A 72,089-nucleotide genomic window follows, 5' to 3' on the forward strand; every position below is an offset into this window, starting at 1 on the left:
TGGCGCATACCTTCCATACTCCATCACTAGCTAATATCAATAGCTCATCTTCATCACAAATCAACTCCTCTCTTACATCTGGATCCACACTCAAATGTTCCTTAAGTTTTTTATCACCAAATGCCCGAGCAACAGCAAGCCGTCCATCGACTCTCGCCACATCCCCTAAACCATTTTTTAAGGAATTAGTAGCAAAAAAATATCTTTATTGATTCCAACTTATCTTAGTCCTTTTTTCTTAATGCAGATAGCCTAAGAATTCATTCACATCTTCTGAATCCCAACTAACAAAAAATTGAGAATGAGAGTTGAAAATATGATATTTAGGAAGGAATGTGAAGATGCAAAAACTACTTTAGAAATTAAGCATCATATTATGAGAGACCAATATTTCAAAGGCTAATAACCTTTAAAAACCATATCAAATGTACTAAAAATCCATAAAGAATGAACGAAGACAAGAAAAACTCACCTGGAAATCTAGTTACAAAGCCTCCTTTAGTTTCAATGGCCTCTATTTCATTGATGGGTTCATGGTCAATAGAGAGTTGGACAGCCACTCCATTCCTGCTAAGAACAGCTCTAGAATCACCAACGTTTGCTACTAATAGCTGGTTACCACTAATCAGGATGGCGGTCACAGCTGTTGATCCACCCATTTCTGGACATTCCTCCAATATGGCTGTATCAGTTCGCTTGTATGCATTCACAATTGCAATGGCAGGATTCTCCCAAAAACCAGGCTGCAAAAGTACATTTTTTCTTGCCTCATTAACATTTCTTCATCCGAGTGACAATCCAACAAGGTCGATGGTTTTAACTATCAGTTATATAAACTCATAATTATTTCCTGGAATTGCAAGTTCAATTGGTTAGAGCACCACCCTGTAAAGGTGGAAGATGCAGGTTCCAGACCCATCAAAAACTAATTTGGGATGATGATGATGATGATGATGATAACAATGATGGTGGTGGTGGTGGTGGTAGAAGTAGATAAATGTCATACCTCATTAAGCATGCTGTCGAACAATTTCCTCTGCAAGTAGCGAGCAACAGAATCACCAGAGTGACCATCATAGATGGCAAAAAAACCTAGCTCATGAGAGTTTACTTTCCTGAACTCAGCCACATGGAAATCTTCCATCTTATGTCTCAACCCTTTTACTAGGTTGTACCCATAGTTTATCTTGTTTTCTAAATACTTGCTGTGCCCTTCTCCACAGATTTCATCACTATTAGACTGCAATCCGGTAGCCATCTACAACAACCATCCATAGTCAATGCAATTTTGTTTTACCTATAACATAGTGTACATAGAAGATTCCTACAGCATTCAATTTGTACATGTTTGGAAACTGACTGTATTGTTGAAGCCACCATATAAATCTGTCTGTGTAAACGATTTGACCTATTCTGACATATTGTACATTAGCATTAAATCTTCTTCATTTGTGTGAAATTAAGATGTTTGGATATTGCTTCTATTGCTGATGCCACCATATAGCTCTTTGTGAAAAACTTGAGTGGATGCTACAACTATTGTTGATGCGACCATAATGAGTAGTTTTAACAAGAATGAAACGTCTGTACGATTGTACGTAGGAGCCAAGGAAAAATCACTTGTAGTTCAGTGGTCCAAAGGCATAAATCTCAGTAATAACACATGTGAACCAACATAAAATCTCACTACAAGCACATATAGAACATAAAATAAAGTCAAATCCACATTTTGCACCAATACTACGTGGAAAAATCACTTAAACACATAGTCAAGATATAAAATCTACATGAAATCCGCTGATAGCACATACAATAGAGGAAGATATCGACTCATTAAGCACTAACATCAAATAGAGAAGGATGCTGACTCGTACAAATATACATATAATAGAGGAAAATATCAACTCATAAAGCATTAACATCAAATAGAGAAGGATGCTGACTACATACAAATCAACATATAATAGAGGAAGATATCGACTCATACAGCATTAACATCAAATAGAGAAGGATGCTGACTAAAAGAAGAATAAAATCCACAAAAAAAGAAACGATGGCACATGTAAATCCGCATCAAGTAGGAGACTACATAGTTCACAGTTCCATAAAAATACTTAGGCTCAATGACACGACATGTAAATCCACATGAAGTAGGGACTGACATAATTCACAGTTCCATGAAAATACATTAACTCACTGACACCAAATGTAAACCAACAAAAGTCAAAGACACAAATTAAAAGAAGTATGCAATAATCATCAATTACAGTCTACTGGAGCCATAAGCATGTAGACAATATATGAATATCAAAGGAGAAGCTGATGCTCAAAGGGAAAAAATGAAACTCTAAACCTCGTTCGATAAATTAATCAAGTTTCGCCACACATTAAGCAATGCAAGAGAAAATAGGGAACCCCAAAATCAACTAAAAACCAATAGAGTAAGAGAAAAATAACAACCTTGATCTTCTGGAGGACCTTATCGGTGGAAGGAAGATGAGGACTGCAATCTTCTATCTCTTGATAAGAAGAACAAAAACAAATGAGTTATTAAAACAGAGCTATAGAAAATCTTCTGGATTCAAAAAATAATACACTGTTTTCTTTGTAAATTTGTTTGACTACAAAAAGATGCATAGTAAGCCTATAATAAGTAAGTAGAATAAAAGAGGTTGATAGACACCGAATGCAGCCGTGTGTGTGATCATGTATGATGTCTTCAAAGAACTTTCTAGAACCTTCTGGATCATACGACCCTTAATTACAAGATTATGAACCATACCCGCATCCATGATCCTTAACCCTACCCGTCTCCATGATTTTTTCCTCATCCCGCTCAATATAGTTATATTTCTGGTAGAAGTATATTGCATAATGTATTGAATGTTCAAGTGGCAATTGATTATGCTCGGCATACAAATCAAGAAGAGATTATGGTGCAATTCGATTTAGGAAAGATATATCATCATGTCAATTGGTAATTTGTCTCAAGAATGATGTTTAACATCTACAATTGGTGGTGATGTTATGGGGTTACATCTTCTTACTTGAGGACTACCAGAGATAAGCTTTCGCGAATGACTTGGTCAATGGTCATGCTTTTACATGCCTCAAAGAGAGTATGTAAGTTTGGAACCAAGTTAAGTTGCCTTCAGTTCAAGGTTTCTTATAAACTGGAGAAAGACTCATTTGATCTCATGTAATTATACCAATTTGCAATGTTTGGGATGGGAAAGATCAAAACAATTAATGAGCTTACAATTTTTTGTCATTTAAGGTTACCATTGAGAGTTGACAATGACAAATTCTCAATTAATTGAGTGGATTGGTAGGAAGCTGAAATACATGTTTATGTATGGGAAGTCTCAATCATGGACATAATTTCACGTACAACTCAAAGTGGTGCAATGTATATTAAGAAACCATGCTTTTATATATTTTTACCAATAAGGGGTTACAATAGATGTTGCAATTATATTGTGAAAGAAGTTAAAATTGGGAATTACATGGATTTCATTGGATTGTTTGTTTTAGAGACATGAACTAATGTAAGCATTAGATAAGGAGGGAATATAGATGAATAGATAAATCTAGATAGAGAGGAGAGAGAGAAAGAAGGGTGCCGATCCACCCGACCACCCTCGAGCGAAGGGATCGAGACGGACTCGAGCCTCGATCGGCGTCCCATACCACCGCCTTGGCATCGAGTCGTACCTAGTGCTAGCGCACTCGCTACAAGAGTCGAACCACTCACGAACAACGTCTAAACGTAGTCAATAGATGATGAAATGAGGGTAGCTAGGCATCTTATTTATAGCGATACCCAAGGCCCCCAACCATGTTCACACTTGGCCTAATGGGTTGTCTCAATTCCGAGGATTAAAAGTAATCCTCCCCTTCTTTACACTCTTGTTTAACCCTCACACTTATCCACGTGTATAGAATACTACGGTAAATTCTGACCACGGGATATTATATGGTCATTGCCCGTAACATACTCCCCCTCTTTAAAACATTGCACTCTTGCAATGGAAAGTTAGGGAAGTTAGTTCTGAGAGTATTTTTGTGTTCCCATGTGGCATCTTTTATTGATTTATCCATCCATTTTATTTTAAATTCTCAGATCTCTTTAGTACGTAATTTTTTTGTTTTAACATCGAGAATTCTTTCTGGTACATGTGGTTTAGAAGATAATTCTTCAGAAGTAACCAGAGTTTCAGTTGTAACTATATTGTCGCCAGAACCTAGAAGTTCTTTTAGACGACTCACATGAAAGACTGGATGAATTCCAACACCATCGGGAAGAGCGAGACGATAGGTTGATGACCCAATGCGTTTGAGGACTGTAAATGGTCCACAAAACCGTGGGGCTAACTTAGCGCGCTTACCCGTAGACAATGTCTTAGAATTGTGAGGTACACGTAAAAATACCTTCTGTCCAAGGTTGAATACACAAGGTTGCCTATGATGATCGGCATAAAAATGTGCTCTATCTTGAGTTGTTTTTATATTATCTTGTGCAATATGCAACATATCTTGCATATCCCGAAGAAAGTTTTGTGTACTTCGCAACTCATCATGATGTATATTAACATCAATCGGGGCTCGTGGTTGAAAACCATACATCAACATAAAAGGACTATATCCCGTCGATGTATGCTTAGAGCTGTTATAAGCAAACTCCAAAATTGGGAGATAACACTCCCATTTTGTTGGTTTTGCACCAACATATGCTCAAAGCATTTCCTCAATAATTTGATTTACTTGTTTTGTCTGGCCATCGGATTGAGGATGATCCGTGGAGCTCATGCTCAATGTAGTTTCTAACTTCTTAAATATTTGTGTCCAGAAGTCACTAGTAAACTTTGGATCTCGATCACTCACGATATCCATCGATAACCCATAAAAACAAAATAACACGTCAACGAATTGGTAAGCCAATTCAGGAGCTGTTACCATGGTTTTAGTAGCAATAAATCTGGCCATTTTAGTTAGTTTGTCAACCACAACCCAAATGGCATCATGACCTTTTTGGGTGCGAGGAAGGCTAACAATAAAATCCATGGATATACTTTCCCACTTATTATTGGGAATGTCCAAGGGATGTAAAAGTCTTGCGGCTTTAAGTCGCTCGACTTTGTTAACTTGACATTGGTGACATTTAGTCACATAACTATGTATGTCGGGGCACATCTTAGGCCAATAGAATTGAGTGGAGATGAGAACAAGTGTACGATGTATTCCAGGGTGCCCTGATGAGGGTGCATCATGGCATTAAAAAAGAATCCTCTTTTTTACCTCGGGTAAATCTGGAACACAAACCTTTCCATTACGGTGTCGTGAAGATCCGTCACTACGCGCGGATCGTGAGGCGGAACCGCCGGGGTTCTGGACCAGAAGGATTTAGAGTCGATACAAGCTTTGGCGAGAAAGTACTTAAGATAGATTGGGAAAGAGAGAAGTTGAGATTACACGATTGATTTGATAACGAATTTCTTCCTCTTAATTTTCATAAAAAAAACCGTGTTTTTTCTCCTCCCCCTTCCCTCTTTTATAGATGCTCTCATGCATATGATGCATGTGAGGGTACAAGACATGCATAAATTGCATGTTTGCCATTTGGCGCTTAAGTATTACATGTGGTGCATGATAACCATGTCACTCATTTTAGCTCTCATGTATGAGAATTTACATGTAAAAGTACAATGATAGAAATATAATTTCAACTAAATAGCATGGCTTAATGGTAAGCCATTTGACTCCTAACTTGGAGGTGCAAGGTTCGAATCCTTACTTGCCCTCCTTGTATATGTAAATATGTATATATATTTATATATTTATTTATCTAGTCGCCGGTTCGCCGGATGCCGTAGGTTACCGGTGCCGACGCTGGATATCGGTGCCGCCGGATTGCCATCGGATGCCGCCGGATCATCGGCTCCATCGCCGGTCCGGTTTTGGTTGGCCAAAACCCTTTACGAGTAGCTAGCCCACCTCCACTCTTAGTTCAAGTTACCTTGAACTCTCTATGCTCCACACATAGACACAAAGATAATATCTTTTGCTCCACCTTATATATGTTGAGAGTTGTATTTGTCGTTGCCTATGTGGGATATCTCACAATTTTCTCCTTTCCTTTTACAAACTTTATACCCTCATATCTTGACATTTAGTTGTCCGTTTCTCGTGTAATAAAGTGCATTCGAAACCTCCATCATTTTGTACTTAGATATTAAATCTATTTAAAATGTTATCTTCACAATTATTGTACTACATGATTCATACTCGATTTCGTACGTTTTATAGGATTTTCACACTATTGCCGAAAATCTTCACGACATCCACCCCCACCAAACCGCACGTCCTCCGGTACGTGCCAAGAAGAGAAGAAGTGAGATTTCGGCGACGATGATCAATTAGATTCCTCCATGTCTTCATTTTCATCCGCCCTATTATGTTCATCGTCGAGGTAATCGAGGTCAGGATCCTTGTCTTGTCTTTTCTTGAAAATCTTTACCCTTTTTCCCGCAATGGGTACCGCCAACCTTGATCCGTCTAGTTCCGCAAGGTGGTATGTGGCATTATCGTTGGCACTTGTCACCACATACGGCCGGAACCATCTTCTTGCGAACTTCCTTGCTGTACTGTGTTGATTGTCAAGGGTGTTGTCGTAAACCAAAACCCAATCCCCTTCTTCAATCTTCTTGGGACGAAGTCGATGCGTGTTGTCGAACCGAACTTTGTTCTTTACTCGGGCTGCCTTCATTATGTTTCGCGCTTTTTCTAAATCTTCAGGTCTTCTTTCAAGTTGCCTTATCCGCGCCGCTAATAACTCTTCTCGGCTCATCTCGTTCTCCCACGGTATCGCTACCCATGAGGCGATCGTCCTTTCGATGGGCATAATCGGCTTTTGTCCATACATAAGCTCCGTCGGCATATACCCTGTCACCGAGCTATGTGTCGTTCTATCGGCCCACAAGGCATAGGGTAATAGTCGTGGCCAATTCCCGACTCGACCGTTGCATGCCCGTACGATGGCTTTAACGATAGGTCCATGCCCTCGCTCGATCTTCCCATTTGCTTCCGGATTGTAGGCAGTCGTGAGGGAGAGCTTCACGCCTAGTCTTTCCAAGAGCTCCGTCGCTTCGTGCGCGTCCAACTCCCCTCGGTCGGCCACTATCTTCCCTACACATCCATATCGGCAAACAACATCTTCAAGTAAAAATTTACAAACGGCTGAAGTCGTCTTATTTGTCAAGGCTCGTCCTTCCACTTGATTTGTCAAGTCTTCCCTTGCGAGCGCTAAGTACTTCATTTGTCCCACTCCCATTGGCATCGAGACCAGATCCACCATCCATTTGAAGTGAATGGTGAGTGGGTATGTCGGCTTTAACTCATCACGATGACGTATATTTGAATATATTTGGCAAGTTTCACATGTGGACACGAAATGGAGTACATCTTTGTACATGCTTGACCACCAGTACTTCTCCTTCAATTTTTCGAACGTCGTCCATGTTCCTCTATGACCTGCCCAAGCACTCTCATGGAATTCGGTCATCAGCGTCTCTTGCTCTTCTTTCTTTAAAACCACTCGACGTGGTATTCCTGTCCTTTTTGGATGTCGCCAAAGGAATCCTCCCTTCAAGAAGTATCGGTAAGCTTTCTTTCGGATTCGTAGGGCCTCCTCCTTTGTCAACGAAGCATCTGTCGTCAATGTTCTTAGGAATCTACCGATGAGTAACCATTCTCCTTCGTACTCATTCTCGTTGAAGGCGTGGAGGGTTTGCGTGTCCTGGTCTTCCGCCGACAATCGAGCCATCTTGAAGAAGTTGAGGGCGACATCTTCATCTTCCGAAACCATGTTACTTCCATTTGAAAATCTTGCCCTCGACAGCATGTCAGCCATGGCGTTCTTCTTCCCTGCGATGTGACGGATCTCTGGGTTCAAAGATTTGATGTAGGCGATCCACCTTAGCATAGCAAGATCTGGGGTCGCACATCCCGAGACCATTCCGAGAATTGGGAGACAATCTGTCTCTATTATCACTTCTGACCCGATCAGGTAATCTTTGTCCGTCTTCACTGCCGACACAATACCCCAAAGTTCCCGCTTGACTTGGGCATATCTTTGTTGCCGTTCGCTGAGAACCTTTGCTCCGAACCGGACGGCATATCGCGCATTATCTTCACCTTCTTGATTGATGACCCACCCGATTCCAGTTGGGCTCGTATCTACGGTCACGTAAATTGGTTTCCCTTCGGCATAGTCGGCCTTCCTTAGTGCCGGAGCTTCAAGAAGCAGTTTCTTTAATCTTCACATCGCCTCTGTGTGCTCGTCTCGCCATTCGAACTTTATTCTTTTCTTTAGTAGTCCATATAACGGTTCGGCGACATGAGCGTAGTGAGGAATCCATATATGATAAAACGCGCACGCTCCAAGGAACCTTCGAACCTCCGTTTGGTTTTCGCATTCTTCTTTCATGTCTTGGATTGCGTTCACTTTGGATGGCGAGGGCTTCCGGCCGTATGCTCCACACAAGTGACCTACCACCAAGATCTCCGGTTGCCCGAATGCGGATTTTTCTCCCGAAAATGTCAAATTCGCATCTTCGAGCCTTTGAAGCACCTTCTCGCAATCTTTCATATGATCCGCAACGAACTTTCTACAACCTTCCTTATCTTTCGATTCATCTTTCTCCTCATCCGAACATCCTTTTATCAGAATATCATCCAAGAATGGCATCGTGATGTCCGGAATGCAATCCTTCAAGACTTTATTCATGGCATTCACCATATGAGCCACCGAGTTCGTTGCGCCTTGGGGTAAGGTACACATCCGCACAAGCCCGATCGGAGTCCTCATGGTTGTAATGTCCCGACTATCGATCGCCAATTGGAATTGGTCATATCCGGAGTAGAGATCGCCAATGGAGTAGATGGACCGGCCCACAAACGCTTCGGCAAATTCGTCCACGCTCGGACCGATTCCGGCATTTCGAATTGTCACCTTGTTGACGGGTTGAAGATCTTGGATGAATCGCAATGATCCATTCTTCTTCGGCACCGTGAACCACCTATTGGAATAAGGAGCATTCGACGGTTCTAGAATTCCCATACTCACCTTCTCCTTTAAGAGCTCGATCAGCTTCGGAAGGTGTGCTCTGTTGAAAAAGTGTGCTCGGCCACAACCGAGGAATAGGATCAACTCACAGAAAACAGGAAATACAAAATGCACGTAGACAATAGAGAGAAGAGTACACAGGGTGTTTTACGTGGAAAACCCTAAATGGGAAAAACCACGGGAGTCCTCAAACTCCAACTATCACTATACACAGAGATGTACAATGGTGAAGCTACAAGGCAACAACCTTGAGCTCACTGTCTTCGCCACAGGCGGCGGTAATACACAGAGGCGTCGACCTCTTCCTTTCTCTCTCTCTCTCTCGGCTGCTCTCACTTCGCTCTCTCGGCTGAAAAAAATGAGCAACAACATTTAAACTGTTTGCCCTAAGTCATATTTATACACATATGACTTTCGGGCTATTTACAAATATAGCCTCAAGGGCTCTTGGCAAAACATATTCACAAATATGTCCCCGCATCCGGATCTCTCTCCGGGTACATTCTTCATCCGGCTCCGTAACCGGTGTCTTCAGCATCCGGCTCCGTAGCCGGGGTCTTCATCATCCGGCTCCGTAGCCGGGGTATTCATCATCCAGCTCCGTAGCCGGGGTATTCATCATCCGGCTCCGTAGCCGGGGTCTTCATCATCCGGCTCCGTAGCCGGGGTATTCATCATCCGGCTCCGTAGCCGGGGTCTTCGTCATCCGGCTCCGTAACCGCAACCGGGCTTGCCGTCATTCATCTCTGGACATCCCATCCGGAGGGACCGAAATCCCAACAAACTCCCCCTTCACTTCGGCATGGGATGTCTCTCCAATCCGATCCTCTTCCGGCATGCTTCCAGCTTGTCGGGTGTGAGCACTTTGGTCAGCATATCTGAGCCGTTCTCGTCCGTGTGGATCTTCGTCAGCACGAACTCCTGGTCTTCTATCCTTTCCCGGATCCAATGATATCTTCGTTGGATGTGCTTCGTCCGGGAGTGATAGGCCGCGTTCTTCGCAAGGTGGATGGCACTCTGACTGTCGCAGTAGAGTCGGTACTCCTCCTGCCGGATACCGAGCTCTCTAATGAAGTCCTTCATCCATATCATTTCCTTGCCGGCTTCAACAGCCGCCATGTACTCCGCCTCCGTGGTTGACAACGCAACCGTCTTCTGCAGCCTCGACTGCCACGAAACAGCTCCCCCTGCATACGTCATCACATACCCTGATGTGGACCGGCTGGTATCTGCATCAGCCGACATATCCGAATCGGTGAAGCCGTCGAGTTCGGGCTTCCCGGAGCCGAATCGGAGGCACACGTTTGCCGTGCCTTTCAGGTATCGGAGTATCCACTTGACCGCGTTCCAGTGTTCTTTGCCGGGATTGCTCATGTACCGGCTCACCACTCCGACTGCATATCCTATGTCCGGTCTTGTACACACCATTGCGTACATCAAGCTTCCGATGGCAGAGGCATATGGTACTTTCATCATGTCCTCTTTCTCAGCCTTTGTCTTGGGGCTTTGCTTGCTGGACAACTTGCAGTTTGCCGGGAGAGTTGATCCGACCGGTCTTGCTTCCGACATGTTGAACCGGTGAAGTACCTTTGTTACGTACTTCTCCTGTGACAGCCACAACTGCTTCTTCTTCCGGTCTCGGATGATGTGCATCCCTAGTATTTGCCTCGCCGGACCCAGGTCCTTCATTGAGAAGGTTCGGTGAAGTGCCTTCTTCAGCATCCGTATCTTGCCCTGGTCCCGTCCGACGATCAACATGTCATCCACGTACAGGAGGAGTATTAGAGAGTCTCCTCCTTCGAACTTCTTCACAAACACACAGTGATCGGACTGCGTTTTGTGGTACCCTTCGTCGGTCATGAAGGAGTCGAACTTCCGGTACCATTGCCGGGGAGCCTGCTTCAGTCCGTAAAGGCTCTTCTTCAACCGGCATACCAGGTGCTCCTTCCCTTTCTTCTCGAATCCTTCCGGTTGCTGCATGTAGATCTCTTCTTCGAGGTCACCGTGAAGGAATGCCGTCTTCACGTCCATCTGTTCTACCTCGAGGTCCATGCATGCCGCTATGCTCAGCACCGTCCGGATGGAGGTCATCTTCACTACCGGGGCAAATATCTCGTCGAAGTCGACGCCCTTCTTCTGCTGGAACCCCTTCACCACGATCCTGGCTTTGTATCTCGGGGGGTTTCCGGCATCTCCCGGTTTCAGCTTGAACACCCACTTGTTTCGAAGTGCCCGCTTTCCTTTCGGCAACTCCACAAGTTCATATGTGTGGTTCTCATGCAGGGAATCCATCTCCTCCTGCATGGCACTTAACCACCTGCGGCTATGGGTGTCAAGTTTTGCTTCTTCAAAACTCTCCGGCTCCCCCTCGTCGGTTAGCAACACGTGCTCTGGTTCCGGAAATCTCCGGGGGGCCCTTCTCTCTCTTAGAGGATATCTCCGTTCCGGAGCTTCGGTAACCGGCTCCTCCGTTTCCTCTTCATCCGAATCCATTTCGGGATCAGGGCCGGTTCCGGTATCAGTTTCATCTTCCTCGGCCGGTTCTGTTTCTTCACCGTCTTCGGCCGGATCCTCGAGTGCTAACCGGTCCCTTGCCGGTCGGGACTGCTCCTCGTAGAGTTTATCCTCACCGGTCGACTTGGAGCTCTTCATCTTCTTCTCCGACTCCCAGTCGGCGAGTGTCTTGTCCTCCATGAAGATGATATCTCGACTCCTGAATATCTTCTTGTCGACCGGGTCCCATACTTGGTAGCCGAACTCGTCGTCACCGTAACCGAGGAATATGCATGGCCGGGTCTTTGGATCTAACTTTCCTCTCCGGTCCTTTACCACATGCACGTATGCGAGACACCCGAACACCTTTAGATGCCGGTAGGACACTTCCTTACCGGTCCACACTTTCTGCGGCGTGTCTCCGTCCAAAGGTACTGAGGGTGATCTATTTATCACATACGTCGCCGTCGACATTGCCTCAGCCCAAAATCCCTTGGGTAATTTCGCATGCGCCAGCATACTCCGGACCCTCTCCATTATGGTCCGGTTCATCCTCTCGGCCAGCCCGTTCAGTTCCGGCGTCTTCGGCACAGTAAACTCGAGCCGGATTCCCTTCGAGCGATAGTACTCCTGGAACTGCCCCCGGTATTCCCCTCCGTTATCCGCTCGTATCGCTTTCAGCTTCTTGCCGGATTCCCTTTCCACTCTCGCGTGAAGTTCTTTGAAGACGCACAACACTTGGTCCTTTGTCTTCAACGGTGCCGTCCACAGCTTCCGGCTGTGGTCATCAATGAATGTCACGAAGTACTGGGCTCCGCCATGTGACTTCGTTTCTACTTGACACACGTCAGTGTGCACCAGCTCCAATGGTGCGCTACGTCTCGTCGGTGGCCTTGAGTGGAAGGAGGTCCGGTTTTGCTTACCGGCCAGGCAGTCGGTGCACTTCTCCAGGTGCACATGCTTCACTGGAATAAGGTTGTCTTCTGCAAGCCTCTTCATCCCCTTCTCACTCATGTGGCACAGTCTCTTGTGCCACAGCTCACCGGCAGTGTCGGCTGCCACGTTCAGCTCCTCCGGACATAGCCGGGAATTCATCAGGTACAGTGTGTTGACCTTCCGGGCCCGAGCCACTATCAGGCTCCCCTTGCTGAACTTCATGACACCGTTCCGGATGCTACCCGTGTAGCCTTCATCATCTAGCCTCCCGGCCGAGATCAGGTTCAATCGGACCTCCGGAACGTGTCACACATCCTTCAGCAGCATCTTGCATCCGGTTGATGTCATCAGCCATACGTCTCCTATGCCGGCAATCCGGCATGTGCCTTCATTTCCCATCCGGACACAGCCGTGCTCACCGGCTGTGTAGGATGAGAAGTATTTCTTCTCCGGGGTCAGGTGGAACGACGCTCCGGAATCGACCACCCAGGTCATCTCTACACCGGCAAGGTTCAGCTCCCTCTCTTCGGTAATGAGCATTATCTCTTCTTCACTTGCCGCGAGTGCCGTCGTTCCTTTTCGGTCCTGCCCTCGCCGATCCGGACCTCTCCGGTCCGTGGCTCCCCGGTATGCACCGTTTCTCTCCGGTGACTTCTTCGAATCGGTGTCGTCGGCTCCGTTGTCTTTTCGGTAATGCCGACAATTCTTCCGGAAGTGCCCCGGCTTCCCACAGTGGAAGCATGTGGGTCTTCCTCTTGACTGCGACCGGGTCCCCGACTTCTCCCGTCTTTGCGGACTCCGGTTCCATTGTCTTCCCCGATCCGATTTGGTAAGCAGCATCTTCGGATCAGAAACCGGTTCTTTATCTCTCCGACGCGCTTCTTCGTTCAAAATGCTTGTCTTTACCGTTTGTAGAGACAAGTTATCTTCGGTGCAGGAGGTGCTGAGAGTCACCACCAAGTTCTCCCAGCTTTCCGGCAATGTACACATCAGAATGATGGCTTGCATTGCATCCTCCAACGGGAACTTGATCGCCGCAAGCTGGTTCACGAATCCCATGAACGTGCTCACGTGTTCCACCATATTCTCGCCGTCCCGGTACTTGAGGTTCACTATCTTCCTCATCAGGGAGGTCCGGTTCAACGCATTCTTCCTCTCGTAGAGGCCCGACAGCTTCTTCCACATCTCATATGCGTTGGTGTCGTTCGCCACATGTTGCAGGACGCTTACATCGACATATTGCCGGATCGTCGCTACGGCTTTCCAGTTCAGGAGCTTCCACTCCGACTCTATTACTCCCTTGGGTATCTCGGCATTGTCGATCGGTTCGTACAGGTCTCGGACGATGAGAAGGTCTTCCATCTTTATCTTCCAATCGGCGTAGTTCTGTGAGTTCAACACCATCATGCCCGGAGGCCCACTACCGCCGCCTTCCATTTTCTGTGTTACCGTCGCTCTGATACCACTTTGTTGAAAAAGTGTGCTCGGCCACAACCGAGGAATAGGATCAACTCACAGAAAACAGGAAATACAAAATGCACGTAGACAATAGAGAGAAGAGTACACAGGGTGTTTTACGTGGAAAACCCTAAATGGGAAAAACCACGGGAGTCCTCAAACTCCAACTATCACTATACACAGAGATGTACAATGGTGAAGCTACAAGGCAACAACCTTGAGCTCACTGTCTTCGCCACAGGCGGCGGTAATACACAGAGGCGTCGACCTCTTCCTTTCTCTCTCTCTCTCTCGGCTGCTCTCACTTCGCTCTCTCGGCTGAAAAAAATGAGCAACAACATTTAAACTGTTTGCCCTAAGTCATATTTATACACATATGACTTTCGGGCTATTTACAAATATAGCCTCAAGGGCTCTTGGCAAAACATATTCACAAATATGTCCCCGCATCCGGATCTCTCTCCGGGTACATTCTTCATCCGGCTCCGTAACCGGTGTCTTCAGCATCCGGCTCCGTAGCCGGGGTATTCATCATCCGGCTCCGTAGCCGGGGTCTTCATCATCCGGCTCCGTAGCCGGGGTATTCATCATCCGGCTCCGTAGCCGGGGTCTTCATCATCCGGCTCCGTAGCCGGGGTATTCATCATCCGGCTCCGTAGCCGGGGTCTTCGTCATCCGGCTCCGTAACCGCAACCGGGCTTGCCGTCATTCATCTCTGGACATCCCATCCGGAGGGACCGAAATCCCAACATGCTCTCGGTACCGGTATCGGTTTCAAATTCCAAGGCACATGAGGCACCGTGAAGATCACCATCGGCTCTATAACCTTTGGGTCGGCGCATCCGATTTCTCGTGGGAAGAATGCGAAAGCCTTCCCATGTCTCTCAAGCATATCGCGAAACATTCGGTCCTCTTCAGGGAGAAGGAAATGCTCCTTTCCAACTCGTAGCTTCCCCTTCGTCTCTTTGGTGAAGACATGACCTATCTTCTTCGGATCTCTTAAGCTTGGATCGTTAGCGACTTCCTTCATCTTTTGCCAGCTATCTTCCGGTAGCGGAACCGCAACTGGCTTGATCTTCTTATCCACCGTTTTATATTTCGTGTTGATGTCAGCTTCCTTCATCGAGATGCCACGACGGTATTCATCGATGATAGCGTACATGTTGACGGAATTAACCGAAATCGAGCATTGGTTGTGAAGATAGCTCAAGTCCACGACATCCTCGATTTCGCCGACGGTGTCGTTAAATGAGGTTTCTTCCATAATATGAGTCACGAACTCCCCTTCTTCTATTATATTCTCTTCTTTCAGCATCTTCTCGAATTCTTGTATCCGGCGCTTGTGCTTCTTGTCGGGTAGTACTAGTTTACATGCGCCACTAGGTGTGACACATGTTGCTTCTCCTTGCAATCCACACACTCTTCTTTCTTGTGGGGTCTTGTGATTGCTCGGACTATTTGTGCCCCATGCTTCAATAGTCCGCTCTAAAAATCCGAGGATTCGCCTCCGAGACTATCTCGATTCCTTTCATGATTGGCTCGCACCGTTAGGAATTGGACCGATCTTTGGTTGTCAAGACTCTTTATTCGTGCGAAGGCTACTCCATTATCGAACACTTTGGTCTCCATCCGAGATGATGTGATATAAGGTTGCCCTAGGATGACAAGATGCGACGTTGATTCTTGTACGAAGAAGTGTTGATCCATCTCCACATCCCCGATCGTGACTTTGACATTGGGACAAGCTCCGTACAAATCCTACGTAGACTTTGTTGCCGCGCGAATCTTCCATCCGTGGTTTGTATTGATTGGCCATCTTCCCTTTTTGTAGAAGTCGGTTGACATGAGGTTGATCTCCGAGCCGTGGTCGATCAAGGCTACCACAGTCTCTTTCTTCTCCCCGATCTTCACCGGCGTCTCCGTTGTTGCTCGTGCCCAATGAGGTCGAGTGTAGTGGCTGTCCACCATATCTTCATCGATTTCGTCTCTTGCCATCGTTATGGCATTCGTTTTTGCTTTTTGCGGCTTCTCTTCTTCCTCGTCCGATTGTTGTCTCTTTCTCTTTACAAGGTCCACGATCGTGTCATGGAACTCCTTCTTCGTAATGCCAAGCAATTCCCTCAAGGACAAAGTTACGTGGCTATCAAGAACTCGTTCTTCGAGAATCTTCTTTAGGTCCGTTGTCTACTCTATATCCGACCTTAGCTTATAGGTAGGTATAGTCCTAGTCCTCCGAGCAGGGTCTTCGACACCAACCTTCACGGGCCGAACCGTTTCTTCAACTCGTATGCTCGGCTCCCCTTTTCGGCTTGATTCTCATTCCTCCGTTTGTAAAGGTCGACTCGTCTCCGCATCATCCTTCTTTTTCGCGTTCCTTGTTTCATGTCTTTTTGATGGCCCTTGCTCTTCTATTCTCTTTCTCTTTTCTTCGACGAACACCTCGTGGTTGTCGCACATCACCTCTGCGAGTATGGTGTTGTCGTCCACCGGATCCGACCACCCGGTTATGCTTTGCACGCTTCGGTCCGCAAGCTCTACCTCGTTCGATGTGATTTTTCCCTTCTTCTCATATTCGAGAACGGAAGTCCAAAACTTTGCTCCTGCTCTAGCAGCTTCAGTCTTGTCTTTCCCGACTCTTATTCCGGCCGACGCAACATAGTGCATCGCATCCACATGAGTCGCATCGGCATCCTCCATAGATCTCTTCATTCCTCCTCTTCCGAAATTCACCCGTAGAGGTCTTCTAGTCTCGCTTGAGCAGATCATGTTGTCCTCTATGTATACGATATTTTGTCGAATCGCCTCTCGAAGGCTCGCACAATCCCTTCTCATGTGGTCCATGCTATCGCACCACACGCATCTAAAGGGTTCTTTTCCTTTAGGGCCCCGACGATTCATGTTGGCTAGCGTGACCTTCTCGAACTTCTTTGCTAGCTCTTCGATGATGTCGTCATCAATCTTCTTTTCTTCCACGTTACTTTGTCTCAGCGGCTCAGCTACTTTCGGCGGTCTTGCTTTCTCCGTGGTAGTCGGTCCCGTCATGTCGGTGTCATCAACCCATTGGCGACGCTTGTCGAGCCTATTGCATGCCCGCTTCACAGCGATCCAGTCCGCTACGAGCCCATTTGCTTGGGTATCATCTTCGAGAAGAGTCCCCAACTCCCGTCTATCCTTTATGTCCACGGCCTTCAAGAAGTACAAAGTCTTGTCCTCTTAAAGCAACACTTGGTTCGTATTGGGCAGACGACTAAACATCTGGTCGAATTCGTCGTACACCCTCGAGACGCTCATCTTCTTATTCTTCTTCTCTATCCACTTCATCAGGGCATGTCGAGTCATCCTCGTTGAGTCTTCAGTCACGAACTCCGCTAGTATCGTTTTCTCGAACTCGGACCATGTTGTCTTTCCTTCTTGACGCTCGATGACGCGTCTTTGGATGTTGTTGGCGACATCTCTCTTGAAGCTTGCGATTTGACGTGCCTCGGACACATCCCTTGGATTCATCTCCCTCTTATATGCATCAAGGAACTTCATAATGTTCCTTCCATCGAATTGGCCCTCGAGCTCTACGACACGATCGACAGCCTTCTCCACGCTCGCGTCGTTGTCCCGAGATCTCATCATTTGCTCGACGATTAGCATCATCCTTTCGAGCTCTCCTGCTTGGTTGCTTGAGGACGCCATCTCCAAGTATTAATCTCGACTTGATCCTTCCTACCGCCTCTTTCACGTCGGGTTCACCACTTAATTATGTCGTGAAGATCCGTCACTACGCGCGGATCGTGAGGCGGAACCGCCGGGGTTCTGGACCAGAAGGATTTAGAGTCGATACAAGCTTTGGCGAGAAAGTACTTAAGATAGATTGGGAAAGAGAGAAGTTGAGATTACACGATTGATTTGATAACGAATTTCTTCCTCTTAATTTTCATAAAAAAAACCGTGTTTTTTCTCCTCCCCCTTCCCTCTTTTATAGATGCTCTCATGCATATGATGCATGTGAGGGTACAAGACATGCATAAATTGCATGTTTGCCATTTGGCGCTTAAGTATTACATGTGGTGCATGATAACCATGTCACTCATTTTAGCTCTCATGTATGAGAATTTACATGTAAAAGTACAATGATAGAAATATAATTTCAACTAAATAGCATGGCTTAATGGTAAGCCATTTGACTCCTAACTTGGAGGTGCAAGGTTCGAATCCTTACTTGCCCTCCTTGTATATGTAAATATGTATATATATTTATATATTTATTTATCTAGTCGCCGGTTCGCCGGATGCCGTGGGTTACCGATGCCGACGCCGCCGCCGCCGCCGGATGCCGTCGGTTACCGGTGCCTCGCCAGATACCGGTGTCGTCGATTACCGGTGCCTCGCCGGATTGCCGTCGGATGCCGCCGGATCATCGGCTCCATCTCCGGTCCGGTTTTGGTTGGCCAAAACCCTTTACGAGTAGCTAGCCCACCTCCACTCTTAGTTCAAGTTACCTTGAACTCTCTATGCTCCACACATAGACACAAAGATAATATCTTTTGCTCCACCTTATATATGTTGAGAGTTGTATTTGTCGTGCCTATGTGGGATATCTCACAATTTTCTCCTTTCCTTTTACAAACTTTATACCCTCATATCTTGACATTTAGTTGTCCGTTTCTCGTGTAATAAAGTGCATTCGAAACCTCCATCATTTTGTACTTAGATATTAAATCTATTTAAAATGTTATCTTCACAATTATTGTACTACGTGATTCATACTCGATTTCGTACGTTTTATAGGATTTTCACACTATTGCCGAAAATCTTCACGACAACGGTAGAGCAGACCGTTAGCAATGTGGAAGTATTCCTTCGAGGATGTGGTGGTGTCTGTTCCAAACTCAACTCTTGCCCAGTATTTCGCAAAATAATTGTCATCATGATACTTTCCTCGAATGTGATCATAAAGATTTGATGTTATTTCAGTGAAGCTAAGCCTGTTAATTTCACGGATGTGACTTAGTGCATTAGCAACAGTATTCATGGAACCTTTATGATATTGTATGGAAAATTAAATTCCTGGATGAGATCAGCCCATCGTGCCTTATGACCTTTCAGGTCTTGTTGGTCACAAAAATATTTCAAGGACTCGTGGTCCGTATTTACCACAAAGCGATTTCCATAAAGTTGAGCGCATGTATAACTGCAAATAATTCCTTTTCTTGAACGGTATACCGACATTGAGCAAAATCAAGTTCCTTACTCTCGAATGCTATTGGTTTACCATCTTGATATAAGACAACACCTATAGCATAATTTCTTGCATCGGTTTCAACCTCAAAAGGTTTTGAAGGATCGGGTAAAAGAAGTGAAGGAGCCTTGCAAACCAAGTCCTTGAGTTCCTTAAAGGTGAGGTCTAATGTAGCATTCCACACAATAGGTTTTGTAGACTTACGCGTTTGACCTTTTAGAAGATCAATAAACAGCGTCGTTAATTGGGAGTAATTACGAAGGGATTTTTGCAAAAACCCGACAAAACCAAGGAATGATCGAACTTCTCGAATGTTCCGAAGAGTGGGCCAAAGCTTGATTTTCTCAATGCGAGAAGGATCAATTTCAACTCCTCGTTCGGTTATGAGATGTCCAAGATAAGTAATTGATTTCTTGAAGAACTCACATTCTGAGATCTTCGCATTAAACTGTTTGTCATGCAATGTTTGTAAAACAAAGCGGACATGTTTAGCATATTCTTGTAATGTACAGCTATAAACTAAAATATCATCCAAGAAAATAACGACAAATTTTCCAAGTTGTTCTCGGAAAATGTCATTCATTTCTTGTTGAAATCTAGCTGGAGCATTGGTCAAACCAAAAGGCATACCCAAAAGCTCATAATGGCCATAGCACGTACGAAATGCCGTTTTAGGAACATCATCCTCACTTATACGTATTTGATGATAGCTAGTACGGAGATCAAGTTTCGTAAAATACTGAGCTCCCTGGATGACGGTCAATTAGATCGTCAGCCCAGGGCAATGGATATTGTTAAGTAATTAGGTAATTAACTAGGGTTAATTAGAGACTAATTATATGGTTACGTTAAGCAACGGAAGTTTAGTATGATATGCACGTGAGAGTGTGTGAGAGGAAGAGAGAGAGAGAGAGAGAGGAAGTTACACTTGAACACAAAGATAAATGGGGGATGATTGACTATATTGAAAAGTGTCATCAACATACAAAAATACCCACAATGAGGTATATATACAACCCATGTGCAAAGGTGCACATGTGTGGGTAGAACATAGGTACTTATGTGTAAGTCCTACATTAAATGTACTAAGGAGTGGAGGATCTAGAGTATCCCACTTAAGTACAAGGTCCTATTGAAAGGCTTAAGGTCAACACATTAACTAGATTCGATCTAGGTAACTACTAAGTTACATGTGTTGACTAACTAGATTAAACTAGTTGAGCTTGATATCTCAACACGCCCCCTCAAGCTCAAGTGTGAGGTGTCCAACGTCCGGTTTAGCTTCCTTCGGCTTCGTCGGCATCGGTGCGGCTTGCGGCTTTCTTCGCGGTGTTGCGCGGCTTTCTTCGCAGTGTTGCGCGGCTTTCTTCGCGTTTTTGCGGCTTCGTTGTGCGGCTCTCCGCGGCTTTGTTGCACGGCTTTCTTCGCGTATTCACGGCTTCGTTGCGCGGCTCTCCGCGGCTTTGTTCTCCCCCTCAAGCCTGTGACGAAGGCTTGGATCCTCGGGCTCTTGTTCGGCCACTACCTTCATCGCGAGGGCATAGTGATGGGCCATATACTCGTTGTAGGCGTAACGAGTGACTTGGGTTTTCGCTCGTGATGAGCGGCGGAGTTTCTCGTTTGTTGATGTGAGCGCCTTCTTTACTCCGGGTATCCTCATGATGGGTACACCGAACTCACTGTCTAATGAGCGAGCCGAATCATCCGAATCACGGTCGTTGGGGTGGACCTCGACTTCATATTCGGGCATCTTACCTTTGCCTTTGTCCGATGTCGGACTTGGCCGCGACGTGTTTTCATCGCATGGAGGCTCTTGTGGGCCAATTAGCCCGGTAGAGCTTGGATTGTCCTTCGGTGGAGGATTTGGCCAAGTTTCGTCGTCCGAATTGGCGTTCAACTCTTCCTCGATCAGGTCGGATGGAGTCGCATCAGGCTTATACCAAGATGCCGATTCGTCAAAAATGACGTTGCGACTTATCCGCACCGCTCAGGTCGAAGGGTTGAAGCATTTGTAAACCTTTGTCACAGACAAGTATCCTATGAGGATACATTCTTCCGATTTCGCGTCGGGCTTCTCTCGACTTTCGTTCGGGATGCGTACATTCGCAATGCTTCCGAACACCTTGAGGTGCGAGAGGATGGGCTTTCTTCCAATGAAGATCTCGTATGGAGTAAGCTCGTGCACGCTATTTGTGGTGCATCGATTCATGAGATAGACGGCCGTGGATGCCGCTTCCGCCCAATAGAAGTTCAGCATGTGCTTCTCACGCATCATGGTGCGTGCTACCTCGAGTATTTGCCAATTCTTTCTCTCGGCTACTCCGTTTTGTTGGGGAGTGTGTCGGCATGAGAATTCTCTACGAATGCCTTCACCTTGGAGGTAAGAGGTGAACTCGTCGGAGAAGTACTCCTTTCCTCCGTCCGATCGTAGGCATCGAATGTGCCGACTGGTTTCTTTCTCCACTTGGCTTTTGAGCCTTTGAAAGTGGGAGAGCACTTCACTCTTCTTCTTCATCGGGTATATCCACGCGTAGCGCGAGTGGTCGTCAATGAAGGTGACGTAGTAGCGGCATCCGCCAAGCGTCGGCATTTGAGCCGGTCCCCATACATTCGAGTGGATTATGTCAAGGAGGCCTTTGCTTGTGGAGCTCTCCTTCGGGAATGGGAGTCGATGTTGTTTACCGAGTTGGCATGCTTCACACACTCGGTCGACTCGTTTCGATTCGAAGGCCGGAAGTCCGATTACGACTCCCTTTGATTACATTCCGCGATGCCGTTGGAGGTTTACGTGGCCGATTCGCTTGTGCCACAACTCGATGTTTGTCTCGGTCTTGAGACCTTTGGCGTACATGGCCGATTTTACTTCGTTTGAGTCGAGGATGAACAAGCGATTGTCTCTCCGTCCCTTGGCTATGAGTCGGCCGTCTTTCTCGATGAAGCAACCTTCATTGTTGAAGCGGACTTGCATGCCTTGCTCCACGATTTGGTCGACCGAGACCAAATTCTTTGTTATTGTGGGCATGTGCAAGACATTCTTGATGCAGGTTTGCTCGCCTTCTTTCCCGAATGGGACATCGCCGATGTGCCGAATGGGATGCGAAGTGTCGTCTCCGGTCTCTATGTAGCCGGGTCGATCCGGCGTTCGCAAGTCGCGAAACCACTCTTGGTGCGACGTCATGTGGTGCGAGGCGCCGGAGTCTACGAACCTAGCGTGTTCGGAGTTGGAGGTGCTTGCGGAGTTTGCGGGATCGGTGGCCATCATAGAGTTCGCTCTATGCCTCATCACGAAGAGTCCACCGTAGTCCGCATATTCCGCGTTCGCGGCGTAATTTGTGAGTTGCCGGCTTGTTGAAGCCAACTCGCTTCGTCTTTTTCGGCACTCCTCTTTGCGATGGCCGATTTTGCCGCAATAGTTGCACGTAGGTGGCGTCGTTCGCCGACCTTGTTCGGCATGGAAGCTCCCCCTTCTTGTGAGGATTCCTCGATGGCTTCCGTTTCCTTGCCGAAATTGTGAATTCCCTTCGTGGGATAGGTCGAATTGACCTCTTCCGCGTCGACCTCGTCTATGGGGCACCATCCGTATCGGAGAAGAGCATTTGTCCTTCCGATGTGTTGGTCTTTGGTTGAACATGGTTTTCTTCGACCAATAGCATTGATTGGAGGTTGAAGAACGAGGGAGGGGTATCTCTCGCCAAGATTGCCGTTCTCAACGGGTTGAATCGTTGTGCGAGGCCGCCCAAGCATACTTGCACCATCTCGTCCTCATCGATGTTGACGTTGATGGAGCCAAGAGAGTCACAAATGCTCTTGATCTTGGCGGTGTAGTCCGTCATGGACATTTCTTTTTGTCGTATGTTGTTCAACTCTTGCCGGAGTTGAAGCTTGCGTGCGGATATGTCCGCGGCGAAAATCTTCTTGAGATTTTCCCACGCCTCTTTGGGCGTATTGGCGTCACGAATGTGGCTAAGCATGTGGTCGTTTACACATGTTGCCAAGCAATACATTACTCGACTCGCGCCTTGCTCCCACGTTAGGTAGTTGGCGTGTGTGGTTTCGGGTTTGCTTTCTTGTGCGCCGTTGATGTAGCTCCAATACTCTTGGCCGACAAGGTATTGATTCATCTTGTACTCCCAAGATGAATAGTTGCTTCGGTCTAGCTTTTCGCTAGGGAGCGAGCTTCCCATTTGTTTGTTCATGTTGATTGCTGTGTCTTCCGTTTTGTTTTTCTTCTCTTGGTCGCGTACACGTCCTTCGTAGCGGCACTACGGTAGCGGATAGCGAATAGCCGGGATTTGTCGTCGGCGTGTCGAACACACAATCACGAATAAGCGGTGGGCTTAGTGGATTTCCTAAACCACGCGCTCTGATACCATGTTAAGTAATTAGGTAATTAACTAGGGTTAATTAGAGACTAATTATATGGTTACGTTATGTAGCGGAAGATTAGTATGATATGCACGTGAGAGTGTGTGAGAGGAAGAGAGAGAGAGAGAGGAAGTTACACTTGAACACAAAGATAAATGGGGGATGATTGACTATATTGAAAAGTGTCATCAACATACAAAAATACCCACAATTAGGTATATATACAACACATGTGCAAAGGTGCACATGTGTGGGTAGAACATAGGTACTCATGTGTAAGTCCTACATTAAATGTACTAAGGAGTGGAGGATCTAGAGTATCCCACTTAAGTACAAGGTCCTATTGAAAGGCTTAAGGTCAACACATTAACTAGATTCAATCTAAGTAACTACTAAGTTACATGTGTTGACTAACTAGATTAAACTAGTTGAGCTTGATATCTCAACAGATACGAATTCTTGATCGTCACTTTATTCAAGCGTCGGTAATTAATACACATACGCCATGTGCCCTCTTTCTTTTTAACGAAGAGAACTGGTGCCCCCCATGGAGATTTGCTATAACGTATATAACCCATTCGTAAATAGTTCTTGAGTTGCTTAGCTACCTCATCCTCTTCAGATCGACTTAAGCGTTAAGGAGGTACACTTATTAGTGCAACACCAGGTACAATATCTATACGATGGTCTATATTACGTTTAGGAGGTAAACCATCTAGTAGTTCACTTGGAAAAACATCACGAAAATCATTTAAGATTTCATCAAGTTGTTGTTGTTCAAAATATGTTAATTGAACCGAGACATTATCGATATTGTAAACATTAATGTCCGGATCAAGTACACAATAAAATATAGTAGAACAAGACAACTCGGATATTGATGGACATGAGGAAACAATCGAGAGGGATTGTTTTTTGACACATTGAATAAAATGAGTACAATCGTTCAGTACAAAAGTTATTGAATGATGAACCCAATCAATAAATAAAGAAGAGTTTTTATTATAAAACCAGGGATAACCTAGTATTACATCAGTGGTACAAAGATTCATTACATGGAAGCCACATCAATCTCAACAAACTCAAAGCAATAAAATCGAAAGGAGTCGTCATCGGACTCCCGACATTCAAAGAGAAGGAGATTGAAGGTGTATGCGAAGCGTGCCAATTCAGCAAGCAACACCAACACCCATTCCTGAAAGAGCGGAACGTGAGCAAAGGTCTACTCGACATAGTCCATTCCAACGTATGGGGTCCGGCTCAGACGGCGACATTCGGCGGAAGCCGATACTACGTGACCTTCATCGACGACTTGTCTAGGCACGTGTGGCTCTATCCGATGCGGCAAAAGAGCGAAGTGTTCGGACACTTCCAAAGGTTTAAAAATGAAGTCGAAAAAGCCACTGGTCATCATGTACGATGCCTTCGATCGGATGGCGGCAAGGAGTACTTCTCGGACGATTTCACGGCGTATCTCCGAAAGGAAGGAATTCGGCGAGAATTCACTTGCCAACACACTCCGCAACAAAACGGAGTAGCCGAGCGCAAAAATCGACACATCCTCGAAGTAGCGCAGGCCATGATAAACGAGAAGCATATGCCCAAGTCATATTGGGCCGAAGCTGCAAATACAGTCGTCTACCTAATGAACCGGTGCACAACATCCGGAGTGCACGAGGTCACTCCGCACGAAAAATACTTCGGAAAGAAGCCGGACTTATCGCACACCCGGATATTCAGCGCGATAGCGTACGTGCACATCCCCGACGAGAAGCGTCAAAAGCTTGACCCGAAGTCGGAGAAATGTATCCTCGTAGGATACTCACTGGAGCAAAAGGGGTACAAGTGCTACAACCCCTCAACTTGAAAATCTCGAGTAGTCGAGACGTCGTTTTTGACGAGTCCGCATCCTGGTACACACCAGAGACAACTTCAACTCCGACTCCACTCAACCTGGAATCCGCCGAACAAGAGATAGAGGATGAAGATCACCTTACGCGCATGTTCGAAGAAAGTCCGATCACGACCCGACTGAGCAGACCACAAGAGCCTTTGAGCGATCAAAGCACATCATAGCCTAGCCCAAAGATGGACAAAGGCAAGGCGAAAATGTCGGAATACGAAGACAATCGCTTCAACGACGATGAGTCGACCCACTCACTCGATAGTGAGTTCGGCGGCTTTGATGTACCAATCGGAGCTAAGAAAGCCCTCCTCTCTACAAATGAAAAGCTCTGTCACTCCACCCGTGAAAAGAATCCGGTCAGCCGATTCAGCTACAACGACTACCTAACATATCACTATGCCTTTATGATGAAGGTGGCGACAGTACGCGAGCCGGAAACATTTTCCGAAGCAGCCAAGGATCCGCGATGGATCGAAGCCATGAACGAGGAGATGCAAGCACTACGCAAGAATGAGACATGGGATCTCATTCCCACCTCACCACACAAAAAGGCGATCGGATGCAGGTGGATTTACAAAGTGAAGTACAACGTCGACGGTTCCGTCAACCGCTACAAAACGCGACTCGTAGCGAAAGGCTACGCCCAAACGCACGGAGTTGACTACGAAGAGACCTTTTCCCCGGTGGCAAAGATGACGACGGTACGGACCGTAATTGCGCTTGCGAAAGGGTGGCACCTCCATCAAATGGACGTCAAGAATGCCTTTCTACAAGGCAAATTAGAAGAGGAGGTGTACATGATACAACCACCCGGCTTCAACTCAAGCACCCATCCGAAAGTTGTGTGCCGACTCAAGAAGCCACTCTACAGCCTCAAGCAAGCACCGCGTGCTTGGCATTCGAAGATAACGCAAAATCTTTATCAAATCGGCTTCCGTATGTCAAAATCGGACAACTCCCTCTACATATGAAGCGATTCCGCAAGTTCGATTGTCATCATCTTATATGTGGATGACCTAGTCATTGGAGGTGAGCATCTCATCGAAATCAATAAGGTCAAATCCCTCCTTTCTGACAAGCTTAAGATGACAGACATGAAGGAGCTCCACTACTTCCTCGACATCGAGGTAATTCGGACTCCGGCCGGAATCATGATCTCTCAATGGCACTACATCCTCAACTTGTTATACAAGTTCGGGATGGCTGAGTGTAAATCTGCGGCAACCCCGCTCGATCACAATCTCAAACTAGATGTGAACTCTAGCACCAAAGCGTGTGAGCCGACTCAGTATCGGCAACTCATCGGGAGTCGCATTTACCTCACAACCCGATCTCAGTTACCGGTCGGTCTCCTTAGCCAATTCATGCAAACACCGTGTAATACTCACTTGGATTGCGCTAAGCGAGTTCTACGATAAGTGAGCAACACAATGGATTGTGGCATCCTCTACAAGACTGTGATGCCATTACGACTCGAGGGGTACACAAACGCTGATTGGGCCGGCTACAAAGCCGATAGAAGATCAACCTCCGAATTTGTTTTCTCCCTCGGCAGTGGAGCAATATCCTGGAGCAGCAAAAAGCAACCAATCGTCGCTCTTTCGAGCACAGAGGCGGAATACAAGAGCGTGGCAGTGGCCGCATGTGAAGTCGTATGGCTCAAAAGGATACTGAAGGATCTGGGTGTACCCATCAAGGATCTGACTTCCCTTTACTGCGACAACATGAGCAGTATCTATCTGATCGGAACCCGGTGTTCCACCCGCGGACAAATCACATCGAAGTGCACTATCACTTCATCCGAGAGCGTGTTCTAGCTTGTGATGTCGACCTACAACACATTAGCACAAATCTTCAAACAGCTGACATCTTCACTAAAGCCTTAGGAGCCGACAAGTTGTGGCAATTCATGACCGATCTCGGATTGACGATCCTTGACCTGCCAAGCTTGAGGGGGAGTACTGAAGACACTACGCAATAACGCGTGGATTCCGCAACCGCGCAACCAAGCCGCGCAAAGCCGCGAAGAAAGACGCAAGCCGAAGCATAGACTTCGCAACTACGCACAACGCAAGCTGGAGCACGGATTTCGCAACTCCACATAAATGCGAGTCGACGCGGACTCCGGAACGCAAGTCGAAGTGGAATTCGGATATCGTTTGAAACCGACCCGACTTGAGCTTGAGGGGGCGTGTTGAGAATCAAGCTCAACTTGGTCTAATGTGTGAACTCACCTTGAGAGTGAATAGACACTCCAACGGTCAAGAGTCACCATTATGTCACCTCTTTGTATTCTAGCATTTAGTATGAGTCATAGAATCATATTCTATGACACATAACTTATGAGCTTTCACATTCCCCATGCCCCATGAGTCTTGTAGTTAATGAAGAGAGAGGGTGACTATATAAAGCACCCTCCTCCCACCTTATATAGTGTTGAGTCTTTCTCCTTTGTTAATATACTTTACCTTGCGTATTCTCTGTGTCTTACTCCTTGTCTCTCTCTCACTCTCTCTCTCTCTCTCTCTCAACACACACATAGTTCATATTTATTCCGCTGCACAGAATCCATCTCTTGATTCTTTACAATGTGTATAGACCTGAAAGACATTAGGAATCTGACCTTTATGGTCTACATCGTTAGCTTTGTTGTCGTGCTCTTTCTGTTGGAGCTTTCGACATTGCTCTTCTGTATGACCCTTCTTTTTATAGAATACACAAAAAGGATGTTGTCACTTACAATCGCGATCCATGAATTCGTTGGGTGTCTTGCATTTCCCAACGAATTGCGACTACTTAGTCCCGGGCGCTTCGTTGGGTTTGTTGTGGTCCTTCTTCGAAGTGCGTTGATAGCGAAGAACTATTTCAACGGCCTCTTCGAAGGATTTTGGATCCTTATCGTGCACTATCGAGTGATAGTCCGAATTGGGGATGCCATTGACAAAACAAGCTATTAACCAATTGTCCCCTTCTAGACCCGATTTTTGGATTTGGGTTCTAGCCTGGTGGACATAGTCTTCTAGCGAAGAAAATTTCCTGCTAGAGAGGTTCATTAAAATTTGAGCTACCTCGATTCGAGAGGGAGGTTGCAGAAATTGGCCCTTGAAAACTGTGACAAAATTTGTCCAAGTATCGGGCAATTTCCCCAAAGTACAGAACCCACGCCACCAGGCGGCGGCCTTACCCCCTAGTTCTCGGCCGACATATGCAATCTTCGTACTATCTGGCGTGGGATAGAGCTCAAAATGAGACTCCCATCGGCCCAGCCACGTGTAGATTGCTTCTTCGGTTCTTTCCTTTTTGTCTCCCGTAAATGGCTTAACGACAAACGATGGTTCACCTTGTCGCTCATCAGGTCTATTAGTCTCACGTTGTAAACTAATGACACGTGCCTCAAGAGCACTTTGAGATTGCCAAAGTTCGGTCATCTGTTGAGCAGTGAGACTAAGGTATTGGGTTATTTGCGAAAAATACATCTCAATGGACATTTGTCTAAGAGGATTCCCTTGAGTTCCTTCCGCTTGAGCGGATGACATCGGGTTGTTATTTTGAGCCATTAAATGATTATTTCTGGAAAAGAAATAGGATAAGGTCAGAGAGATAGTTCACAACATCATGTCATGATGTAAACATATCATGGGCAAACATTAATCGATATCATTATTTCACGTCAATACCCCTCTAGACGTTCTCGTGAAGCAAACCGTCCACAAGCGGAATCGGTGCACAGGAGCGTAGGAACCGGCTCTTCTCGAATGTTGTCCATAGAAGATCCTAGGCGGGTAGATTTAGTGGGTAGGAAGTAAAGGGGAAACGGCTCCTTCCTTGCCTATAAAAAGGAGGGAGACGAGAAGGGGGAGGGATCGCGGAGAGTCGAGGACGAAGTGTTGTCGGTTTGCGTGCGAGGGCTTCTCTCTCTCTCTCTGGTTTGCAAACTCCATAGCTTCCTTCTGTGCAGGTTTCGGGAGGCTCGCGCTGCTCTGAGGAATGCCCGAGTGCTTCCGGCAGCACCTCCAACCTGCTCCTGTCTTTCTGTGCATTTACGAATAGGCATCGGCATCTGTTCGCCGGCCTGTTCGGTTGTAACCAACTTCGTGTTTTTGTTGCTGTCTTTGTTAATACATACATACATTCGTGTCTCTCTGTGTCACTGTCCCACTCGCGTCTTTGTGTCGAAGGGCCGTGTCCCTGTGAATCTACGCTCGCACGTAGTGAGTCTCTCATCCTTTCTCTCTTGCTCTTCGGTATAGGACCCCTGAGGTCCCGCCTCATTCCACGCATCCGCAAGGAAAACCTCGACATCTTGGTGAACCCAACGTGAAGGAGGCGGCAGAAGAGCAGAAGATGAAGGGGTCGGATCTTGCAGAGGCCATGGCTTCGGCCGTGGATCGGATATTGAGTGCACGCGAGGGCACCGGCGCCCTCGACAGAGCCATTGAGGCGGTCGTCGGTACGATCGGCCGGTTCAGCGAAAAGGATGCCACGAAGTATTTGGCGTCCTACGGGGCAGAAATGCTGATGCGGGACATTCCGGAAGAGAGGCATCTTGCCAGGTTTCCTCGAGTGGCGATGCCGAGCAGCCATGCAGAGGTACTCGAGGTGCGGGCGGAGTTCGAAGGCCGACTCCTAGAAAAATACGGGCTGGACGACGTGCTCCGGCTTTCAAAACGGGACTTCATGGAATGGGTGGAGTCCCCCGGCAAGGGAAGAAACGCGTCGGCACTCCTCCGGGAGTTCAAAGAACGCTTTGCGCGCCTTTCGGCGCTTGACCGAACCGTTCTGGATACGAGCCGGGTCCTATTGTTCGTCAAGTCGGTGGACGAGCGGGACAGAGATCAAGTCGGCTCCTTGCTGGAAACCAAAGACGGGCTGACAACCGACTAGGCTGCGGTTAAGAGAGTCTGTGGCCGTTTCGACAAAACGGCGAGAATGGGCTGACAAAGGGGCGGCCGGTGCGGGCTCTGTCACAGCAAGGAGGCTTGAACCGGCACCGCAAGTGCGAAGGGAAGAAACCCGGGAATGGCTCGAAACCGGTCCGGCTTCGGCCGGCATGGTCAATGGCTCGTCCGGAGGAGCAGCGCTGGAGGAGTTGACGCAGGCGATAAAGGATCTCCAGATCGCCCAGACTCGAAGGGAAGGCGGCGAACCGGCTCGTGACCGACGGCCGACAGCGGGGAACAGGTGCATGTGGTGCGACGAGGTCGGCCACATTCGGAAGGACTGCGGCGATTTCGCAGAGGCGTTGAGGAACCGGGTGGTGTACCTGTGGGAAGGCCGGGTGCACGCTGGCGACACCAGGAGGGCCCTGAACCGAAACAACGGGCGAGGAGGTATGAAGAGACTGATGGAAGAGGCAGCGGCCCGACACGTAGAGGGCATCCACTACTCGGCGTCGGCCGGAATTCAGGTCGGGGGCAGCGAGGCCCGAACAGAGGGCAAAGACGGATTCTGGTCGGCAACGCTGGAAGGTCTTGCCGGCGCACGGCTAAGGAAAGATGAAACGGACCGCGCTGAGAGACGGGTCCGGGAAATAACCGGGTGGAGCGATCCGGTCGAGGAGAACACGGTGTCGGGATATTATGCAAGTGCGTGTGGAATCGAGGCGGGACCGCGGGGGTCTCGAACCAAAGAGCAAGCGAGGGAGGGGAAAGAGAGAGAACCGGCTACGCAGGACCGGGGGTACACAGGGACACGGCCCTTCAGCACGGAGAACACGAACAGACACCGACACAGACAGATGCGAATGGCTAAATGTGTATATTAAGAAAAACGGCTAACACGACTACAACCCTCGACGGGGCACAGGTTGGTTACGACCGAACAGGCCGGCGAACAGATGCCGATGCCTGTTCACTTCGACGCTCAAAAGGGCTGTAGCTGGTCGGAGGTGCTGCCGGAAGCACTCGGGCGTTCCTCGAAAACAGCGCGAGCCTCCTCGGAACCCTGCACGGAAAGCTATGGAGCTCAAGAAGGAAGGAAACAGAGAGCGAAGCGTCCAGAAACGGTCCGGCAGCACTTCGTCCTCTCTGCGCGAGATATCCCTGCAACAGCTCTTTCCCGCTCCTTATATAGGCCGACGAGCAGGCCGTCATGTCAGCTTTATTCCCTGTCCCTTTTGGACAGGGATCCGCTCCGTTTTTCACGCATCCGCGTAGTTACGCCGCCGACTCGTACAGTTCGCGCGCGCGACCGAAAAGACTGTTCGCGCGGTCTTTGTCTCCACTTGAGTTAGGGCCCGTTCCTGCCGATTATCCTCCTAATTCGCTTCTATGTACTACTTGGAGCGTGCGCGCGTGAAGAACCGGTTCCCACGCCTTGGTGCGCCGATTCCGCCTATGGACGGTTTTCTTCACGACATCCGCCCCCACCTAACCGCGCATCCTCCGGTATGCGCCAAGAGAGTTGGGACGGAGAAAACCGGCCCGTCTTCATTCCTCGCCCGTCGGTTCTTCCTCGTTTTCGGATCGTTCGTCACTGCCGACCAGGAGAGCCGGGTTTGGCTCGTCGTCGTGTCGCTTCTTGAATGCTTTGATCCGTTTCCCTGCAACCGGTATCGTCATTCTCGTGCCGTCGAGTTCCGCCAGGTGGTATGTCCCGTTGTCATTGGCGCTCCGTACCACGTAAGGCCCGAACCACCTTCGTGCGAACTTCCGTGTAGCTCGGTGCTGGTTGTCGAGGCTGCTATCGTAGACGAGCACCCAGTCACCTTCTTCGATTTTCTTCGGTCGGAGCCGGTGCGTTCGGTCGAACCTGGCTTTGTTCTTTCTCCTCGCCACTCGGAGCTTCTCCGCAGCCAGTTCCACGTCCTCCGGTCTCCGCTCGAGCTGTCGTATGCGCGCGGCCAACAACTCCTCCCGGCTCATCTCGTCCCTCCAGTCGACCGTTGCCCACGAGGAGATCGTCCGTTCCATCGGCATGATCGGCTTCTGGCCGAACATGAGCTCCGTCGGCATGTACCCGGTTACCGAACTGTGCGTGGTCCGGTCCGCCCACAAAGCATAAGGTAGCAGCCGCGGCCAGTTACCGACTCGGCCTCTGCATGCCCGAACCAACGCCTTGACGATCGGTCCGTGTCCGCGCTCCACCTTTCCATTCGCCTCCGGATTGTACGCAGTGGTGAGCGAGAGCTTGACTCCCAGCCGGTCGAACAGCTCCGCGGCTTCTTCGGCGTCCAACTCCCCTCGGTCAGCCACGATCTTTCCGACGCACCCATACCGGCATATCACGTCCTCGACTAGGAACCGGCATACGGCCGCGGTTGTTTTGTTCGGAAGGGCCCGGCCTTCCACCTGGTTCGTCAGATCCTCCCGCGCTAGGACCAGGTACCGCATCTGTCCTACTCCCATTGGCATCGTCACCAGATCTACCATCCATTTGAAGTGGATGGTCGGAGGGTACGTGGGGTGAAGCTCGTCCCGATGTCGGACTGTGGAGTGCATCTGACAGCTCTCGCAAGTTGTCACGAACCGATGCACGTCCTGGTACTGCCCCGGCCACCAATACTTCCCCTTCAGTTTCTCAAACGTAGCCCATGTTCCACGGTGTCCAGCCCAAGGGCTGTCGTGGTAGGCCGTCAGCAGCTCCTCCTGTTCTTCCTTCATCGCCACCACCCGGAGCGGAACGCCGTCCTTCTTCTTCGGGTGCTTCCATAGACAGCTATCCCGGAGAAAGAACCGGTACGCTTTCTTCCGGATCCGGTCGGCCTCGTCCTTCGTCCATGACGCATCGGGCGTCATTGTCTTCAGAAACCCACCGATCTGCAGCCACTCCCCGTCGTACTTGCTCGCGTCGAAGTCGTTAAGCGCCGGAGTGCTTGTTCCGTCTGTTGTTACATACGCAGTCTCGAAGAAGTCCACGCCGACGTCTTCGTCCTCCGAAACCATGCCGCCCTCGTCATCGAATCTCGCCCTTGAAAGCATGTCGGCCATGGCGTTGTCTTTCCCGGAAATGTGTCGTATTACCGGGTCTAGGGACTTGATATACGCTATCCACCTGAGCATTGCCAGGTCCGGCGTCGCGCATCCGGAAATCATGCCGAGAATCGGCATGCAATCCGTCTCTATGATTACCTCCGTCCCGATCAGATAGTCCTTGTCGGCCTTCACCGCCGAAACGATACCCCAGAGTTCGCGTTTAACCTGGGCGTATCCTCGCTGCCGTTCGCTGAGGACCTTCGCACCGAATCGGATCGGGAACCGATTGCCGTCCTCGTCTTCTTGGTTGACGACCCACCCGATTCCGGTCGGACTCGTGTCAACCGTTATGTACACTGGGGTGCCCTTCCTGTAGACGGCCTTTCGGAGCGCCGGTGCTGCCGAAAGAGCCTCCTTCAGCTTCCGGACCGACTCCGTGTGCTTGTCTAGCCATTCGAATCTTCGCCCTTTCCTCAGTAATCCGTATAGCGGCTCCGCAACGTGGGCGTAATGCGGGATCCATATGTGGTAGAATGCGCATGCCCCCAGGAATCTTCGCACTTCCGTGACCGAGCTGCAGTCGGGCTTCATCGCGGAGATGGCTTCTACCTTTGCCGGAGACGGTTTCCGGCCATATGGCCCACATAAGTGTCCGACCACCATGATTTCCGACTGCCCGAAGGCTGATTTCTCCCCCGAGAAGGTGAGCCTCGCCTCCTCTAGCCTTTGCAGCACCTTCTCGCAGTCGTCGATGTGCGCCGTCACGAATCGCCGGCATCCGTCCGGCCCGATCGTCTCGTCCTTCTCTTCTACCGGGCATCCCTTGATCGGGATGTCGTCTAGAAACGGCATGGTGATGTTCGGGATGCAGTCCCTCAGCACCTTGTTCATCGCATTCACCATGTGGGCCACCGAGTTGGTCCCTCCTTGCGGCAGCGTACACATCCGCACTAGGCCGAGGGGAGTTCGCATCGTCGTAATGTCTCTGCTCTCCACGGCTAGCTGGAACTGGTCATACCCTGAGTATAGATCACCGACCGAGTAAATCGACCTTCCGGCGAAGGCCTCCGCGAACTCGTCTATGGTCGGTCCGATCCCCGCGTTCCGAATGGTCACTCTATTGACCGGCTGCAGGTCCTGAATGAAGCGCAATGATCCGTTTTTCTTTGGTACGGTAAACCAGCGGTTTGAATACGGGGCGCTCGACGGCTCGAGAATGCCCATATCAACTTTCTGCTTCTACAGCTCCATCAACTTCGGGATGTGAGCTCTCGGAACCGAAATTGGCTTGAGATTCCACGGTACATGCGGTACCGTGAATATCACCATCGGCTCTACGATCGTCGGGTCCACGCACCCGATTTCCTCCGGCGAGAATGCGAAGGCTTTCCCGTGCCTTCCGAGCATTCTCCGGAACCGGTCTTCCTCCGCCGGCAGTAGGAACCCGCCCCCACCGATCTTCAGCTCGCGGAGCGTCTCGTTGGTGAAGGTGTGTCCTATGCAGGCCCGATCTCGTAAGCTGGGGTCCGATGCAACCCCTTTAATCCGGGATTCACTGCCCTCCGGTAAGGGCGCCGCAACTGGCCTCACCTTCCGGTCCACCGTCTTGTACTTGGTGCTCACCCGGGCCGTCCGTTCCGACTCGAGCCCTCGACCGAAGTCCGCGATGACTTCGTACATTTCTTCGGAACATACCGGTATCGTCCGGTCTTCGTTAAGGTCTTCTTCGACTACCTTCCCCAGCATTCCCAAGGTGTCGTCGAAAGAGACTGCCTCCACGGCTCCGTTGATTCCTTCGTCAGAGCCGAGAACTCCGCACGCCCGAAGTCTCCCCTCCGTCTTTGTTTTCTCTCGGCCGGTGATGCCGACCATCGTACATGCTCCGCTGTCGGAGAAGCAAAATTTCCTACCTATTGTACACGGTTTTATCGTACAGATGTGGGGTTTTCCCGGAGCATCCGGACTGTCACGGCCCCACGCCTTGGCAGTCCTCTCTAAAAATCCTCTCGGGTTTCGGAACCGAGGGAATCGCGGTTACGTTCGTGGTTCGGCCTTACCGTCAGAAACTGGACCGAATGGCGCCCGTCTTGGCTTTTGACTCTCGCGTAGGCCGAACCATTGTCCAGCACTTTGGTCTCCATTCGCGCCGCCGTGATGTACGGCTCTCCCAGAATGACCGGATGCGAAGACGTCTCCTGCACGAAGAAGTGCTGGTCAATCTCGACGTCGCCAATCTTGACTCGCACATTCGGACAGGCCCCGTGCAGTTCCTCGGTGGCGCGCGTTGCTGCCCTTATTTTCCACCCGTGCTTGGTGTTGATCGGCCATTTGCCCTTCTTATAGAAGTCCATGGACATCAAATTGATCTCCGATCCGTGGTCCACCAAAGCTGTCACCGGTTCCTGGACATCGCCGATCTTCACCGGGGTTTCCGTGGTCGCTCGGGCCCAGTGTGGCCTCGAATAGTGGCTTTCCGCCCACTCGTCTCCCAGCGCCATGTCGTCTAGGTGCGTCGTCCGCACTTCCACCGGTCTTTCCGGTTCTGTCTCCGTCGACAGCCTCTTCCGTTTCACCAAGTCCACGATGGAGTCGTGGAACTCCTTCTTGGCGATTCCCAGCACCTCTCGTAACGACAGCTCCACCTTGCTGTCGAGGATCCGTTCCTCCAGGACCTTCCGTAAGTCCGTGGTCCTTTCTATCTCCGTCCCCAGACGGTACCCGCCCTTCTGGGGTTTATCTTGCGTGCCGGCCCCGCCGGATTCGTCCCGTCGTGGCCCGGACCGGGTCTCGTATCGTTGTGAGGGCCCGGTCGTCCCGGGTTTCCCCACCCGCTTCTCTTCTACCAGAGCCTCGTAGTTCTGGCAAGCGGCTTCCACGAAGCCCGTCCGTTCCTCGACCGGGTCGCTCCACCCGGTCATCTCCCGTACCCGTTTCTCCGCACGGTCCGATTCCTCCCCTTTAAGCCTTGCACCGGCAAGGCCTTCCAGCATCGTCGGCCAGAATCCGGCTTTGCTTTCCCTTCGGGCCTCGCCGCCCCCGACTCGAATGCCGGCCGACGCCGAGTAGTGGACGGTTTCCGCGTGTCGGGCCGCCGCCTCTTCCATCAACCTTTTCATACCACCTTTTCCGTCGTTTCGGCTCAGGGCCCTTCGGGTGTCGCTGGCATGCACCCGTCCTTCCCACAGGTACACCACCCTGTCCCTCAGTGCCTCCGCGAAGTCGCCGCAGTCCTTCCGAATGTGGCCGACTTCATCGCACCACATGCACCTGTTTCCTGCCGCCGGCCGTCGGTCACGAGCCAGTTCGCCACTTTCCCTTCGGGCTTGCGCGATTTGGAGGTCCTTTACCGCCCTCGTCAATTCCTCCAGCGCCGCTCCTCCGGTTGAGCCTCTGACTACGCCGGTCGAAGCCGAACCGGTTTCCAACCACTCTCGGGTCTCTTCCTTTCGCACCTGTGGCGCTGGTTCGAACTTCCTTGCTGCGACCGAGCCCGACCCGGTTACCCCGTTATCCGCCCATTCTCGCCGTTTGTCGAAACGGCCACAGACCTTCTTGACAGCCGCCCAGTCGGTAGTGAGCCCGTCTTCGGTTTCCAGCAAGAGGCCCACTTGCTCCCGATCCCGCTCGTCGACCGACTTGACAAACAGCAAGACCCGGCTCGTGTCCAGGATGGTTCGGTCGAGCGCCGAAAGGCGCGCAAAGTTTTCCTCGAACTCCCGGAGGAGTGCCGACGCGTTTCTTCCCTTCCCCGAGGACTCCACCCATTCCATGAACCTTCGCTTCGAAAGCCGGAGCGCGTCGTCCAGCCCGTATTTCTCTAGGAGCCGACCTTCGAACTCCTCCCAGGTACGGCTCTCCGCCCGCACCTCGAGCACCTCCGCATGGATGCTCGGCATCGCCACTCGGGGAAATCCGGCAAGACGCCTTCCTTCCGGAATGTCCCGCATCAGCATCTCTGCACCGTAGGACGCCAAATACTTCGTGGCATCCTTCCCATCGAACCGGCCGATCGTACCGACGACCGCCTCAATAGCTCTGTCGAGGGCACCGGTGCTCTCGCGCGCGTTTACAATCCGATCCACGGCCGAAGCCATGGCCTCTGCGAGATCCGACCCCCTCATCTTCTGCTCTTCTGCCGCCTCTTTCACGTCGGGTTCACCAAGATGTCGGGATATTATGCAAGTGCGTGTGGAATCGAGGCGGGACCGCGGGGGTCTCGAACCAAAGAGCAAGCGAGGGAGGGGAAAGAGAGAGAACCGGCTACGCAGGACCGGGGGTACACAGGGACACGGCCCTTCAGCACGGAGAACACGAACAGACACCGACACAGACAGATGCGAATGGCTAAATGTGTATATTAAGAAAAACGGCTAACACGACTACAACCCTCGACGGGGCACAGGTTGGTTACGACCGAACAGGCCGGCGAACAGATGCCGATGCCTGTTCACTTCGACGCTCAAAGGGGCTGTAGCTGGTCGGAGGTGCTGCCGGAAGCACTCGGGCGTTCCTCGAAAACAGCGCGAGCCTCCTCGGAACCCTGCACGGAAAGCTATGGAGCTCAAGAAGGAAGGAAACAGAGAGCGAAGCGTCCAGAAACGGTCCGGCAGCACTTCGTCCTCTCTGCGCGAGATATCCCTGCAACAGCTCTTTCCCGCTCCTTATATAGGCCGACGAGCAGGCCGTCCTGTCAGCTTTATTCCCTGTCCCTTTTGGACAGGGATCCGCTCCGTTTTTCACGCATCCGCGTAGTTACGCCGCCGACTCGTACAGTTCGCGCGCGCGACCGAAAAGACTGTTCGCGCGGTCTTTGTCTCCACTTGAGTTAGGGCCCGTTCCTGCCGATTATCCTCCTAATTCGCTTCTATGTACTACTTGGAGCGTGCGCGCGTGAAGAACCGGTTCCCACGCCTTGGTGCGCCGATTCCGCCTATGGACGGTTTTCTTCACGACAACGGGCTTCATAGAAGCCGCCTGCCGGAACTACGAGGCTCTGGTAGAAGACAAACGAGTGGGGAAAGTCGGAGCGGCCGGGCCCTCACAACGGTACGAGACCCGATTCGGGCAACGACGGAACGATGCCGGCGGGTCCAGCTCACAAGATAACCCCAGGAAGGGCGGATACCGACTGGGGACGGAGATAGAAAGGACTACGGACCTACGAAAGGTCCTAGAAGAACGGATCCTCGACAGCAAAGTGGAGTTGTCATTGCGAGAGGTGTTAGGGATCGCCAAGAAGGAGTTCCACGACTCCATTGTAGACCTGGTGAAACGGAAGAGGCTGTCGATGGAGACGGAACCGGAAAGACCGGTGGAGGTGCGGACGACGCACATCGACGACATGGCGCTGGAAGATGAGTGGGCGGAGAGCCACTATTCAAGGCCGCACTGGGCCCGAGCAACCACGGAGACCCCGGTGAAGATCGGAGATGTTCAAGAGCCAGTGGTGGCATTGGTGGACCACGGTTCGGAAATAAACCTGATGTCAATGGACTTCTATAAGAAGGGAAAGTGGCCGATCAACACCAAGCACGGGTGGAAGATATGGGCGGCGACGCGCGCCACCGAGGAACTGCACGGGGCCTACCCAAACGTGTGAGTCAAGATCGGCGACGTCGAGATTGACCAGCACTTCTTCGTACAGGAGACGTCCTCGCACCCGGTCATATTAGGGGAACCATACATCACGGCGGCGCGAATGGAGACCAAGGTGTTGGACAACGGTTCGGCCTACGCGAGGGTCAAAAGCCAGGACGGGCGCCATTCGGTTCAATTTCTGACGGTGCGGCCGAACCACGAGAGAAACCGCGAATCCCTCGGTGGCGAGAACCGGGAGGATTTTTAGAGAGGGTTGCCAAGGCGTGGGGCCGAGACAGCCCGGACACTCGGGAAAGACCCCACGACTGTACGATAGAACCGAAACCGAAGGAACCCTATACGATAAGTAGGAAATTCTGCTTCTCCAACAACGGAGGGATGCATGATAGTCGGCATCGTCGGCCGAGAAAAGACAAGGGCGGAAGTGCGACTTCGAGCGTGCGGAGTTCTCGGCCCGGACGAGGAAATCAGCGGAGCCGTGGAGGCGGTCTCCTTCGACGACACCTTGGGAATGCTGGGGAAGGTAGCCGGAGAAGACCTTAATGAAGACCGGACGATACCGGTATGTTCCGAAGAGATGTACAAAGTCATCGCGAACTTCAGTCGGGGGCTCAGGTCGGATCGGACGGCCCGAGTTAGCACGAAGTACAAGACTGTGGACCGGAAGGTAAGGCCCGTCGCAGCACCCTTACCGGAGGGCAGCGAGTCCCGAATCAGAGGGGTTGCGTCGGACCCCAGTTTACGAGATCCGGCCTGCATAGGACACACCTTCACCGACGGGACGCTCCGGGGGCTCAAGATCGGTGGGGGCGGGTTCCTACTGCCTGCGGAGGAAGACCGGTTTCGGAGAATGCTCGGAAGGCACGGGAAAGCCTTCGTGTTTTCGCCGGAAGAGATCGGGTGCGTAGACCCGACGATTGTGGAGCCGATGGTGATATTCACGGTACCACATGTGCCGTGGAATCTCAAGCCGATTCCAGTGCCGAGAGCCCACATCCCGAAGTTGATGGAGCTATTGAGGCAAAAAGTCGATATGGGTATTCTCGAACCGTCGAGTGCCCCATACTCGAACCGATGGTTTACCGTACCAAAGAAAAATGGAACATTGCGCTTCATTCAGGACCTGCAGCCGGTCAACAGAGTGACCATTCGGAACGCAGGAATCAGACCGACCATAGACGAGTTCGCAGAGGCCTTCGCCGGAAGGTCGATTTACTCGGTCGGTGATCTGTACTCGGGGTACGACCAGTTCCAGCTAGCCATGGAGAGCAGAGACATTACGACGATGCGAACCCCCCTCGGCCTAGTGCGAATGTGTACCCTGCCACAAGGAGGGACCAACTCAGTAGCCCACATGGTGAATGCAATGAACAAGGTACTAAGGGATTGCATCCCAGACATCACCATGCCGTTTCTAGACGACATCCCGATCAAGGGGTGCCCGGTGGAGGAGAAGGACGAGACAGTCGGGCCGGACGGATGCCGGCGATTCGTGGCGACACACATCGACGACTGCGAGAAGGTGCTACAAAGGCTAGAGGATGCGAGGCTCAGCTTCTCCGGGGAGAAATCGGCCTTCGGGCAATCGGAAATCCTGGTGGTTGGACACCTATGTGGACCTTATGGCCGGAAGCCGTCTCCGGCAAAGGTAGAAGCCATCTCCGCGATGAAGACCGATTGTAGCTCGGTTACGGAAGTTCGGAGGTTCCTGGGGGCATGCGCGTTCTACCACATATGGATCCCGCATTACGCCCACGTGGCGGAGCCGCTATACGGGTTGCTGAAGAAAGGGCGAAATTTCGAGTGGCGAGACGAGCACACGGAGTCGGTCCGGAAGCTGAAGGAAGCTCTTGCGGCAGCACCGGCGCTCCGGAAGGCTGTCTACAAGAAGGGTACCTCGGTATACATAACGGTGGATACGAGTCCGGCCGGGATCGGATGGGTCGTCAACCAAGAAGACGAGGACAGCATTCGGTTCCCGATCCGATTCGGCGCGAAGGTCCTCAGTGAGCGACAGCGAGGGTACGCCCAGGTTAAACGCGAACTCTGGGGTATCGTTTCGGCAGTAAAGGCCGACAAAGACTACCTGATCGGGACAGAAGTGATTATCGAGACGGATTGCCTGCCAATTCTCGGCATGGTTTCCGGATGCGCAACACCGGACCTGGCAATGCTCAAGTGGATAGCGTACATCAAGTCCCTGGACCCGGAAATACGGCACATTTCCGGAAAGGACAACGCCATGGCCGACATGCTTTCGAGGGCGAGGTTTGATGACGAGGGCGGCATGGTTTCGGAGGACGAAGAAGTCGGCGTGGACTTCTTCGAGGCAGCGTACGTGACGACCAAAGGGACAAGCACTCCGGCACTTAACGACTTCGACGAGAGCAAGTACGACGGCGAGTGGCTCCAGATCGGTGGATTTTTGAGGACGATGACGCCGGATGCGTCGTGGACGAAGGACGAGGCCAACCGGATCCGGAAGAAAGCTTACCGATTCTTTCTCCGGGACGGATACTTATGGAAGCACCGGAAGAAGAGGAACGGTGTCCCGCTCCGGGTGGTGGCGATGAAGGAAGAACAGGAGGAGCTGCTGACGGGCTACCACGACAGCCCTTGGGCCGGACACCGTGGAACGTGGGCCACGTTCGAGAAGATAAAGGGGAAGTACTGGTGGTCGGGACTGTACCGGGATGTGCATCGGTTCGTGACGACTTGCGAGAGCTGTCAGATGCACTCCGTAGTCCGACATCGGGACGAGCTTCACCCTACGTACCCTCCGACCATCCACTTCAAATGGATGGTAGACCTAGTGACGATGCTGATGGGAGTAGGACAGATGCGGTATCTGGTCCTGGCTCGGGAAGATCTGACGAACCAGGTGGAAGGCCGAGCCCTTCAGAACAAAACGACCGCGGCCGTATGTCGGTTCCTGATCGAGGACGTGATATGCCGGTACGGGTGCGTCGGGAAGATCGTGGCTGATCGCGGGGAGTTGGACGCCGAAGAGGCCGAGGAGTTGTTCGACCGGCTAGGAGTCAAGCTCTCGCTTACCACTGCGTACAATCCGGAGGCGAATGGGAAGGTGGAGCGCGGACACGGACCGATCGTCAAGGCGTTAGTTCGGGCATGCGGAGGTCAAGTCAGGAACTGGCCGCGGTTGTTGCCTTACGCGTTGTGGGCGGACCGAACTACGCACAGTTCGGTAACCGGATTCATGCCGGCAGAACTCATGTTTGGGCAGAAGCCGGTCATGTCGATGGAACGTACGATCTCCTCATGGGCAACCGTGGACTGGAGAGACGAGATGAGCCGGGAGGAACTGTTGGCGGCGCGTATACGACAGCTCGAGCGAAGACCGGAGGACGTGGAGCAGGCTACGGAAAGGCTTCGGGAAGCAAGGATGAGGAACAAAGCCCGGTTCGACCGAACGCACCGGCTCCGACCGAAGAAGATCGAGGAAGGCGACTGGGTGCTAGTCTACGATAGCAGCCTTGACAACCAGCACCGAGCGACACGGAAGTTCGCAAGAAGGTGGTTCGGGCCTTACGTGGTACAAAGCGCCAACGACAACGGGACGTACCATCTGGCGGAGCTCGACGGCACGAGAATGGCGATACCGGTAGCTGGGAAGCGGATCAAAGCGTTCAAGAAGCGTCACGACGACGAGCCGGATCTGGGGCGCCTGGACCGCAACGACGAACGATCCAAAACTGAGGAAGAACCGACGGGCGGGGAATGAAGGCTAGACCGGTTTTCTCCGTCCCGACTCAATTTGGCGCATGCCGGTGGATGCGCGGTTAGGTGGGGGCGGATGTCGTGAAGAAAACCGTCCACAAGCGGAATCGGTGCACAGGAGCGTAGGAACCGGCTCTTCTCGAATGTTGTCCATAGAAGATCCTAGGCGGGTAGATTTAGTGGGTAGGAAGTAAAGGGGAAACGGCTCCTTCCTTGCCTATAAAAAGGAGGGAGACGAGAAGGGGGAGGGATCGTGGAGAGTCGAGGACGAAGTGCTGTCGGTTTGCGTGCGAGGGCTTCTCTCTCTCTCTCTGGTTTGCAAACTCCATAGCTTCCTTCTGTGCAGGTTTCGGGAGGCTCGCGCTGCTCTGAGGAATGCCCGAGTGCTTCCGGCAGCACCTCCAACCTGCTCCTATCTTTCTGTGCATTTACGAACAGGCATCGGCATCTATTCACCGGCCTGTTCGGTTGTAACCAACTTCGTGTTTTTGTTGCTGTCTTTGTTAATACATACATACATTCGTGTCTCTCTGTGTCGCTGTCCCACTCGCGTCTTTGTGTCGAAGGGCCGTGTCCCTGTGAATCTACGCTCGCACGTAGTGGGTCTCTCGTCCTTTCTCTCTTGCTCTTCGGTACAGGACCCCTGAGGTCCCGCCTCATTCCACGCATCCGCGAGGAAAACCTCGACAACGTATGAGATGAGGTTCAAGATTAGGTTACTATGGTAACACAAAGGTGTTTTAAAAACCATGGGGGTGACAATTTAATGTCTTTCCCTGATCTCTATATCGATTTTTTCATGGCGGCTCCCCGAGGCTCAACCATTTATGTTCGCGTCATGAATAGTTTATACACGAAAAAAATGTTAACAATAAACTATGTTTCGGTGCCCACATATGTGGTTTCGGCTCTTTAAGTCCTATTACGAGGACCCCGAAGTGCACTTAGACCTTAAGTGTAAACATGTGTTATAGTCATATGTATCAACAATGTTGTATGGTCTTGGTCATATTTGAACTCGAGACCTCGAGAACAAATACATTAAACACTTGAGCCAACCAAGTAGATTGCTCTTCTTTGAATATTTAATGTTTCATGCGTATAGAGATATGCAAGGCATTTGCCTATATATGTTTTTTTTAAAGAAACATATATGTCAAGGGTCCTTATTTCGCCCTCATTTACTACAACTATGTTGGTACGTTAGCTAACCTCAAGTCTCGTAATTACGATGGCATACGCCAAAGTACAACCTAATGGTCAAGCCAAATGAGCCCTCTTTTCGTAGTAGGCCCACCTAGCCCATCACATGGTCACGTCATTACGAATGCCTCTCGTAAGAATGATCTATGGTGGCATCGTATCCATGTAATGAGGGAGCGATGTTGGATACGTGTGTCATAGGAGCGACCTCACATGAAGTGGGTCAAGCCCGACGTACTCAACATCATTATGGATATACACGTTTCTTTACGTAACAAAATATCAATGTCACCAACGGGGTTTAGGGTTTAGGGTTTAGGGTTGAAAAAATTGTTGAAAAAAGGGATGGTGACAACGTCATTCTCACAAAAATGTGAGGACGGCCACCAAGATCCTTTCCTCGAAAAGGAAATCATTCGATATAAAGATCACGTAATATCAAATATACATGTATGTTTATTTATCACATATATACGATCAACTACGTATACATGTGACCACATATGCCTATATTAAACAAATCGTTATATTTAGTAGCCAAAAATGACGTAATTGAGATACGTAATCGAGGCATATACCTCTACGCACACAAGACATCCAAAACTAAGGGTTAATCGTAATATGCAATTGAAGTATTGACCTCTTACGCATGCAAGACCAAACGCATATCATTTACAACGAATCGAGGTATTGACCTCATACGCAAACGTAACATATGTTTGTGAACATAATACACAATTGAGGTATTAACCTCGTGCGCATTCGACACTCATCACATATGCAATATACGTCAAATGAGGTATTGACCTCATACACATGTAAACGTTTTATATAACCAATGAATTACCACTACAACATTATTGAATTAATGAAAAAAATCTACATATTAACCATACACATGATGAGATAGGAGAAGAAAAAATAGACAAAAAAAACAAGAAAGATTATCGAAGTTCCTTTGTTGATCCTTGTGTGCATGAAGGCCGGCCGCACGTAGATCGATCGCCATCAATCAAGAACACAAAAGACAACAAAAGAAACATTAGAAAATGAGCTCTGATACCAACTTTTAGAGACATGAACTAATGTAAGCATTAGATAAGGATGGAATATAGATGAATAGATAGATCTATATAGAGAGGAGAGAGAGAAAGAAGGGTGTCGATCCACCCAACCACCCCCAAGCGAAGGGATCGAGACGGACTCGAGCCTTAATCGGCGTCCCATACCACCGCCTTGGCGTCGAGTCGTACCTGGTGCTAGCACGCTCGCTACAAGCATCGAACCACTCACGAACAACGTCTCAACGTAGTCAATAGATGATGAAATGAGGGTAGCTAGGCCTCTTATTTATAGTGATACCCAAGGCCCCCATCCATGTTCACACTTGGCCTAATGGGTTGTCTCAATCCCGAAGATTAAAAGTAATCCTCCCCTTCTTTACACTCTTGTTTAACCCTCACACTTATCCACGTGTATAGAATACTACGGTAAATTCTAACCACGGGATATTATATGGTCATGCCCGTAACAGTTTGGCTACTCCCAAGCAATTAGGTGGTTTGGCAATAGAGAATTTGGATACACATTTGATTGTTCATTCAAAATGCGCAAAGTGGACCAAAGTTTTATTTCTAGAACCAAAATGGTCCAAATTTTAAGGTATTAGGGTTTGCAACATAATTGGAATATGTGCAATGCTTTCATGTTTGGTAGATCTATATAAAGTTGAAAGGCATACTTATGTGGCAAAGTTGGATATGTGCATGTATGGATTGTTTCATCATGTGGGTATTCAACTTTTCCGATGGCACTAGAAAATGTTTATCTGTGTCAAAAACAATGCACACACATATGTGTTCACCCTTCTTGGTGGAGATTTGAGTATGACACATTCTCATGTCGTCTAACATGTTATCATATTTCTCACAGGTTACCTTTTGAGCATGCAATAAGTTAGTGATATTCATCATTCACTAGGTTTTCATTGCATACCTTGCATATCTTCATATTTGCATGACAATGCCATGATGCTACCTCAACACCTAACTTGTGTGAGCAAGTTCAAAGAAGTGTTAAGATTCTCCAACATTCAAGGCTCGTGTGGGTTGTGAGATGTAATTGGATACATTTTGGCATTTTTCCTTGTATTGGGACCAAATTTGGCGGTTAATACTTGTAGTGTAATTTTGACATTTAGCACCTTACCACTTCATCTGTAGTGCCTCTAGCAATATGTTCTCGATTATCACCTACTTCATAGCATGATGTGAGCGCTCCAATAGGTATTTTACTCCCCATACCTTCAACCATTTCATTATGCCTAACTAAATGAGAGGATTTTTCTCTTATCAATGTTTTGTTCCAAGCTTGTTTTGGCAATCTATGATGAGGCATATTCTTGATTTTTGTGATATAGTTGTATACTCTTTGCATAGATAGTACCCCTATAAACCGGACCAGTCACCAAACACACGTTTCTAATACCATGGTAGGATAGGATGTTGAGAACAATTATCTATGTATGAACAACTTTTGGATTTTCTCTATTTCGTTCCATGCACTAAGTGAAATAGTGACTACCGCCACCTTGCACTAACACTCCATAAAGCAACACTTGGACCACCATAGCATTGAATAGCATCAACCTCACTTCCCATCCTCAAATGTCAATTTGGTTGCATTGATTCTCAATCGTATAATAACTTTGTGAATCAAAATTGAATATTATAAAATTAGCTTTACAACTAATATATTAGGAACCTAGTGAGTCAATATGGAGTGCATTATGGACATTGCTGGGCTACAACTAGCCATAAGGATGTTAACCTATGGATGTGCAACCATGCTAGTTAAGGTCAAATAGTTAAAGCCAACTTTGAGAAATGTGAACCTATTATCAAGGAAAGTCCAAGCTATAAAACTTTGGCCATGGCTATCGCATTGGTACATTAGGATATCAATGTGTAACCATGTTAACTAAGGCAAAGTGAGACAACTAACTAGGTCAATTATTTAATGCCAAGTTTGAAACCATGCTAGTTAAGGTCAAATATTTAAAGCCAAACTTTGAGAAATGTGAAGCTATTATCAAGGAAAGTCCAAGCTATAAAACTTTGGCCACAGCTATCGCATTGATACATTAGGATATCAATGTGTAACCATGTTAACTAAGGCGAAGTGAGACAACTAACTAGGTCAATTATTTAATGCCAAGTTTGAAAATGTCGATGCAAATTATCATTAAAAGTCTAGGTTATTTTTAGCTATTTAAAAAACCAACATATTCACAATTTGCAAGCACTATCTTTATATGTACATCAAATAGACTTGAACGTACAATTTGCAAGCATTATCTTTATACATGAGATAGACTCGAACGTACAACCTAATCTAAATTGATAACAACCTTACCCAATTAGAACTCTCAATTTAAGATAAATAAACATCATGTCATATTACTTTGTAATCAAATGATTCACACCATTATCTTACACAATCTTCATATTTCATAATTTTAGTGTGAAATCAAGCACATTCAATACACATCAGATTTGATGCCAAAAATAAAAATAAGTATACAAGTTGCCACACTTTCCACAACCCCGAGGTTCAAAAAGAGTGTCACTTTACCTTCTCAACTATTGCTTTACCTTTTCTTTCAACAACCCTAACGGAGAAATAATCAAATGTTCAATATAATTGTAATGATAGGGTTTGAAAGGGACATCCTAACCCAATGCCCAATTCTAATTAATGAGTATGATGGGTTTCAACATTGCGCCACAAAAGATAGCAGAAACAACAAATCATGCACCATTTTTGGATACGACAGCATAGGAATTTGCAAAAAATCTACGGGTAGCGTTATCATGCCAAGAGACACTACCAAAGTATCATTAGAACAAAACAGAAAGTGTTGCCCATGTTATTGAAATGTATGTGTATATACATCACAAATCAATATGTCATCGCAAAAAATAATTCATTCTTGGCCTAGTCCTCAAGGTGGACCCCATGGAAAACTAATACTTTTACATAGTTCAAATGATGATAATGTGTTCTATTTATCGACGGCAACTAGCAAATGAAAATCATGTAATCATGTATTCTTATCGCCATCATCAATCACTTTAGGAGCCTTGTTTCCGGATAGCATGTCTTTAATGATAGGGGATAGCTTCTCTTTTAGCTTAATGAGACCAAAGAAAAGAACTCGGTATAATATCGCCATTCCGACAAGAATTAAGAGATCCACCCACTTTGAGAGACTGTTTACTTGGAACGTGTCCTTCAAGATTGACTCCCCAGTTATTCTAGGAGCCCCAGCTACACTATTCTCGAATGTGAGACCCGCGAAATCATTCTTATAGAAACCCTGAGAAAGTGATGAAAACACCAGCCCAAATATGCACTTAGTTTGATGCACAAAAAAAAAATTTGACTTATTTTAATCCCAACAACTCTAAACAAGATGTTTTAACTCAACAAATTTATATAAACACGTTTGTCCATTATAAGCTTTATTGTGCAGTACCTCATTAGCATATGAGTGGAAAGCCATGTATGACATTGGATATCTCCAAAAGGGCTTCGGAATATCGTTTGGCAAACGGAAAAATCCACCAGTTAACATAAAGACACCCTATATAAAAGTAAAGAATTGATGTGAGAATGACTTCAATGATTGCGTAAAAAGTCTGGAGTTTTTGGTCATAAACACAACTTTCTTTAGGAATGATTTTTTTTTAACACCTTGAATTGAATGGCATTGATCTATGTCACATGTACCTGAATTCCTGCACCTGTGATGATGCCCAAAAGGAAGTCGGGAACAATGCTTGCGACCATCATCATAAGGCTTTCGACAACAAGCATGCAACTATAGAGTGTGAGGACAAAGTATGCAAAATGGTCAAATCCAGGATGAAGATCCACCAAGAAGTATGCAATGGCCCCAGGTAATGCCGATATGAGAAACAAGAAGGGAGCTGAGGAAAGAGTATTCGCAACCACAAAGGAAGCCACCCCATAATGCCCATTCAATCTCTCCCTCTGAAAAACCTACATAATGTACAAAAAACATTGGTAATATCAATGTTTAAACCCTGTTGATACAATATATGTATGCGTGTGTGTGTGTGTGTGTGTGTGTAAGTATGTACAAATATATATATATGCATACAAACATATATGTACATATGTACATATATATAATGCACATAGGTACATACGAGTGTATTACATATGAACATACATATGTACATACATTCATATGTATGCCAAACCATGCTCCGTATTATACCTTCATATCTTCGACAAATGCTGGGAAGCCTCCAATTGCCATGAAAGTTAGAAAGGCCGCTACAAACATAAGCATTGCACCTCGAGCCTAAAAATAGCAACGATATGATATTCATGCATGTTTGTGTTGTATTAATATCTTCTAGGCTAGTTCAATCATATTAACCAAACATCAGTCAATAACCACACCTGTATGGCAGTGAAGCTCGTGCCCACTTTATAATATATAGTGCCCACACAAATACATAGTGCCACATATATCGCTAACCGGAGCCAATAGTATCCGAGGTCTCGATACATGTTTTTGAATGACCTTATGGTGAGAACCTTAACTTGGGTGAAGAAGTTTGCTCGGTCAGGTGCACGTTGTAATACAGGCCCATCCTATGAACATCATCCATTCACACAAACAACAACATCAATTCACAAAGTCTGTATCGTAAGAGTTAATACATAGTCAACAGTGATGAATCTTCTCAAAAAATTAAATATGCTTCATTTTGTCGAGCTTTATACCCGTTTTGAGAGTACGGCGACATGATTCATGACACCCGCAGCCATATTCGAGTCCATGTAGGATTGAGCTAGCATGTTAATAACTTCTTCGGTTTTTAGCTTAGCTTGTATTCCTGCTTCAATGTCCCTTGACTACAATGGGACACCCAAATGTAAGTGAAACCACAAAAGAAAGGGATTTTACAGTACATGGATCTTAAGACTACAAAAATTCAAAAAAGAGGACTTATAAATTTATTTATCTATTTATATTTATATTTATGTTTATGTTTATATTCACACATAGTTTGCCCATCATGTATTCACACACATATATACACAGAACACACAAATATTACATGTAAAGTTATGGGGTGGTTTTAACTGATGGCTTTACCCTCGCATTAATATTTTAGGATGATGAGAATTGAATTAACATGTTCTTTTTATCCCAGTAAGTACCAAACAGCACTGAGAGTCTTACTTGTTCAAAGTCCTTGTTGATTGTCCGAAGATAGTGATCCGATGGATTCCTCAAGGCCGGGCAAGGGAAACCATTGATAGAAAAGAACTAGTGGACACAAAAGAAAGAAAACAGAGAAACAAACAAATCAATTCCACATAAGTTTACATAGGAAAACAAATTCAATTCCTTAAGTTTACATAGGAAAAGAGCTCTCTTAATGACACATAGAGATAGAAAATAAACAATTTTAACGACATACATAGGTAGAATCCAAGCAATTTTAATGGCATACATAGGTAGAACCCAATCATTTTTATAATGGCATACATAGGTAGAATTTGAACTCCTTTCACTACATGACACAGATTTAAAATCCAAGCTCTTAACAGTGGCATATGTAGAGTCAGATTAATCTTAGATACTATTAATGTTTTACCTCTTGAGCTTGGGAGGCAGGACCAAAATAGATGGTTTTGCCATTGGAGAGGAGGTAGAGGTAATCAAAGAGCTCAAACACATCACTGCTAGGTTGATGGATTGAAGCTATAACTGTCCTGCCATCAAGGGCTAAATGTTTCAACCGGTTCACCACATGGAATGCTGCTGCACTGCGAAACCAAAAAACAAAAAATAAAAAGGACAGGGATCAAACAAAAGAGGTTAATGGTGTAACAGTGTCAAAACAGATTTTTGTACAGAAACTTTTTTGGGGGAGGTTTTCATGGCAATGCCATCAAGATGACGTTTCTCTTGGACCTATCTGAATGTACACGTCCATGGCAACAAAAAGAAAGAGAATCAAGCATACAGTAGGAGGTAGTAATATACGGCAGAGAGAAAAAAAGAATCATGGAAATCACTCGGACTTTTTAGGACAGGTTAAAATAAATAAATAAATAAGGAGGAATGTGTAGGGACAGGAGAGACTAATCTGCGTTTGTTATGCGAAGGTAATCGATGCAGAGAAAAAAATAAATTTAATGAAAATCGTGGCAGAGGAATCAAAGGCGACAGGAGAGATTAATCTGCGTTTGTTATGCGATGGTAATCGATGCAGAGAAAAAAAAAAGTAATGAAAATCGTGGCAGAGGAATCTCAGGCGACAGGAGAGATTAATATGCGTTTGTTATGCGAAGGTAATCGATGCAGAGAAAAAAACATATTAATGAAATCGTGGCAGAGGAATCTCAGGCGACAGGAGAGATTAATATGCGTTTGTTATGCGAAGGTAATCGATGCAGAGAAAAAAACATATTAATGAAATCGTGGCAGAGGAATCTCAGGCGACAGGAGAGATTAATCTGCGTTTGTTATGCGAAGGTAATCGATGCAGAGAAGAAGAAGAAGAAGAAAAAAATCATGAAAATCGTAGCAGAGGAATCTCAGGCTTTGTTTTAGGACAGGTAAAAAAAAAACAGAAATGGAGGAATGTGTAGGGAGGGACAGGAGAGATGAATCTGCAGGAGAGATTAATCTGCAGGATATGAATGGAAGGTAATGTAAATCAAAAAAATAAAAAAACAGAAATGGAGGAATGTGTAGGGAGGGACAGGAGAGATTAATCTGCGGTTTGTCAATGGAGATTAATCTGCGTTTGTTAATGGAAGGTAATGTAAATCAATCGGTGCTTTCGCGGTTTCTGTTGTTGAGAGGAGGATTTTTTTCTGTTACCTGTCAAGACCGCTGGTGGGCTCGTCGAGGAAGAGAAGGCGAGGGTGAGTGAGGATCTCGAGAGCGATACTAACTCTTCGCTTCTCGCCGCCACTGAGACCTCGAGCTCTCCATCCTCCGATCTGCGTATTCACAGAATCCTGCAGACCCATGTCTCGGATCGTCGTCTCCGCCCTCTCTCTCTTCTCCCTGCTCGACATTGTGCTGGGGAGCTGTAGCTGTGCAGAGTAATGGACGGCCTCTCGCACTGTCAGCGTCGCCATTAGCACATCATCTTGGGTCACGTACGCCTGCGTTGTTGGATGATGACATTTATATATATATATATATAAATTTAAACACTTTGATACAGATTTGATTTCATGGTTTATGCAATCAGGTTTTACATATATTCGACATAGATTTTTAGGGTTTATATTCCAGTATACTAGGATTGTTTGATTTCATGGTTTATGCAATCAGGTTTTACATATATTCGACATAGATTTTTAGGGTTTATATTCCAGTATACTAGGATTGTTTGATTTCATGGTTTATGCAATCAGGTTTTACATATATTCGACATAGATTTTTAGGGTTTATATGGATTTTTAGGGTTTATATTCCAGTATACTAGGATTTTTAGGGTTTATATGGATTTTTAGGGTTTATATTCCAGTATACTAGGATTGTTTTAGGGTTTTACAAATATCCATTATAAGGCCTTGTTTGGGTTCTCACAAGACTTGCGATGTTTGGATTTGTAGAGAGTAGCTTACTGAATTCCCATATGTTAGGGTTTGCTTGATGCCATTCACAAGAATTTCTCCTGTTTGCCTTACTTTCGAAGACAGCCTCCCTGAAGAAGAAGATGATGAAGATGAAGAAGACGTATAGGAAGAAAAGAAAGAAAAAAGATTTTAATTAAAACTAAAAGAACAAACATAACAAAATGATTCAGACTAAATTGAGCCCCAGAGGAGGAGAGATTCATTAAAACTTTGAATAAACGGTGATTACTAACTAATTTTGACGGTGGAAAAGCTTAAAACACTCACTGCGATCATAAAAACCAGAAAACCCTCCAAGAAAAAGAAGAAAAAATGGGTGCCCATGTTCACTGTAGAAAACTAATTCACGTGATTAAAATGCAAAATGTTCATGATTTACGAAACAGCGATATGTATATATATACATGTCTGTACGTATGCATATCAGTAAAGAAGCTTTCAGCGATTTGTGGGTAATCACAATGTTAACAGTAGAAAATTAGCCGTGAAGGATCATAATACAAAAGCTCAAGAAATTCACTTTGTTTTAAAAAAACTGGAAAAACTGAAAAGAAGAAGACGAAGAAGAAAGAATGGATGCCCCATATTCATCATTGGAACTAATTCGCGCGATTGAATGCCAAAGGTTCGTGATTGATTCATGAAGAAACATGGATATATATACATATGCACCGGAGAGTGTGAAGAAATCCATTAAAGCTTGGAGAAAAAACTAATTTTCAAACAGACAGTGGTTATTCACTAATTTTCAAACAGAAAAAACTAGAAGTGAAGGATCAGAAATCAAAAGCTTCAAAACTTTCGCCGTGTTCACAAAAAAAGACCTAATTGTTCACAAAAAAGAAAAAGAAAAACCTAATTCACCAGGACTGATTCACCCAAACAAGCAGAAGAGAGAATAGAATGGGCGGGTGCTCATGTTTTCACGATTGAGACTTAACTCAGAAGACGGAATGCAAAAGGTTAGTGATTCACGAAGAAAATGCAGGCGGGTGTGAATGTATATATACCGGAGAGGGTGTCAAGAAGGGTGGATTTGCCAGAGCCGGAAGGACCCATGATGGCCATGATATGGCCAGGCTCTGCATATCCGTTCAAGCCATGGAGAAGGTGTCTCTTGACCACACGCCCGCCATTGGCACCGGGAGAAGCTCCGGTAGAACCTGAAGCAGACTGGACGGTGACCCACAGATCCTTCCAGGACAGAGTCACCATGGCCGCAGCAGAAGCTTGGGATTGAGACTGAAATTGGGACTCTGTGTTTTGGTGGCCATCTATGTTTAGCTTTCCGCCGCCCATTTGATCCGCCATGGCTAGAGCTGTTAGTTCAATGGGCTGCGAATTATAGGTCAAATTGCTGCGGCCGTTTGTGGTGCCACTGCTGTTATTGTCTGCGTGTTGATGGAGGAGGAGAGGCGCAGGTGAGTTTGTGGGTGATTGAGAAAATTGCATGTTTTTTTGCCAGTTTTGGTTGATCAAAAAATTCGAAGGAATCGAAGAAACAGTGGAGGGATGAATGGAATTAATCAGAAAGATTAATAATAATGGATGGACTAAGATGAAATCAATGGATGGATTAAGGAGATTAATAATAATGGATGGATTAAGGAGATTAATGATAATGGATGGATTAAGAAGATTAATAATAATGGATGGATGAGCGATGTATGGATTAAGAAGAAAATTAATGGCTACGAATAGATCAAGAGGGAATTTAATGAATGAATTGGATGAATGAGTCAAGAAGAAATTTATGACTAAATGAATGGGTGAATTAAGCAGGGAAGAAGAAAAAGTGCTAGAAATGAATTATCTGTGTCTGTGGACTCTAGACCATAGACAGAGAGTGAATGTGTTTAGGGTTAGGTTTTTATAAGTTTAGGGTTATGCATGTCATGATTTGGCTGTAATGATCTTTTTGTTATTACTTTTGCTTCCGTTTTGTAGCTTCATTCTCATTTTCTTTTCTTTTTTGTATTTTTTTAAATTTTTTTTTTTGATCCCCTTTTTGTCTGTGTTATGATTCTCTTTTTTCTTTCGTTTGTTTCCTAACTTCACATAAATTAGGTAATTCTAGAGCAATAATTATTTGCTTAATCTCAATCTCAATCCTTATCTTTGTTTCAATCTTAATCTCAAATATCAATTTTCATCTTTATCTCAATCTTAATCTTAATTTTGAATCTCAATCTTCATCTTCATCTTCATTTTAATCTCAATCTTATCGTAATTGTAATCTCCTTCTCAATCTTAATCTTGATTTTCATTCTTAATCTCAATCTTTACTTGTGATTAGTTTCAAGGCACAACTCATTATTTGCTCAATCTTAATCTTAATCGTAGTGTGTGATTAGAGCTTGGACTTGTAAATTGCCCCAACCATCGCCCCTTGTCATTTGGAATCTTCATCTCAATCTTAATCTTCATCTTCATGTCGATCATAATCATAATCATAATCATGATCTTCTTCTCAATCATAATCTTGATCTTGATCGCAATTCCCAATCTTAATCTTTACTTGTGATTAGTTTCAAGGCACAAGTCATTATTTACTTAATCTTAAACTTAGTAAGTGATTAAGAGCTTGGACTAGTAAATTGCCAGGGTCCTCGCCCATGGTCACATCTAGACATACATCGGTGTGCATCTTGTATAATATATATGTACATATGTCCATACATCGTCATGTAAGTGTAGGTTAGGTTGATAGATAGATATACATGCATATACGTCGAGGTGTCACATATGTGCACATACAATCATGTATGGAGTGGCGGATGCATCGGCGAGGCTAGTTAATAATAATAATATCATGTTTCATCAAGTTAACATGTTGACACTTTAACAGAAGAAAAAAAAGTCGTCAAGTGAACAATGAGCAAGACGTGGATTGGACCACACAAATATGTATGCTAGGTGTCTCGAAGTAACAACTTGGAAAACCCAATCCCCGTTCTAAGATATTCTTTCTCGGTCGAATGACACTCTCTATCTTGGATCAAATGTTGCTTCGAAAACAAAAGAGCCATATTTCATTTATTTTTTTGTCGTGAATTCCCTAGGACCAAAGCACGATGACAAACTCTATTGGATTTGGCTTGGATATCTAACTTTATTGTATAGTATTAAATAACAAACCAATTAATCTTTGGACTTATCCTTACATTTATGGCATCACTGTCTCGGACATGTTTTGCTGAAAAAACATGCTACGTTGTGTTGTGTGGTGTCTCTAGGTTGGCATTTTGCATCTAGCCCACTTCATCGCATGTAGTCCAACTTATCCAATTTTCGGATGAGAGTTTTACGTGTTTCTTGCTATCGATGCTTGCCTTTTCGATCACCCAATATTTGTCAAGTGGAGCTCTTGAAAAATGCACCCATGTGATCATTCATTTTAGGTCTTTCTTTTTGGACCCATGGGTTGGGAAGGGGGGAGGGTAATAAGTAATTTTTTGACCTAATTACACCCCTTGTGTCAATTCACAAAATGAATTAATCTTAGTCTCACTTTCTTCAAAGCGAAACAACATTTATGAGTGCGGAAACTAGATCACTGTGTCATATTACTTTTATTGAAAGCACTTATCAATAACCACGTAATAATGTTATAGCATCACAATATCAGGTTGGGTGTTGTAAATTTGGCTCGATTCATCGAGCAACACGCAACTAACCCAAATATTTGTTCTTGCCAATTGATGCTTGTCTTTTCGATCATCTATTTACATATTAATTCTAGACCCCATTGTGAGGGGGTGAATGAACCATAATTCCGCTCGATTATACCCCCAATATGAATACACAAATTGCATGGGAGCATAAGCTTTATCACTACATCGTGTAAGCTTTGTTGAAAAGATATATTAGTAACCACTTATCAACATTATGTTGTGGCCAGATTGAGTTGAGCATTGTACGTCTATCCTCATTTATTGATCAACATGCAATCAACCCAAGTTAAACGAGAATTTGAATGGTCTTGCAATAAATGATTCCCTTCTTTATCGTACAACCTGCAAGATTGGTTAAGCATAATTGTTTAAGAACCCTCCATTGGATCATCCATTTTGAAATATCTTTTGAACTTAATTTATGTGAAAATAAGTTTTTGCTTGATTTTACTCTATCGTAAGAATTTAAGAAATGTATTGTTCTTAAATTCTCGCTACAAGTTGAAGCAATGAACATGTTGCTTTCACTCACTAATTATCCCTCTCTCATTATAAAGGAAGCACATGTTTGGATCAGTGATGTATTGCTCTCAATCATTCTCTCTCATTCTAACGGAAGCATATGTTTGGATAAGTGTCATGTTTAAACATGGATTGCAACATGGCATGCCTTGTTATTGAAATGCAAGCTTGAACATACGCTGACATAAAAGGAGAGGCATAGCTCCAAAATGAATTTTATGTTTGTGAAGACCCAAAATAAGGTAAATAATAAACTGTTGGGATTTCGGTCCCTCCGGATGGGATGTCCGGAGATGAATGACGGCAAGCCCGGAGGCTGTTACGGAACCGTAGGATGAAGACCCCGGCTACGGAGCCGGATGATGAAGACCCCGGTTACGGAACCGGATGATGAAGACCCCGGCTACGGAGCCGGATGATGAAGACCCCGGTTACGGAGCCGGATGATGAAGACCCCGGTTACGGAACCGGATGATGAAGACCCCGGTTACGGAACCGGATGATGAAGACCCCGGTTACGGAACCGGATGATGAAGACCCCGGCTACGGAGCCGGATGATGAAGACCCCGGTTACGGAACCGGATGATGAAGACCCCGGCTACGGAGCCGGATGATGAAGACCCCGGTTACGGAACCGGATGATGAATGTACCCGGAGAGAGATCCGGATGCGGAGACATATTTGTGAATATGTTTGCCAAGAGCCCTTGAGGCTATATTTGTAAATAGCCCGAAAGTCATATGTGTATAAATATGACTTAGGGCAAACAGTTTTATGTTGTTGCTCATTTTTCATGAGAAGTGAGAGCAGCCGAGAGAGAGAGTGAGAGACGAAGAGGTCGTTGCCTCTGTGTATTACCGCCGCCTGTGGCGAAGACAGTGAGCTCAAGGTTGTTGCCTTGTAGCTTCACCAGTGTACATCCCTGTTCATAGTGATAGTTGGAGTTTGAGGACTCCCGTGGTTTTTCCCATTTAGGGTTTTCCACGTAAAACATCCAGTGTACCTTTCTCTCTATTGTTTTGTGCATTTTCTATTTCCTGTTTTCTGTGAGTTGATCCCATTCCTCGGTTGTGGCCGAGCACTGTTTTTCAACAAACTGGTATCAGAGCGACGGTAACACAGAAAATGGAAGGCGGCGGTAGTGGGCCTCCGGGCATGATGGTGCTGAACGCGCAGAACTACGCCGACTGGAAGATAAAGATGGAGGATCTGCTCATTGTTCGGGACCTGTATGAACCGATCGACAGGTCGGAAATACCCAAGGGGGTACTTGAGACGGAGTGGAGGCTTCTGAACCGGAAAGCCGTTGCAACCATTCGGCAATACGTCGACGTGAGCGTTCTACAACACGTGGCGAACGACACCAACGCATATGAGATGTGGAGGAAGCTGTCGGGCCTCTACGAGAGGAAGAATGCGTTGAACCGGACCTCCCTGATGAGAAAGATAGTGAACCTCAAGTACCGGGACGGCGAAAGTATGGTGGAACACGTAAGCACGTTCATGGGATTCGTGAACCAGCTTGCGGCGATCAAGTTCCCGTTGGAGGATGCAATGCAAGCCATCATCCTGATGTGTACATTGCCGGAAAGCTGGGAGAACTTGGTGGTGACTCTCAGCACCTCCTGCACGGAAGATAACTTGTCCCTACAAACGGTAAAGACAAGTATTTTGAACGAAGAAGCGCGTCGGAGAGATAAAGAACCGGTCTCCGACTCGAAGGCGCTGCTTACCGAATCGGATCGGGGAAGACAATGGCACCGGAGTCCGCAAAGACGAGAGAAGTCGGGGACCCGGTCGCAGTCAAGAGGAAGGCCCACATGCTTCCACTGTGGGAAGCCGGGGCACTTCCGGAAGAATTGTCGGCATTACCGAAAGGACAACGGAGCCGACGACACCGATTCGAAGAAGTCACCGGAGAGAAACGGTGCATACCGGGGAGCCACGGACCGGAGAGGTTCGGATCGGCGAGGGCAGGACCGGAAAGGAACAACGGCACTCGCGGCAAGTGAGGAAGAAATCATGCTCATCACCGAAGAAGGTGAACTAAACGTAGCCGGCGATGAGACGACCTGGGTGGTCGATTCCGGAGCATCGTTCCACCTGACCCCGGAGAGAAGATACTTCTCATCCTACACAGCCGGTGAGCATGGCTGTGTTCGGATGGGGAATGAAGGTACGTGCCGGATTGCCGGCATAGGAGACGTGTGGTTGACAACCCCGACCGGATGCAAAATGCTGTTGAAGGATGTTCGACACGTTCCGGAGGTTCGATTGAACCTGATTTCGGCCGGGAGGCTAGACGATGAAGGCTACACGGGTAGCATCCGGAACGGTGTCATGAAGTTCAGCAAAGGGAGCCTGATAGTGGCTCGGGCCCGGAAGGTCAACACCCTGTACCTGATGAATTCCCGGCTCTGTCCGGAGGAGCTGAACGTGGCAGCCGACACTGCCGGTGAGCTGTGGCACAAGAGACTGTGCCACATGAGTGAGAAGGGGATGAAGAGGCTTGCAGAAGACAACCTTATTCCAGTGAAGCATGTGCACCTGGAGAAGTGCACCGACTGCCTGGCCGGTAAGCAAAACCGGACCTCCTTCCACTCAAGGCCACCGACGAGACGTAGCGCACCATTGGAGCTGGTGCACACTGATGTGTGTCAGGTAGAAACGAAGTCACATGGCGGAGCCCAGTACTTCGTGACATTCATTGATGACCACAGCCGGAAGCTGTGGACGGTACCGTTGAAGACAAAGGACCAAGTGTTGTCCGTCTTCAAAGAACTCCACGCGAGAGTGGAAAGGGAATCCGGCAAGAAGCTGAAAGCGATACGAGCGGATAACGGAGGGGAATACCGGGGGCAGTTCCAGGAGTACTGTCGCTCGAAGGGAATCCGGCTCGAGTTTACTGTGCCGAAGACGCCGGAACTGAACGGGCTGGCCGAGAGGATGAACCGGACCATAATGGAGAGGGTCCGGAGTATGCTGGCGCATGCGAAATTACCCAAGGGGTTTTGGGCTGAGGCGATGTCGACGGCGACATACGTGATAAACAGATCACCCTCAGTACCTTTGGACGGAGACACGCCGCAGAAAGTGTGGACCGGTAAGGAAGTGTCCTACCGGCATCTGAAGGTGTTCGGGTGTCTCGCATACGTGCATGTGGCAAAGGACCGGAGAGGAAAGCTAGATCCAAAGACCCGGCCATGCATATTCCTCGGTTACGGCGACGACGAGTTCGGCTACCGAGTATGGGACCCGGTGGACAAGAAGATATTCAGGAGTCGAGACATCATCTTCATGGAGGACAAGACACTCGCCGACTGGGAGTCGGAGAAGAAGATGAAGAGCTCCAAGTCAACCGGTGAGTATAAACTCTACGAGGAGCAGTCCCGACCGGCAAGGGACCGGTTAGCACTCGAGGATCCGGCCGAAGACGGTGAAGAAACAGAACCGGCCGAAGAAGATGAAAATGATACCGGAACCGGCCCCGATCCCGAAATGGATTCCGATGAAGAAGAAGAATCGGAAGAACCGGTTACCGAAGCTCCCGAACGGAGATATCCTCTAAGAGAGAGAAGGGCCCCCCGGAGATTTCCGGAACCAGAGCACGTGCTGCTAACAGACGAGGGGGAGCCGGAAAGTTTTGAAGAAGCAAAACATGACACCCAGAGCCGCAGGTGGTTGAGTGCCATGCAGGACGAGATGGATTCCCTGCATGAGAATCACACATATGAACTTGTGGAGTTGCCGAAAGGAAAGCGGGCACTTCGAAACAAGTGGGTGTTCAAGCTGAAACCGGGAGATGCCGGAAACCCCCCGAGATACAAAGCCAGGATCGTGGTGAAGGGGTTTCAGCAAAAGAAGGGCGTCGACTTCGACGAGATATTTGCCCCGGTAGTAAAGATGACCTCCATCCGGACGGTGCTGAGCATAGCGGCAAGCATGGACCTCGAGGTAGAACAGATGGACGTGAAGACGGCATTCCTTCACGGCGACCTCGATGAAGAGATCTACATGCAGCAACCGGAAGGATTCGAGAAGAAAGGGAAGGAGCACCTGGTATGCCGGTTGAAGAAGAGCCTTTACGGACTGAAGCAGGCTCCCCGGCAATGGTACCGGAAGTTCGACTCCTTCATGACCGACGAAGGGTACCACAAAACGCAGTCTGACCACTGCGTGTTTGTGAAGAAGTTCGAAGGAGGAGACTCTCTAATACTCCTCTTGTACGTGGACGACATGTTGATCGTCGGACGGGACCAGGTCAAGATACGGATGCTGAAGAAGGCTCTTCACCGAACCTTCTCAATGAAGGACTTGGGTCCGGCGAGACAAATACTAGGGATGCACATCATCCGGAACCGGAGCAAGAAGCAGTTGTGGCTGTCACAGGAGAAGTACGTGACAAAGGTGCTTCAACGGTTCAACATGTCGGAAGCAAGACCGGTCGGGTCAACCCTCCCGGCAAACTGCAAGTTGTCCAGCAAGCAAAGCCCCAAGACAAAGGCTGAGAAGGAGGACATGATGAAAGTACCATATGCCTCTGCCGTCGGAAGCTTGATGTACGCAATGGTGTGTACAAGACCGGACATAGGATATGCAGTCGGAGTGGTGAGCCGGTACATGAGCAATCCCGGCAAAGAGCACTGGAACGCGGTCAAGTGGATACTCCGATACCTGAAGGGCACGGCAAACGTGTGCCTCCGATTCGGCTCCGGTAAGCCTGAACTCGACGGCTTCACCGATTCGGATATGTCGGCTGATGCAGATACCAGCCGGTCCACATCAGGGTATGTGATGACCTATGCAGGGGGAGCCGTTTCGTGGCAGTCGAGGCTGCAGAAGACGGTTGCGTTGTCAACCACGGAGGCGGAGTACATGGCAGCTGTTGAAGCCGGCAAGGAAATAATATGGATGAAGGACTTCATTAGAGAGCTCGGTATCCAGCAGGAGGAGTACCGACTCTACTGCGACAGTCAGAGTGCCATCCACCTTGCGAAGAACGCGGCTTATCACTCCCGGACGAAACACATCCAGCGAAGATATCACTGGATCCGGGAAAGGATAGAAGACAAGGAGTTCGTGCTGACGAAGATCCACACGGACGAGAACGGGTCGGATATGCTGACCAAGGTGCTCACACCCGACAAGCTGGAAGCATGCCGGAAGAGGATCGGGTTGGAGAGACATCCCATGCCGAAGTGAAGGGGGAGTTTGTTGGGATTTCGGTCCCTCCGGATGGGATGTCCGGAGATGAATGACGGCAAGCCCGGAGGCTGTTACGGAACCGTAGGATGAAGACCCCGGCTACGGAGCCGGATGATGAAGACCCCGGTTACGGAACCGAATGATGAAGACCCCGGCTACGGAGCCGGATGATGAAGACCCCGGTTACGGAGCCGGATGATGAAGACCCCGGTTACGGAACCGGATGATGAAGACCCCGGTTACGGAACCGGATGATGAAGACCCCGGTTACGGAACCGGATGATGAAGACCCCGGCTACGGAGCCGGATGATGAAGACCCCGGTTACGGAACCGGATGATGAATGTACCCGGAGAGAGATCCGGATGCGGAGACATATTTGTGAATATGTTTGCCAAGAGCCCTTGAGGCTATATTTGTAAATAGCCCGAAAGTCATATGTGTATAAATATGACTTAGGGCAAACAGTTTTATGTTGTTGCTCATTTTTCATGAGAAGTGAGAGCAGCCGAGAGAGAGAGTGAGAGACGAAGAGGTCGTTGCCTCTGTGTATTACCGCCGCCTGTGGCGAAGACAGTGAGCTCAAGGTTGTTGCCTTGTAGCTTCACCAGTGTACATCCCTGTTCATAGTGATAGTTGGAGTTTGAGGACTCCCGTGGTTTTTCCCATTTAGGGTTTTCCACGTAAAACATCCAGTGTACCTTTCTCTCTATTGTTTTGTGCATTTTCTATTTCCTGTTTTCTGTGAGTTGATCCCATTCCTCGGTTGTGGCCGAGCACTGTTTTTCAACATAAACTGCGTACAATGGTGAGGCACTTGAAATCGTAAGAAAACTTCAAAAAAATTTGTTCACCTTTTAAGAATTACCTTTTACAACTCTTTGATAACACCAATGCTTCTCAATGGGGTTTACACATGGGGCGACGACATCTCTAAATTTACTTGGAAGGAGTTTGAAAATGTCCAAAGGGTTGACATGTGGATCAACAATTCCATATCTAAGTCTAATAGAAACAAGCCTGAAAATGTCTAAAAGCACGTTTTGATGAAATGATTCCAAGTCAAAACTACAAAAGCAATACATGCTCATACTTTTCAACACTATATCATTTACAATTGAGATTATGAACATGGGAAGGATTGTTGAGTACATGCATAAGGTTTTAAAAAACCCTTGTATTCACTTCCTAGAATTGCATGGAAAATAAATAAAAATATACAAAACAACCATAACAGAAAAAAATTAGGTTTTGGATCGATGCAAGATATAAATAATTGATCATGGTGCATTAATAGAATTTTTAACTTGATCCTCGCAAGGGGATCTTTTAACTAAAATACAAAGAGCAAATTGTTCGAAGTCCTAACATTTAGTGATTACTTCATATTTTCTTCTTGACTTAAATCTCTCACTATTTTTCTCCACTCTTTCACAAACCCTTCCATTATAAAACCCAATCCAGCTATTAAGGAATAAATAGAAAACAATTGGTAGTTATCTGCTTTCAAGGTTACTAATAACGATACTAAAATCTAAAAGCTTCATCAAATATTATAGAAATATACTATTTGATTGTTAAGATGATATCAAACATCTAGTACTTTGCTTGTCTACCTTTTCACAAGGGTAGTAATATGGATATTTCTATAAATACAAAGTGTATAGAGCTTGTCAAAAGAACAAATTGTATATGTTAGTATAATAAGATCGATCGGAAGTATATTGATGATAAGTAGTCATTTTTTAGTTATAGAAACATTTTGATTATGACATGTCTTGGTGTTTGCTTCTAAATATCTTAATATCCAAAAGATTGATGAATCGTCTTTGGGATTCTCACCAATAAGTGATCCATATTCGTGGCATGCCAATTCATATTGCATAATGAATGTTACTTTATGACGCACATGGCAAAGATTGCAACATGGTTGCACAATGTTCCGATCTTGTGAACATATTTTGGGTTAATGCTTGGTATTTTTCACTCTCCATTGTACTTTAAGCATGATCTATAATAGGTGGATTTGATGAAATGATGCAAAATAGAATTGTACATAGTTAGATTGGGATCCATTCCATATATGTGTTTGATAATTCCACTGTATTCTGCTCATATAATGACATTGGATGGTATAAATAGTATCGAATGGCATATTTTACACATACATTCTTTCTCTATATCTAGAAAGTTAACATCATGAGGTGTGAAAGCATGGAAAGATAAACCATGTGCGTGTGGTTGGGCTCAATGAAATTCTATAATGAGCGTCAACACTCCTTGTTAAAATTTGCACGTCTCTTCATATAAGGGCCTGAAAAAGAAAAGAACTTTACTAAATCTAATGGATCTTATGTGGTGTTCTTTGACATGTGCTTACCCTTTACATTCGGCATGTGTGGATCAGTGGCTTTAGAAGGAATCAACTTTAGAAGAGATGAAAGGAGAGGTAGGCGCCCGTCCAAGTTTGAGCACAACAAAAGAGAGAGAGAGAAAGAGAGAACTCCTTGGAGAGAAACATTGGAATAAGAGGTGGGAAATCATGGCAATTTCGACTCATGACAAAGGAAAGCATGTCGAAAAACGTGAAAAATAAGGAGATGAACAAAAAGACACGAGATTCTCTAATTGACACAATTTTCTTACTCAAGCATATAAATATAATTTTTGTGATTAATCACACACATTTGGTGGATCAGTGGCTTTAGAAGGAATCAACTTTAGAAGAGATGAAAGGAGAGGTAGGCGCCCGTCCAAGTTTGAGCACAACAAAAGAGAGAGAGAGAAAGAGAGAACTCCTTGGAGAGAAACATTGGAATAAGAGGTGGGAAATCATGGCAATTTCGACTCATGACAAAGGAAAGCATGTCGAAAAACGTGAAAAATAAGGAGATGAACAAAAAGACACGAGATTCTCTAATTGACACAATTTTCTTACTCAAGCATATAAATATAATTTTTGTGATTAATCACACACATTTGGAATATTAAACTAAAGAAGACGTCCCGCAAGGACGCTCAAAAAATTTGCTTGACGGTAGACATCTTCGAATAAGTAATATATGGTGTAGGAATGGGGTGTAGAAACATGAGGATTTGGACCTCACACAAAAATAAAATATATTGGAAAACATGAAAATTAAGGAGATGGACATGAAGAAATAGAATCCTATAACTGAATATACTAACTGAATATACTTTTAGAATTATCAAACATGTTTAGAATATTAGAACTAGAGAGAATGTTTTCCAACCAAGAAGCTCAATTTTTTAAAGGTAGAAGCAATATCAAAGAGGTTGACAAGCTCACTTACCAAGATGCCGAACAAGTTTTGTCTTTCATTAGTTAAAAAAAACATTTAGGCTATATGGACACTCACCCACCTACAATGTGTTGCAGTTTGAATGTCAATGGGTAACCTTGGTAGAGATATACTTAAAGAAAAAAATAGAGAATATTTACGATTAAGAAATGTTTAATGGTGGGTTGGTTAGCCAATCACGTGGGGCATGCAAGGGCCAAGATTCAACTCTTACTATTCAAAAATGTTTTGTTTTCCCCAATTTGGGGAAGAGGGTTCACACTATTTACGAATGAAGCAAGGAAATGTCTTTTTTCTTCTCCTATTTTATGCTTGCCACATGCTCGAATGATGTAATGGATGTTTATATATTAAATTTGAAATGCTAGCAATGAATCATCATAAGAATAATCATTCTATAAAACTGTGGAAGATTCATTGGAGGTGCCAAGGAAATGGTTGTCTATTTTTATCATATCCCCCACACTTGAAGTCTTTTTATGATTCAAGAGTTGACTAGAAAATCTCAATGATGGGGAATCTTTGTGTACTATCATGTTGGCTAAATTTTGCACATAAATTGATGTAAAGATGAAAGCGTATATATCCGTGGTGGTGCCCTGAGATACAAATGATATTTACTATTCCAATTTCACATCCAAACTCATATTTACACTCATATTCCTACCTAATCTCTGAATATCTACGTACTCATGAATTTGTTTAGGTTGAGGATTAATTAGTTGCTTTTGGATCCAAGTGTATGAGCATAATGTGTTCATCAACTACATACATTCCATTTGATATTTATCATAATTTTATTTGAGTTTCTTATTCATGTTATGTAGCCATGACATCCATACAACTCACTCTGAAAAACATAGATTCCTTTGAGATTTTTTGCTTGTTATTCGAGAGAAACCTCAAGAAGGAAACCTGTGTTCAAAATCTGGAGGATACTTAAGAAGCATGGTAGTTGAAACAAGGAGGTTAATGTTTGGAGTTTTGACTTACAATATATTTGTAGTTATTGTAGTTCCCAAGAAAGACTTTGTTAATAGTTTGACCTTCTCTAAAGAGAAACCCAAAAAGAGGCACTTGGACTTTACAAATTACCATCACCAAATAAGAAAATAAAGCTCTCAGGAGAGTTTCATATTTTTAAAAGATGTAACCACACGTATCTGCAGAGGATATCGCATCCATTGCGTACTTAAATGTGAATATGAAAGGTCGTTTTTCTTATTTAATTCTCAAGGTTGTTTCAACTTTCGTCCATCCATAGAGAAAAGGAAGAGACTTTAATGTTTCCTTGCTTGACTTCTAAATGTCACCATGACATGTCATCGAACAAAGAAATGCCGTTTAAAAAACGTAACCATATCTAGATGATAAAGGGCATTGTATTTATTGTGTAGTTAATGTAAACTTGAGAGGTATGTTTAAGGGCATATCCCCAAAGGGAACTTCCAAGGGGGCAATGTAGTTATTATTCTTTACTGATGAATGGATTCTTTCATCTGGAATACATACATATACACCAATGATTTCAAATGATTCGCTTGTTGTGTTTTCCTCGGAGATCCATTTTAAATTATTCAATTGCATGTGGAATGCCATTTATACAAAGAGAACCGAATGGAATATTGTACCTGCACCCAATTTCCCCGTTTCTTTTTTTAGGCATAATGCCAAGACAATTGTAGCAACATGCAATATCGTGGCCCGAAACTCCATCACACGGTGCAATTATGTTTCTTTGTTTCTTATTCGAGCATCCACGTGATTATTTAAATCACATTTACTGCTCTTCGCCCTTTTCTCTCCTCTCTTGTGCGCGCCGGTGCAAATGATGCATACTTTTGATTGATTTGTTCCCTCTTTCTCCTTCTCCTTCTCTCCCACATGATGGACCAGAACTTGTCTCGTTGGTTTGTCTCTTTCTCTCCATTGAATCGAGTCACCTTGTTTTCCATAAATAAACAAGTCGACCCGTTTGTAGTTTATTACTTTGTCCCTTTTTCTCTAGCTATTCTTTCTCCTCTTTTATCTATCCTCTAACCACCCAACTTTTTCTAACATATTATTAGGATTTCAACCTAAACTCAATGACGTTAATGTTCCTTATTCTAATCAATATGATATTGACTGGTGAAAACAATAGTGTGTCTTTAGATAGGATCATTGGCCATTGAGTACAATGAAAAAAAGAACTTGTTAATGTGATACGAGTTGTATGACTTGCAAGAGACCACGTAAACTGAATAAAAACTCCATACTTCATAATGTAAAACCCCCAAAAAGTCTATTGAATCTTATCACATTGTGTGGAAGTTTAAGCATGACGTGTCAAAATAAGGTCTTGCTAACGATGGTGCATGTGGACCCTAACATGGAGTTATAAACGCATAACCATTTCTCTTATCTACATTAATTATTTAAAGGATGTTATTATGAGAGGTATAGAACAATTTATGAGTTTGTGATGGTGCATGTAGGTCCTAGTATGGAGTTATAAATGCGCAATGTTTTCTCTATCTACATGATTTGTATAAAGAATCTTATTATTATGAGAGGTATAGAACAACTTATCTATGTTTGTGATGTAACATTTTCTTTCTTTTGAAATTCTCACCAAGAGCGTGTATTGTGTGGTTTAAAACAAACTTTCAAAGTTAGTTTCTGATCATCTGGGACTTGTGAAATTAGAGAGGAGATAGCAAAAGCCCTTTCATGTCGGTGTCCCATTGGCAACTATTATTCCTTTTGTTGTTGGGCCAAAGCCACTAGGCTACATCCTTATTTTTGCTTATGGAAAATAGAAATGTCTAATATTGTTTTGATTTTCTTTCGAATGTCAATGTTGCAAGCTCCACATATCTTGTGTATAGGAAAGGCCTTGAGAAGCATTCAATGGCCTCTGAAAGTCCTTTCTTACAATGAGATTGGGAGGGGATGTTGTATCTCCCATCTTTTTGCCTTACTTTTTGGAAGAAATGGATCTTAAAATTTACCTTGAAAGTTCCATTTCCCCCCTTCATACTCATTTTAGAGAATCGCCCTCACGTAATGATTTCTATCATTTATTACTCTTGCATGTTAAACGGTGATGCAATCATTTCCATAAAAGGCCACACTACGAGTTTTACTCCTTTTGTGTATCATTTGGAAAATGACAATGTTTATTGCTCAATGATGTAAAACAATGTTCATAGGAATAAAAAATATGGCGTGCATAATGCCAAACTACAAAATGGTCTCAACATCAAACCATTGCTTGAGACAACCTTAAAGTTGCAAAGGCGCTAGTGTCACTGCTGCACTATCTTTTGTGTACTTCCTGATGTCTATAATTGCATCGAGGTAAATGTTCCGCAATAATTTCTGGGGATATGTAAGGTATCATATATGATCATTGTTTTCACACTATGCTTCAAAGGGTAAAGTCATGCAAACTCTCTCTCTCTCTCTCTCTCTCTCTCTCTCTCTCTCTCTCTCTCTTCTTGATAATTGACGAATCTAAGAAAATTCCTTCAAACTTTAGCTTGAGGACTGAATTCTCTATATTTCACAAAAACACAAGTATACTTTTCGTATGTCACACAATTGTAAGTGTTGTTGCTAAACTTTCTTTCCTTCAATTCTTCTTTTTTCTTTTTCCAAAAGAAAAACTCCTTCCATTAGTTATAAAATTGTACAAATGAGATTACAATGTACAAATCCCTGTAGGGATGCGATAGTTCCATCTTATGTGGATGCCCACTGACTCAATAAAGGGAGAGGATGACCATTGTTAGATGAAGGCTATTCGTTGTCTTTCAACTCCAACGGAGCTGCCCATGAGACCATTATATTGGCTCTTTAGAGTGGCTACAATTTCACCTTCAATTCTTTATGATGGATACAAACATGATTCCCTCATTTAAGTTTCAATTTTCAATTTTGTAAAGTGTGTACATATATACATACACTCTTTCTTTGAGCTAAACTTATGTGGATGCCCACTGACTCAATAAAGGGAGAGGACGACCATTGTTAGATGAAGGCTATTCGTTGTCTTTCAACTCCAACGGAGCCGCCCATGAGGCCACTATATTGGCTCTTTAGAGTGGCTACAATTTCACCTTCAATTCTTTATGATGGATACAAACATGATTCCCTCATTTAAGTTTCAATTTTCAATTTTGTAAAGTGTGTACATATATACATACACTCTTTCTTTGAGCTAAACTTATGTGGATGCCCACTGACTCAATAAAGGGAGAGGACGACCATTGTTAGATAAAGGCTATTCGTTGTCTTTCAACTCCAACGGAGCCGCCCATGAGGCCACTATATTGGCTCTTTAGAGTGGCTACAATTTCACCTTCAATTCTTTATGATGGATACAAACATGATTCCCTCATTTAAGTTTCAATTTTCAATTTTGTAAAGTGTGTACATATATACATACACTCTTTCTTTGAGCTAAACTATTGCGGGTGGATATTTGTGTAACCAATAAGCAATGACCTTTGCAAACAATTCATATCTCTACCCATTAAAGGAATAGGTTGCATTGAGTAAAGAATGACACACATGGGAATTGAGGCAAGAGCTTCAACCAACCAATCTTCCATGTTTGAAGCATGTGGCTTGAATTCAATAATTGCCAAACATAATCATCGATGGTTGCTCCATCTACTAAATTAGAATGATTTGGAGAAGATTTGCACAACCTTTGCGAAAGGCGCAATTTGAGAGAAATGATCTCTTTCTCTCTCTCATGACTCATTGTGAATATGGACCACTTGGAAGATATGTGGATGCCCACGCTTTGCACACAATATTGCATGTGAGGTAAATTGCAATCATTGAGACATTCTAGAACCTATCCTTTTGTTCATCGTCAGATTCAACACCATTGCTTCAATGGGAGAAAAGGCATGTATGAAGAGGGACTACGTATATTTTGGCATGAACATTTTTGTGAATCTTGGTGTGACACTCTATTGCAACACTCTACCTTCAAATACACAAGTTTGCTTGCCCCAAGCATGTCCATATACACATTTCTCTTCAATAATTATGTGCACTCTCAATTAAATTAAATTGGGCATCAAGAGTTACTTACCAATGCCCCACACACCAAGTGAAAAATGATGTGATTTCCTAAGTCATACTTGACCTTTGAGAACAATGATTAAATCTACCTTTCCCTTTGGTGAAAGTATTGTTTAACAATACTACTATGTGCTAAGAAGCACAATGTCCTTACAAATGTGTCATTGCATCACATGACGACATTGAAACACTCTCTTTTTTAACAAGCAAAACTGGAAAATATTATATGTTGGTTATTTTCTAGGTCCTAGGTGTATTGATTGGCTTCAAATGTCACGTTCTCTTCACATGTTTGACATATAGTGCAATTCGTTCAAGATATGATGACATATTAAGAGGGAGTGATAACTTAAGTGCCATACTTAAGACACCACCTAGAAGGTTGAGCTCATATGTGTATGACATATTCACTCATAGAGACTTTGTGCTTCAATGTATGAATTACCCTTTTTAGGAAGGAGACACATAACAAAACACATGTATACTTTGGTCCCATGGGCCTCTTTATTGACGATAAAAAATTATTACTATTATTATTATTATTCTTTTTGGTAAAATCACACAATTATATTAATTGCATGTAAAAAAACCACTATTACAACTTGTAAGTCGTGTTTACGTATCTACATAGAGAGATATGTATCCATATCATTACAAACCATGAATATGTCTCCCAACATCCCATACCTTTCTTATTAGACCAAATGACGAATGTGATGCCCATACCTTTCTTCTTCTTCTTCTTCTTCTCTCTCTCTCTCTCTCTCTCATGGTCATCATCCTCAAACATTCGCAGATATTATATTGCTCTTTGAGGATGATAACAAACCTACCCATCTCTTTAATCTCTACACAAAGTTCTCTCCCAATAAATATGTTCACTTTCGATTGCAAGGTTTGATTGTAAAATTCATGAACATTTTAATTCATACATATGAAAGTGCGTGCCGTTGAAAACGGAGGGGGTAATTTTCTCATGATTGGTATATACAAGTTCCCATCCACGATAGAGGGAGATTATGCACTTTCAAACTTTGTTGCGTTTAAATCACAAGGTTAGGGAGCATATGAATATGAATATTGACACTAAAGGCAAGAGGTCAAAGCATGAGCCAATAAAGATGTAGATATGTATAAAACTCAATGAAATGGCAAAAAGTGCATAGCCATGGTCTCATTATGACCAAGCACTTTCAAACTTTGCTGCTTTTAAATCACAAGGTTAGGGAGCACATGAATATGAATATTGACACAAAAGGCAAGAGGTCAAAGCATGAGCCAATAAAGATGTAGATATGCATCAAACTCAATGAAATGGCAAAAAGTGCATAGCCATGGTCTCATTATGACCAAAGAAAAAGGCGACAACTTTTGTAAGCTTCATTGCAGGATGCAAGGGGCATGTGATATGACGTTAGAACTTGATAAGGTAAGGTCATATTGGGATTTCGTGTGTGTGCCATATACATATGACCACCACGAAAGAAGTGTGAAAACGTATCAAGATTATTAGGGTGTTATCGGGAGCATTGAACTAAAATATGTGCATCAACAAGACAAAATCAAGGTTCCGTAAATTTGCCCATGCTAATCAAGGTTCCCAAGGCTCTTAG

General features: G+C 46.1%; 2 protein-coding genes across 2 annotated transcripts in view; both read right to left on the reverse strand.

Moving 5' to 3' along the window:
* LOC147866644 (putative protein phosphatase 2C 9) overlaps positions 1-1,829 on the reverse strand; it is a 3,510-nt gene extending 1,681 nt beyond the window's left edge. The window contains exons 1-4 of the mRNA XM_087317094.1: positions 1,345-1,829; positions 1,007-1,258; positions 473-743; positions 11-165 (exon numbers count right to left, since the gene is read on the reverse strand). Of these exons, the coding sequence (XP_087173220.1) occupies positions 11-165; positions 473-743; positions 1,007-1,258; positions 1,345-1,380 (714 nt within the window). The 5' untranslated portion in view covers positions 1,381-1,829. The remainder of the gene's footprint in view (positions 1-10; positions 166-472; positions 744-1,006; positions 1,259-1,344) is intronic.
* A 46,034-nt stretch (positions 1,830-47,863) lies between these two features.
* Positions 47,864-54,160, reverse strand: LOC147866645 (ABC transporter G family member 1-like). The gene is made up of 11 exons (XM_087317097.1): positions 53,681-54,160; positions 52,659-52,738; positions 51,901-52,190; positions 50,666-50,837; positions 50,248-50,334; positions 49,785-49,916; positions 49,458-49,652; positions 49,270-49,356; positions 48,756-49,028; positions 48,502-48,609; positions 47,864-48,342 (listed from the first exon to the last, which is right to left on the reverse strand). The coding sequence occupies exons 1-11, from the start codon at positions 54,120-54,122 to the stop codon at positions 48,067-48,069; spliced, it is 2,142 nt and encodes a 713-aa protein (XP_087173223.1). The 5' UTR covers positions 54,123-54,160; the 3' UTR covers positions 47,864-48,066.
* Between the last annotated feature and the right edge of the window lie 17,929 nt (positions 54,161-72,089).

This window comes from Azolla caroliniana, unplaced genomic scaffold, assembly GCF_043228905.1.
Source record: "Azolla caroliniana isolate FFs.n. ecotype wild unplaced genomic scaffold, voAzoCaro1.0.p SCAF_3, whole genome shotgun sequence".
Classification (NCBI taxonomy): Eukaryota; Viridiplantae; Streptophyta; class Polypodiopsida; order Salviniales; family Salviniaceae; genus Azolla; species Azolla caroliniana.

What these genes read in the sequence shown, in the direction of transcription:
- LOC147866645 (XM_087317097.1), bottom strand. Translation starts at nt 54,122, where the DNA reads ATGCAATTTTCTCAATCACCCACAAACTCACCTGCGCCTCTCCTCCTC. An exon ending in TCAACAAGGACTTTGAACAA is followed by an intron (nt 49,917 to 50,247) that starts GTAAGACTCTCA and finishes GTCCCATTGTAG; the next exon opens with TCAAGGGACATTGAAGCAGG. An exon ending in CGAGCTTCACTGCCATACAG is followed by an intron (nt 49,357 to 49,457) that starts GTGTGGTTATTG and finishes TGCTATTTTTAG; the next exon opens with GCTCGAGGTGCAATGCTTAT.